Here is a 72,089-nt window from a genome sequence, read left to right as displayed (position 1 = left end):
TATCGTGAAGAAAGAAAATGCTCATGTTTGTCCTTTCAATAGCTACATCAAACACTTTATAGAATTTGAAATAGTGATAATTTTTTTTCTATGTGGTTCCCAATCCTCCATGGAATAATTGTATTAGGCATATCTACCTGATCACTTCCTATTGGATTAACCATGGAGCTTGACCTTAAGAGAGTCGAGAGAATTGAACCTGTGACCTACCAATAATAGAAGTGCTTTAACTATAGGGACTAGACAAACTGAGCTAATCATCAAGGCTCAAAACAAAGATCATTTGCATAAGATATTGCTAATGATCCAAGAACCGATGGAATTAACCCATATATAATATTTTCATTACACCTTCCTAATTTTATCCATTGTATTATTTTCCTATTTTTATCCTTTTACCATTTTCATTTTATATTTACCATTTAGTATTTTACCTTTTCTATTTTCGAACAACCACTATCCATTTTTCATTATTCTTCATTTTACATTATTCTTATTACCCCATATTATCATGGAGTATTCCATACTTCCATGATATTATACTTAACCTTCTCACTTTCCTTTCTTACAATTTCTATTCTATGTATTTCAACAAGAAAACCACATTATTTCCATACTATTCCCTTTTCCATACTATTTCTATTTCCAATCCTATTTAATGTCTTCATAACTCCCTTATACTTTCCACATATATGTTTTAACACTTCATTTATTTTTTATGATCCTTTATGAAAAGGTTTGATGCATACTCTTCTGCACAACCCTTACCTACCCTCACTGTCGCAGACTGCTCCACACAACCCTTAAATACCCTTACCTTTAACACCATTTCCTCCGCACAACACACAACCCTTACCTCTTCGTTATCAACCTATTTTACCCCTCTAGGACAATGACCCTCGATACTTGAGTCTAACTAACTTTTTCTAGACTCAAGACTCTTTTTCTTCCAGTTTGACCCAAAGTCACTCACACAATAGCCTATGGGAGCGACTATAGGCTCCCAGTCGCTATCAGGCGTACTCTATTGGAGCGACCAGGGAATTTTTTTCCCTTTTTAGTGCTAGAGACTAGGGATGTCTTCTAGAGTGCCTTAGTCCCTAGGAGATCAGTTCAATTTCTCATCTATTTGAGCTAGCCAGGACTTATCTCTTAGAAGTTTCTATGAATTCTCTTTGTCCTGAGCATCTAGATACATCCTCCCAAGACTTCTCTTCTGCCTGTTTATATTGGACCATCTGAGAGGGTTAGCTAATTTTGGAGAGATAGGATTAAGAATCAGATCTTGAGATTATGTTGCTATATATTGTGAGGTCTTTTGTCATTGGTCTACTACTCTTCATGCTTATTTCTTGGATATAGTGGGGAAACTCTACCAAATTGTGGAGAAGAGTATTGGAGGTGAACTTTTAGCATTGTATTGTTTCATTTCATAATATGAAAATATATGGTCCCTTATATGAATTTGTGTTCAAAATGTTATATGATTGTATCTATTTCTTTTGATCTAACAATCATCTGAGGAAGATCACATGTTGTCCTTGTTTAGTTGTGATTGTGTGCAGGGATAGAGATCTCATGTGGACGTGTTGGATCACTCGAGTGGAGTGCAAGATCCGCATCGAACTCAAAACCCTTCTCTGACATGCAAGGATTTTAGGTGTGATATATTATCTTTATATCATCGATTTGATTTCTTGCTGCATGATTGGGCATTTGGGATTGGGATTAGTTTATTTTTCCATTGATTTTGTTCTTCTTTGCTTGGTGATATGATTTGGACACGAGATAACGGAGAAATAGCTCCTTGCAGATTTAGTTGCAACAAAAGTGGTTCTTTTAATGAGAGCATACTTTCTTTTTGTTCGGTTTGCCTCCATCTTTGATCGATTTGTCTCCGTCTTGTTTTGTTGAGTTTTTTTACTTTTTTTTTTTTTTTTTTTTTTACTTTTCAGGGTTATTTGAATTTGTGTTTCACTTGTTTCTTAGATTGAGCATGATATCTTAAGGAATTTTCAAGTTTTTTCCTTGGTCACTCTAACAAAGAGTCATCTGTGTGACCACGGTCCCTGGTCGCTCTCTTGCTGATGTTCTGAGAGCATCCCTGGTCGCTCTGATCCAGCTTTGTGCTAGCGACTAAGATTTTAAGCCCTATAAAAGGCCCTAATCTGTTATGAGTTTCTTCAACCCTATTCCTGCTTAGTCTGGGCCCCCGTTCATCTGTTGGTTTTGGTCTAGATATGTTGTTGTTTGTTGGTTTCCCTTAGATCAATCGCTTGTCATCAAGGATTGTTTTCTTCTTTGATTGGGCTTAAGCTCTCTTTTTATTTAATGATATGGTTAGGTTTTGTGTGATTTATGGTTTTTTGTTATTGATCAACAGTTGCATGTATCTAGTATGATATTTTCTATCCAAAGTTTTACATTTCTTTTAGTCCTTTAAATTATCTTTGATTTTTTTTTTTATTCTTTAGGTTGAGGTTTGATTTTCACCTCTAGGTCTCACTTTTAGATCTAATTGGCTGTTATCAACGATCGTTTAGGCCTGATCCACACATTATTGACAAGATTTTGGTACTTTCATTCATTAATGTTGTCTCTTGTTAAGATTTTTTTTGTCTTCTTTGGGTTATTTTGGTCACATTTGGTGTGTTTTGATCAGTTGTGCATTTGTCATCTAAAAAATTTCTCTTGAGTGCGTTTTAATTGTTTTTTTAGTGCCCTAATTTGATCTTGTTTAGGAATTTCTGCCTCTAGGGTTGGCTTGTGACTGTTGTAGACCATTGTAATAAAACCCTATCTTGATGACATTGCCCTTCCTTTTGTCACTTTTGGCTTTTGATTTGATTGCTTTCAATGTGTTTCTTTGATTGGCCTTTGTTTTCTTAGCTATGATGCTTTTGGAGTGCTTTTCATTCTTGCTTGGGAGTATTTTCCTTTAGTTTCTTTTCGGTTTATTTGGGATTCCTTCTTGGTTTATTTTGGGTCATTAATCCAAAATTTTTTGGATAATTTGCATTTAAGAATATTTAGTGAAGAGGTGCATCATAATAGGCATTAGTGTGTTAGAAGGCTCTTACCCTTCTGCAGTTAGCATTCATTGACATAAAAATAAAAAATTGCATATAACTGTATTAGGGTGACTAACTAAGAGTCATTCACACCATCTCAGTTTCACGTTGTATCCCACTTGCGTAAAAAACATGCATTAAAATCAACACGATAATAAAATTAACTATATACGTATTTTACTTTCACTCGTAATACACCAATGCTAGCTTAGGCTAGAGTCTTGGAGATAGGAGTGTGAGTTAACCACTCCAAGAATTCAAAATTAACTTAGTAGCTTATAGTAGGGAGTCAATCCATTTCCATTAGTGCAGTCTAGGAAGCCCTTCTCACAAGAGGGTTAAGCACGAGGTCACACTTGTGCTAGGCGGGGTGACATGACCCATTTCTCTTAGTTTCGGGTGGAGGGATATAGCGGAATCTCCACACATACAAACGGTGTCATTATCACTTGCAAACTACTTGGGAGGAAACTCTCAAGGGGGTTTTGGTCTTAGCTCCTTTTTTGGGGTTAAGTTTCCTACCCTTATGTGTGGATTTGTCCTGCGACTATCCCCCAGGTCGTGTTATTGTACGTGGTGACCATAGTGGCCTATCTTCTTAGGGCTCATACACAGGTGCAAGGTTGAGGTTGTCTTTTCTGTACCTGGGATATATATTAGTCATACTCTCTCAATCATCTCGGAGGGTGACCTACAACTAATAAGGGCACTTTCACCGATTTCGTAGATAAAAGGGCTGGGACGTAGGTCGCTAGTATAACTATTCCACTGCCAGCTTCTTTGTATTTGCGTTTGCGTGTGCTATCTTTTAGGATGTTTTTAGTGTGTTTTATTTGGTCAGATTCAATAGTTTTTTCCTTTGGGTGTTTTCACTAACATAATTGTATTTAAATTATAAGTTATCACCCTAGTTGAATTTATTCATCAAAGGTCACATCATATTCATGGTTTACCTCCTGAACGAGGTGGACTTGTTAATTTTGCACGAAGAGTGCATGTCGGTTCTCAAGACTTAGACTGACACATAGTCGTGGACTATATACCTGTTCCTTCTGGTACTCATTTGGTTTCTATTTATACTTTGGAAAATGATTCTACTACTCCTGCCAACCCACCTTTGACCGATCCATTGGGACCTGAGTTATTAAGGTTGAACCCTGATGGTTCCACAACAGCCTATATTTACATGCCTTTGTCCATATTTTATCTTATGGCAGAATCTGAGATTTCCTTACCTTTCGCATCAACAATATCAATTTCCATGACATCATTGCCACCTCTTAGCGTGGCTATACCTACTCCTCCGTCCACACCTCTCACTTCTTCTTGGAGCATTCCACCAGTTTCTTCTATGACTCCTACAAATTTCTCAAATGTTTCCATGACCACACCGTCTCCTATGCCAACCATGGCACCTTAGCTTAGTTAGTCGGTAGGTTCAGGAATCTCTGCACCACTTTTTTCCCAACCAACTATTCTTGTCCCTCAATTAGGCATGGTTACTTCTAGTAATATGTGGGGGGATCACCATTTGTACTTGTTCGTATTGGGGTAAATGCCGCTTCTAGTATGTCAAAAACCTGGTATAGTTCGCTCTTTGAAGGGGCACCACCTACTAGTACTTTTACTGGAGGGTTTGCTCTACCTAGGGGAAACCCTGTTGCCAGCACAATTTCTCACACGGGTTATCCACCTTATGTCGGTCTTACTACACAGAGTGGTCCTTCTTCTATCCCCGGGTATAACACCATCAACATCCATGCTTTTGGGGGTCCTTTTCTCTCTGTTGGTACTTACCATATGGGCAACATCCATTTACCAGTCATGCTAGCCCGCAGTAGTCCTATGCCGCGACGAACCCTTCTCTTCACCAATAGGTGCATCATTCCACTCCTTATATGGGGGGAACACATGATTGGTCAGGGGCTTCTCCCGCCTATGACCCATTTAGTTAGCTTCAAAATCCTTTTTTATATTCTCTCAATTTACTAGATTTGGCGAAATTGAATAATGACCCCATCTATCATGATCCCTGGTGGCCACCCATGCCTGTCAGATTACCATATGATATTCCCAAGTTTGAAGGAAATCCTAGGGATAATCCATCCATGCATATTAACTCTTATCATTTATGGTGTTCATCCATTTCTTTAGTGTATGATTCTATTAAGCTTTTCTTATTCCACTATACGCTGACTGGGGATGCCACAAAATGGTATATCGAGTTAGATAATACATCTTACAGTGACTTTGCCTCCCTTTCTAAAACTTTCCTGAAACAGTTCTAGTTACCCACTCAATATGATATCAATTCTGACCTATTTTCTAATTTCAAGCAAGACAATGCCACGTTAATCTCTGATAATATTCATGAGTGGCATTGTCGCAAGCGGTTAGTAAGAACAAAGTTACCTGATGAGATATTACATAAATGGTTCATTCAATCTCTTCAAACTTAGATTTATAAGGATGTGTCTATGTTTCGAGATATTACTGAGGAACAAGCTATTTTGGCTGCCCAACAATTGGATCTCATCTATTCACAATCGGGTATGCTTTACAAAGTATTTCCTAATGCCCTTAGGCCTTTGATTGACCCCCCCAAGCCTCTTTCTGGCCTACATGCCGACATTGTGATTGAGTCTATTTCCGATTCTACGAGACAACTTGTTGCCCAACTTGGGCAATTGATTGTTACATCTCAAGCTCCAGCAAGTGTATTTGGCTCTGCTAAAGCATGCCCTCCTGAGCATTCCACTGATGTTCTCACAGTGAAGTCCACTCAACCAAAGAACAACCAACAATCCAGTGGTAAAAGGAATAATAAGAGAAATAAACAAAAGAATGAGAATGCTCAGGAGTCTCAACTCAAGCCCCAGAGTTAGGGAGGGGGCACTAGTGAATGTTTATGTAAAGTCAAGTTCCCCTGTAAAATTTGTCAAGGTGACCACCTTACTCATGAATTCCCTCGAATGGATGAAGTCCATAGGCTTCTTTCACCACCATGTACTTGATAGCCTGCCATTTTGACTCATCCATTCCATGCACAACCCCGACAACAGATGGTTGCTCATACTTCGTGATCTCTACAATGGGGTGACGAGGGGTCATCTTCCCATCCTCCTCATAGTTCATCCATCTTCATGTGCAAGGAATATGTCAACATGAATATGCGAGCCAAATCCTATGATGTTCTTGAGTTGATTTCTCCCTCTAAGGACTCATACACTCCACCACCTTCCACTAGACCTCTCACTTTGGATAAGCATATGGATCCTGTTTATCACCCCCCCAAATGTGTTCTCTGGATCACACCCCCAAAGGTGTTCTCCAGATCGCACCCCCGAAGGTGTTCTCCAGAAGACGACACACAATCCTTCTGCCAGGGCTGCTCAACATTACAATATTGTTGAAGATCTCGCCTAGGATCCTTGTGCCATGTCTGCCTTGGAGGTCTTGCAAAGCTGTTCTCAGAAATCCAAAGCCTTGTTGTTTGCCATTGGTGGATCTAACTCTAATATTATCACTTTTAATGCCGATAAATCCTCTCCTCGCCTTTCCCATCAGATTGATTTCCAGATCATTGTGCGTATTTTCCATCAGAGTATTCATCGCACTTTGGTGGATAGGGGATCTTCCACATGTGTTATGTTTATATCTTGATGGAAGGTTCTTGGATCTCCAGTGCTCACCACGTCCAACATGACTCTCCAAGCTTTTGACAAACACAAATTTGTCCCAAAGGGGGTTCTTCCAAATTTTTCCATTGAGTTAGGAGGGAAAAATGTCCATGTTGATGTCGAAGTTGTCGATGCCATGTTATATTACAACCTACTTCTTGGTTGTAGCTAGTTTTATGCAATGACCACATTTGTCTCATTTGTTCATCATTTATTTTTCTTTTCCCATGAAGGAAAGATTGTCACTATTGATCAACTTGACTTCTGCATGCCATCAACCCAAATTTCCAGCACTGGGAATTCTATACCACTCATGGGAGATTACCCCAATCAACTACAAAGTATTGGTGTAGGATTGTTTACAAGGTCATCTCTTATTGGGGTATTTCCTCAATTACCCCCGCCCCTCACTCCTTATACATCTTATAAAGCTCTTATGCATATAATCACTTCCGACACCTATGGACCCCATAAACCTCCCGATTCTTGGATGATGTCACCTGCTCCTATGAAAGTGGATCAAGCTAGTGAGCACTCTTCGCCACTTGTTGTGGAAGTGATTGCCTCTCCGACAGTCCCGTCAGTACCTCCTAATGCTGGTCAAAATCTGCCTCACAATATGGAATATGACCAGGTTCCTTTGCCCACATGGGTCGTCACTCTGTTTGTTCCACGTGACTCCCTTGATCCTTGATGATGAATATTCTTCTCAACAAGTCATCTTGGAGGTCATAGATTGTTATGAAGCTAGCTCACAAAAAGATAGAAAAGATAGATCAATGCCTTAGAATTAATAAATTGAAAGAAAAATTATTGAAAGTGACAGAGATCCCATTTTTACAGGAAATTTTTGGACATAATTATTTTCTTGTCTTGGTACTCAGTTAGCTCATAGCTCATCTTATCATCCTCAATCTGATGGGCAAACAGAGATAGTAAACAAATGTTTGGAAGGATATCTTCGTTGCTTTGTATCTGATAAACAGACACAATGGGTCAAATGGTTGCCTCTGGCTGAATGGTGGTATAACACTTCCTTCCATATTGCAACAAAAATGACCCCATTTATGGCACTTTATGGATATCAGCCACCATCCATCACATCATAGTTAAGAGAAAATTCTAAGGTTCAAGCAGTGGAACATCACATCAAGCATCAACAACAAGTTCTCAAACTCTTAAAGAATTACCTCGTGTTGGCACAGAATAGAATGAAATAATAGGCAGATCAACATTGCAGTGAAAGAAGTTTTGATGTATGTGATTGGGTATTCCTACGGCTACAACCATATAAACAAATGTCCCTCAAGCAAGCTAAGAATGATAACAAATTGTCACCAAAGTATTATGGTCCATACAAGGTGTTGCAAAAAAATGTTATTATGGCATACAAATTGGAGCTTCTTGCGGCTTCTTGAGTGCACCCAGTTTTCCATGTTTCATGTTTAAAGAAGGTTATAAGCGACAAGCTACCAATTCAAACAATATTGCCAGAGCTTGACGAGGATGGAAAAATTATATTGGAACCGAAAGCAGTCAGAAACAAGAACTTGAAAAATACGAAATTGATCGATTTCAGAGTATCTCATCAAGTGGAAGAACTTATCCGCTGAAGATTCCACATGGGAGGATGAGAATTTTATACAGAAGCATCCAGAACTACTCAAGTGTTGAGGACAACACTTTTTTGAAGGAGAGGGGCATGTTAAGTCCCTATAATACTAGTGATGCCCCCATTAATATTGTAGCTGTATCCCTTATTAATATTGTTGTGCCCATATTGTCCCCATATTATTATTACTGTGCCCCATAGAATCCCTCTATTTTTATTTTTGTGCCATTATATTATTATTGTTAGGTTGGCTTGGTTATAGTGTGACCCCTTAGACTCCTATATATAGAAAGGAGGTTTTGTCATTTGAATCATCCAAGAATTGTTCATTTATGTAATGTAAAGGAGGTTTCCCCCTCGAAGAGGCTGAATTCTAAGGTGTTGATCTATCTTTTCTATCTTTTTGTGAGATGGTTTCATAACATAGATTCACATATTGATCATCATAATGAGCTTACGCCTCTTCATGCCTCTAATCTCCCCGATGTGGAAAAAGTAGAGTCTGGAACTTTAAATCTTGAATTAACTCAAGGGTCATCTTCTCGGTGTTCCTTGGAATTCCCCCCATGGACCAAGTCAAGTCTTGGTATTCTACTACCGAACTTGTCGACTAATTTTCCAAATCCTTACCAACTGTTGATGATAGTCTTGTACCTCCTTTATGTGTTGATACTCCCTTATGTCCTGAGGTTGATTTCAAGACTGCGACTATGTTAGACTATCCATGGCATGGTTAACCTTTCTAGATTGGGAAATTTGACTTCCTTTGGCATGGACACACATTGGAAAACCATATGGTTTTTTCATCCCATGAGTTCTCATATAGAAACCCTTGACCTATGCCTGACCGTGGGCACACTTTAGCATGACCTATTGGACTATGTGTCTATTGTACATATTGTACATAAGAGTGTGATTCCTTATCTTCTTTTTGGTTTGGTGTGTGATGCGAGTATTTGTCATACCTTAGTTATGCCAAAAATCCAAAAAAATTATAAAATCAAAAAAATATGGTCTTGTTTTTACCAAATCCATGTTTATGTCTTTCATTATGTGACTTAACCATGGGTCCAGCATGTCTAGATGTCAAATTTTCGTGGCCATGTTCTAGTATTTCATTTCATGGATCCGCAGTGTATTTTATGGTGGCCATGCTCATTATTTTCTTATGACCAAGCATGGGTATACCCTCCTCAAGGATGTTATTAGCACAGATGAGACTTCACTCAAAATTTGTCTCATCCATAGTCTTGGCTTTGTTGCCTCACTCCCATTATGACCTCTGAGTTTTATCATAATGTATTTCGCCCATCAACTTCTCTTCTGACCTCATACATTAGGGGGCATTTGTTATTATCCTATTTTACCCCTCTAGGCTAGTGACCCTCAGTACTTGAGTCTGAATGACTTTTTCTAGACTCATGACTCTTTTTCTTCGTGTTTGACCCAAAGTTGCTCACACAACAACCTATGGGAGAGACTATAGGCTCCCAGTTGTTTCAGGCCTCCTCTATGGGAGCGACTAGGAACTTTTTTTCCACTTTCAGTGTCAGCGACTAGGGATTTTATCTAGAGTGCCTTAGTCCCTAGGAGATCAGTTCGATTTATCATTTATTTGAGCTGGCCAGGACTTATATCTTAGAAGTTTCTATGACTTCTCTTTGTCTAGAGTGTCTAGATACATCCTCTCAAATCCTCTCCTCTACCTATTTATATTGGACCATCTAAGAGGGTCAACTCATTTTAGAGAGCTAGGATTGAGACACAGATCTTGATATTATGCTTCTATAGCTTGTGAGGTCTTATTCCATTGGTCTACTACTCTTCATGCTCATTTATTGAATATAGTGGGGAAAATCTGCCAGATTGTGGAGAAGAGGCTTGGAGGTGAAAGTTTAGCATTATATTGTTTCCTTTCATAATTAATGGAAATCTATGTTCTCTTCCTTATATGAATTTGTGTTCAGCATGTTATATGATTGTATCTATTGCTTTTTATCTAACGATCCTCCAAAGAAGATCACATGTTGTACTTGTTTAGTTGTGATTGTGTGTAGGGATAGAGATCTTGTGCGGATGTGTTGGATCTCTTGAGTGGAGCACAAGATCTGCATCGAACTTAAACCCTTCCCCAACATGCGAGGATTCTAAGTGTGGTCTCTTATCTTTATAGCATAGATCCGACTGCTTGTTGCACGATCGGGCATTTGGGATTGGGATTAGTTTATTATTCCATTGATTTTGTTCTTCTTTGTCTGGTGATCGGATTTGGAAACAAGTTCGCAAAGAAACAACTCCTTGAAGATTTAGCTGCAACACTCCCCTCACCTCCGAATATCCTTCCGTCCATACAACCCATTCTACTCACATTTCACACTTCATGTTTTATTACTTCGCTAATTTTACCCCTATTTACTTTTACTTCTTCACACAAATTATTTTCCAAATTTGCACATCTCACCTATTCATTATTAACATTTCTCATTTCATTTCTATCCTAAGTTTGTTTGTCATATGTTTCCATGACATGAGGCAACTAGATGGACATATTCTGGGATGAAATTTGGAGGGAATTGATTGAAAAAATGTGATTGGGAAATGAGTTGGCAAACAAAGGACAAAAGTTTACACTCTCCACAAAATACACAAAATTCCATTATTTGATGATAACCCACATGGAATACCTAGGTTAAATAGAAGATATATGATGAGATATAAAGCCTTTATCAACTCATACAAACAAACCATGTATGGTCTAAACATGAGTTTAAATGTATTAAGCAAGAAGAGTTCTAGGTTGCGGGAAGGTGTCAGAAAATTCCTTCTAAAATTGGTATGGAGGACATGGTTGGATTGGATCAAACAAAACCCCAATAAATGTTTGAGGAATCCAACTAAATATTTGAGAATAATTAAATAAATTTAACCAAGATTCACTCTTGTACTTCCTTGTCTCTCGTTCCGAAGAGGTCCTCTACTTGAGCTATGGCCAAAGATTTTCTGAGAAAGAACTCAAGGTTTTCAACCAAGCTATTAGAGGAACATGAATTGGTAATCGAACAAATGTTCCTTTTGTGGATTCAACAATTTAAACGTATTCATATCTAATGGGAAACCCACATAACCAATCAATATAGTATGTTTTCAAGGCCACCTCCAACTACCTAAAACTTGATCAATTTATTATTAGTGTAAAAATCCATATGGTTTCATGATAGGAAACCCACTTCACCTTATCGATCGGGGGGGTGGTTGGGGTGGGTGTGAGGGGAATGCTATAAATATGGGTGGTGTCTTAGAGATAATGGGTTGGGAAATTTTGTATTGAAAAGGTAGAAAAGAATTATGTAAGAACTATCTTTTGCTTGATACTTAATGCTAAGAAGCCATTCGAGGCCAATACTTTGCAACATAAATTAATATGTTTATTAAAATAATCTATGAGCATTGATTTTTTTGATATATATATATATATATATATATATATATATATATATATATATATATATATATATATATCCACACACACACACTTTTAAATTATGCATTTATATGTTAGTTTGCTCAATGTTCGCACAATTATTCTTCCAAATTATGATCTCATGGACTTGTGTAGCAAGGCTATGTGCATGAATGGACCATTCCATGTATGCATTTGTTCTGATGCATAATTAGAATAACTACTCCTTTCATTTAATTAATGCAATATTGTTAAAATATTTCAATTTCTATAGTTAAAGTAATTTGTGATGTTACATTCTAGCAGAATTGGGCTAATCTAGTTTGCAGAATTTTATCATGTTTTATTTTATATTTCAGCAGGTTAGTGTTTAAGGGGTTACATTTAGTGACTATTTATTTTCAAGGTTAAATCACATTGAAACTGGTTTTTGGTCCACTAATTTATAGGATTCAACCATCCTAAGTATGGGATAGACTGATTGGGTCTCTGTATCGTGTGGGATCCCTTGGCTAATTGGTGGGACATCATAACCCACAAATAGTAGTATTAGTTAACAAACTCACACCAAACAAAGGCATTCTTTTTTACTAGCAAAGTTAAGGGAGAAATATTTTTTCCATTTTTCACAAACTTCCTGTAATATATTATAATTTATAAGAATCCATGCAAGTTCTCCAGGGTCTTGGGATAAAGCCAATATTCCGTATTTGTGAATTTCTTGGGATCAAATTGTACTACATCCCAACTTCCAATGTGACCCATCTATTCAACCCTGAAGAATTCAAAATAATATTTAGAGCATTTCATGAATAACTTGTGGTCTTAGAGGAGTTGTATTATTATGTTGAGATGCTCTATGTAGTATTCCCATGTTTTGTTATAGATTGGAATATCATGAAATAATACTAGCACAAATTTGTGAGGGAATGCTTGAAAGATGTTATTCATGAGGCTCTTGAAGGTTGTTGAAGCATTGCAAAGGCAAAAGGGCATGGTTAGTGAAGAACTTGGCACAATGAAGTTTATTTTAAAGGTAATTAAAAATTGATATAGGAAATTTGTACTTGATGGTCCACTTGTTGAGAAATTGAAAATTAGAAAAATGTGTTAGGTACCTTCCTTATTTAAGACCATGATCACTAGATATCAGTAAGGGCTAGTATTGGGATTTATGATCTTGCCTCTAACAATTCCTAAATGATCTTTTCAATTTACTTTTATTTTTTTATGAAAAATGGTGTTGATAAGTATGTACATTAACTGGTTTCCTACTTGGAATGAGAACATTACCATGGTCACATTCCCCACATGAAGGTAGTAAACCTTATGGTGTTTCAAATACTTGTTGATGCTTATAGAGAACCATATGAAAATCAGGGTGAATATAATATTGTGGGGTGGTGCTGACTATATATATGTCATTAAACTTTGTAATAATACATGAGAAACCTTTCCTTTCCAACTTCTCCATGTGATGAGATATGATAATTTCAAGAGAACAAGATCATATAATTCCCTTGGGGTTATGTTTCTACCATTCCTAAGTGATTCTCATTTATAATTTATTCGAAATCCAAGATGATAGGTCCCAAATTGTTTAACCATAACCCAAGAACTATATCACAACCATCTTAATAACAAACATGTGAGTTTTGTTCTAGCATTTCCGGATTACTCATATTGAAGCTTTTATGGTCAGTGTTTCGAGTCATCGAGTGTGGATAATCCTCATGACATGTGAATTTTGAGATGATACTTACCATTTTATAGTTTCACATTTTCATATTGGCCCCCACATTTCATCATACCAGTGTTTTATATTATAATTTGAAATTAGATATGGGATGTACATAACAATGGATTTCTTGTGCTACATTTTGATAAATTGTAGGTTCTACCACTATCAATCAACACAATCACTGTGAATTTCTTGATATAGTTAATCAATTTTAAGAATATGAGTGCTAATAAACTTGACAGGGCATGGAGAAAAAAATGGGGTTCCTCATAGGTTGCTTGCATGGGGTCTTTATCTTCCATTGGGCAGTGTCTTCCAAGGCTATTTAAGTAGTATCTTCAATAGGAATGCCCTTGGAGTAGTCATGTGGAGATACATCCATTTGAAATGATTACTTCCAAGGACATTCTTGTTAAAGATACATCCATTTGAAATGATTTATGTTCTTTACATTTGTTCTCTTTCAAATACTGCTCATCATAATTATAGCAAACAAGAAGGAATTTTCATTTTTCCATTTCTTTTGGAGATGACTTATCCATGGATATTATCTATGAGTTGGATGAGTTGAGGGTATTCACCATAGGAGGTTTAGCATGAGTTATTAATAAATATATCTTGGTTTATGTGTTTATTTCATCATGACATGTGCTCAAATTTCTTTTTTGATACCAATGATGAAACATTATCTAAAAATGAATCATTTTGGCCTTCTATACAAATTTCTACTTGTTAAAAGGTTATAGTCCATAACAATGTTGGTTTGGTGTAATTTTGTTAAGCATCCAAAATGGTGAGTGTTTCATTCAAAACAAGCATATTGTACTTAAACAAAGTGGGTCTTGGTAATGTAACCTTGACATAACTACTTACATTATTGTCAACACTACCAACATTTAGAATCTAAATATAATGCCCCCACTTTTATTCCTTGTAGAGCATCAATAATGTCGTGGAGAAAGAGATAATGTTCCATTTTGGTGGCCCAAAACCAGGGATGAAACCCAACAATTTTATTCATGTTGAATTCCATGAATTATGATCCTGAAAGTGTGGATGATGGTTATATGGAAACAACGTGTTATGGACCACATTCTTGGGTTGGGATTTCTCCTTGCTGGGGTCAACATTTGTAAATTGAAAACTAATATTGAAGTGGGCATCTAATATTTTAAATTAGTGGCAATGTGATTTCATTATTTGATTTATAACATGGAGTGTAGCATTAATGCTAGCAACCTTTCTATCCATACCATGGCGATAAGCAGGTTAGGTTGGTTCTCCAAGTTGGCCATGTCGTAGGCATTAACCATGGGACAACCAAGGAATTTTTGGAAGTTTTATTTTTCACTTATCTCCTTATGATTCATGGCTTGAAAATATTTTATTTATATATAACGTGAATAATTATATTATTGGGTCTACGAATATTCTTTAACCTCAATTACTACTCCTGATTATAACTATGACGACACAATCTCTAAATTCCTTTGAATGGAAAAATGCAGGAATTTTACTAACTGGTTGCGGAAACTAAGGTTTGTATGCTCCTAGAGATAAAGGAGTGCTAACCACCATATCTCTCTAATATACTTGTGGGGTCCATCATTAGTACTCATCTTGATATCTCAAGGCACTAACTAAGAATGCTCAACTATGCCCTTAGTCATTTGATCCAATTTCACAAGTAATACAGAGTGATTAAATTGAATGTCGTTCTTGGTGACTATCGAAACAAATTGATGATTAATTGAATAGGTGGTTTTTGGTATAGGCACGTGGAAGTGGGATTCTATATATAGGTGTGGTCTGATGCAATACTATTGTAAGTGGTATGAACAAGGGTTACAAGGGTTTCAAATAAAATGATTAAGTTGTATTCCCTATATATATATATTTTTCCTCAACTATAGTTTTACCTATTAAATAATATATCACTATGCTTTTAAAGACATCAAAATACATTTATAGTCTTAAAAGAAATATTCAAAATTTTGATGGTGTGCTACCTTAGGAAAGAGCTTCGATACTACTTGTTGTGTTCCTTGATCCCTTTTTCAAAATAAAATATTTACACAAATTTCCAAAAAAACAAATGTTTTAATGCAACGAGTATAAAAGAATCCAAAATCACATATAAATTCATTTGTTTTCTAAAGTTGTTCATTGATCATAATTGAAGTGTTTCCTATCCAATGGTTTCAATACATAATATAAAAAAGACATTATATTTAATAAATTGTTATTAATATGATAAACTTAAAATAGAAAGAAATTAAATTAAATGGTAATAATTTTTCAAAAGAATATTAATACCATGGCTGAAAATTGTTGGAATTTTAAGACTTTTCATAGAGCTAATATTTTATCTTTAATGTTATGCCTGAAAATCCTTGGAATTTTATGGTTTTTCAGAGACATGATATTTTATCTTTAATGCTATCCCTGAAAATCCTTGGAAATTTAATATTTTTTAGAGACATGATATTTTATCTTTAATGTTATGTCTGTCATTGGAATTTTAAGGTTTTTAAAAGTCATGATATTTTATCTTTAACATTATTATTAAAATAAGTTGAGAATCTATCTCGAAAAAAAAATGCGTTATTCCAGCATCAACACTTTTCGTTTTCAGAGTGTTTTCTGCACAAAAAATGAATTTTACTTCCATTTTCAAAACATGTTGAAAATTAACACTAAAAAAAAGGTTATTCAACACTTTTCGCTTTCAGACTGTTTTTCATGTTCTTTTGGGTTTTTTTTTTATTAGAGTTCTCAGTTCGTTTGATCATTAACTTTGTTTAGTGACATCGTTTTATAGAATCCAATGTGTTAATTAACACTTTAGTCACGGAAGACTTCATTATTTTTATAAAACCACTTTGAATAAGAAATAGTCCATCTTAGAAAAAATCTCTACATAGTATTATATATTTAAACTCTTACCCTAACACATGTCTTTCCCTAAAAATGACACTATAAATACATAATGTAATATCTTCTCTACATTCAAGATCTCACCTAGAAAATGTTTATATCCTCGTAAAAACACAATATTATTTTCAAACATTATACCCAATGTAATATCTTCTCTACATTCAAGATCTCACCTAGAAATGTTTATATCGTCCTTAGAAAAACAAAGAAAACACAACATTATTTTCAAACATTATTATTTTTTAAGAACATGTTTAAAAATGTTTTTGACAAATATGACTTCTTGTTAAATTAAAAGATTTATCAGTACCCTTATTCTTCTTGAACTTTATACATATGCCAAATTTAACCATCCATAAAAACTCGACTAAAAAACATATTATTAACACAACAATAGACAAGCTACCACATAGGTGCATTCTAATAATTAAATTTAGCTATCCATAAAAACTAGTCTTAAAAAACATATTATCACCCACCATAAACAAACTACCACGTGTTACAATTTAAAAATTCTAATCTCACCAAAGTCATATATCCTTTTACTAAATTGAAAATCTTACCAAAACTCAAATATTATTCCACACTTCTAAGAAAAGCTATTAACATAAAAAGGTACCCCAATAATATTACTTCAAAAAATAGAAAGAAATTAAGCCAACCTTAAGACCTTAGTATTCATCGTCTTCGTCAATGCATACAACACTTAATTTGTGCCTCCCTTTTGATATGTTATGTTGCCCTCTCTTAGCTCTCTCCTTCCCTAAATAAAGTTTCCTTTCAGTCTTATTTTCATTATCTTTTCCTTTACAATTCCTTTAAGTGGTTTTTTTTATCTTTCTCCTGGTCCTATTTCATTCATTTAAATTATTTTCTTAATGTTGCTCTCATTTTATTCATTCTTTTTACCTTAATAAGCATTTTTTTTATATAATTAGTTTTCTTATAATGGTTGATTTTATAATTTATTGTTATTTTTAATCTATACTATTTTAAATTTAATTTAAAATGCTAAATCCAAAATTTAAGCACAGATAATTCAACCCAATTTCCAAAAATCCAACCAAAACTCCCAAAATCGCACTTAAATAATTACTCCGAAATACATTAAAAAGGCTTTTAACGTTTTTGGTGTTGGGTGTCATTCTCCTCATCCAGTGGCGGCGAATCTGTTAATGAGAGCGAGGGCATTACTGATGAGCTTGCACATATAATGAACGCGAGCCGTGACCATGGTCTCAACTATCCTCTTAACGCCCTGAAAGCCGTCGAGGCAGGAATTCTGGTTGGTGAGGGCGGCGTTCATCCACGTCTTGATGTTGCCCATCTGAATCTGGAACGTGCTTTGCCGCAGCTTCTCCAGCTCCGACAGAGATTCGCGAATCTGGTCCGTGGTGACCCCGAAATCCTCTATACAATCCCCAAGCACCGCTTTTTCTCTTTTACTCATCGTACCTACTCTGGCTTTCATGCCGGCGGCACAGACTGAAGCGTTGCGGGCATTAACGAGAGTCGTCTGTACGGCTGCCTTCACGAGATCGCTCTGCGTGGCATTCAGAGACCCGCGTAAGAAAAGAGGGACGAAACGCAGACCTGCGGATACAGAGTCACCTCGCAGAAAGTTTTGATAAATTCCGCCATGACGGGATTCAAGCCCTTCGTCGCTAACGCTGAACCGTGAATGGGTGCAGCAGGACTGATAAAAAGAATAATAACTGCCGGAGACATGGCGATTCGATGTGGACACGTATTTGTAGGACGCATATGGGTGAACTTTGCTCTACTCTGCTCCCCTATAAATAGGGGGTTCGCACCCTTACCTGATTTGCCATTCAACTGTTACATGTGATCGTGGCCAAGTTGGCACCTTTATTTTTCCGAATATTACCTTTACTTTCATGGCAAATCCGTCGGCGGTTCCTAGTTATTCACAAACACGCTGTGAGTTCTTTCTGCACACTAACAAACTTCAATGCTGAACCCTAAATGTTAGAAATTGACATCTAGAGCAATGGCGCATAACTCATCACATTATTGATAAATAATATGTTTTTTTTTTAAACATATATGACATAAAACACTGATTCACACATTTAAATCACAACTACAATTTAATTTATAATTTATATAGGAAGCAATAATTTTTAGTTTAATTCTTGGGAACTCTTAATGATAATATATGGAAACATTACTTCAAATATCCTCCGTAATGTTTATATAGAAAATATTGAAAACACATATTACAATAATAAGGATAATCTATGTATAACTGGTTTGGTCTGGTCTGGTCTTCATATCCACTCTGGAATTTCACAAATATCACTCTTTTACCATCACATCTTCGAGTTGTCACTTGAATTCCATTTAAAAAATAAATGTCTTTGATCATCGTTGATGAACATTGCAAGATCAACAATGTTGACACCTCAGCTCGTCGGGACTTCCGCGATAAGCGTCATCAAATAATGAACCATCCTATGGACCAACCACCATCTATAGGATATTTCACTTTTGGATATCTGGCAGTTGCTAAGACATAGGTAGGCCTGGATACTGAATGTGTTCAAATGTTGATCAAACCACTTGACCTTATTAACAAACAAGAATTGATGTTTTTGACACCGGAGCTTCCAGTTTAAGAACCACCAACCCTTTTTATAACCAGAATTGAAAGAAATGAAAAACTACTTCAAATCACACCAAAAACAACAACAGGTTTCACATAGAAATCACATTGTCTTCTCAACAAACTCGGCTGCTGGAATCATTAAAGATCTAGCACATAGCTTATAAAAAAGTGAAACTGAAACCTCATTACAACGACCCAGGAACACGCCCATTGGATAGGACCCAACTAAATTGAGGTATGACCCATTGGATAGGACCCAACTAATAAGCTTTGAAATCAAAGCCTTATTGTGCCTATCTTAAAAAATGGGGACAACAATGTTCCCTCTAACTATAGGACCATTATGAATAGCCACATCCTAGCCAGCTTTATGGGCTCATTTTGGAAAAAAATCTTAGGCTTTGGCTTGAGAACCCGGGTAAAAGAGCTAAAGGGCAAGCTGGTTTTAGGAGGCATCGCTCGACCGTTGACCACCTTGTCACTGTTAGGATCATCACAGAGGAATGCCACAATAGTAAAACCGATCTCTTTTGTTGTTTTGTGGATTTTAGAAAAGCTTTTGACATTGTCCCCCGAGATAAGCTCTACGAGAGGCTTGAAGAGATCATGGTCCCTCCTGAACTGACGATTGTTGTGATCCACTTTTACGAGACTGTCATTGCTAAGCTTAAGACCAACGAGGGGTGGTCTAAAGATATTAAATGTAATATCGGGGTTAAGCAAGGTTGTCTCCTTTCCCCTACCCCTTTTGGTATTTTCATTGATAAGCCAGAGGAGTGTCTAGAAATGGCGGGCTGTAAAGGCACCAAGCTCGCTGGTATTATCATTGGTCTTCTTCTTTATGGTGATGATATTGTTCTTCTTGTAAGAAGCCACAATGACCTAGACAAGCAAATTAAGACTCTTCATGTCTACTTCTCCAAGATGGGTATGGTAGTTAATACTGACAAGGCTAAAGTCATGATCATTAAATACAAAAAGATCACCCATGGTAGTTTCATCTACGATAACCATTGTCTTGAGCAGGTTTCTTCTTGTAAATATTTGGGTATTTAATTTCCTCATCACCTCAACTAGAATTAAAGCATCGAGAGAAGAATTATTGGAGGTTGGAAAGCTTATTACGAGCTTGAAAGCAATTGTAAGTCAGCCTATTTTTACATTTGAAGTAAAAAAGTGTTCCTCTTTGAGACTCTCGTCACCCCCGTTATCTTATATGAATGTGAAGTTTCGGGGTGCAATATATCTAGGGAGTCATGGAGAAAGATTGAGATGATCTAGAAGAAATTCATAACCTATAACCGCAAGATTAAGGGAAATACTCCCTATCCTATATTCTTGATCGAAGTTGCCATGTCTGCCATTGAAAGTGTGGCCATGTTTAGATATCTAATGTATAAGAAGAAGCTTCACAATATGGAATCCAAGAAGCTCCCAAAAATTGCTTCTAACTTTAGTCAAAACCCCCACATACACCTTAAGTGTGGGTGGCATCAAGATGCTCAATCTTGACTCAACCTTTTGGGGATTAAGGAGGAGATCATCATGGGAAGCAAGGACGGTATCAAAGATATTCTTACCTCCAGTTTTAAGGACAAGATGTGGCATGCTAAGGAGGTAGAAGATAAAAGGAAGCTAAGGTACTATAAGAAGGTGATCAACCCCACCCTCGATAACCAGAATTATCTCTCTATGTTGACTAGCACTAAGAAGAAAATGAACATCGCTAGGATCAGAACTAACTCTCATGAGCTTCAAAGTGAGACCGGGCGGTGGTCTGCTCTCAAGATTCCTTGGGACAATAGAATTTGTCAGTTTTGTGATACTAAGAAGGTGGAAGATGAAAAACACTTCCTTTTAGATTACCCAACTCTTGCCCACATCCGCTCTCAATTCCTTATCATCAGTGACACCTCTAATCTTCTTGACTTATTAAGCCAATCCAACTATAGCGATCTTGGAACGCTTCTTTCCCTATTTTTTTATCACAAAAACAAGATTTTGAAGAATGACAATTAGGCTCTCTTTTATTGAGGTCCGATAGACCACATTGGGCTTAATAGACATTAACTATCATCATCATTTTAAAATATTCTCATTAATAGAATGACAAAATTTAAATATTTTATAATATTATTTTATTAAATGCAAATTATTCAAATTAATTATAATAATAATAAATTATTCTTTAAATTTCTATTTCATAATTTAGTTATAATAATTTTTTATTTATCTTTATATGCTTTTTAACATTTTTTAGATTTTCCTTAAGATAAGGAGAATTATTCTAAATTTTTAACATTTTAAAATTATTATAAATTTTAATAATATAATTGTTTTTTAGAGAAGAATTTTCAGCGAAAATCATATAGAGATAATTTTGTCAACGCGTTTCGAAGATTCATCATCATGACAAGTTGAATGAGCAGATCTTGTTATGCAATATAAATAGTTTCGAAGATTCATCATCATGACAAGTTGAATGAGCAGATCTTGTTATGCATTATAAATAGATCAGGCAAAATATGGAGGTAACGACTATATGCATTATAAATAGTTTCGAAGATTCATCATCATGACAAGTTGAATGAGCAGATCTTGTTATGCATTATAAATAGATCAGGCAAAATATCTAGGTAACGACTAGAATAATGACAGCTCGATTTCACTGGGAAATGGCTAGTTAGACCAATTTTGTTTTTTCCAAATCAGTTAATTCGGTTATTAATTTTCTTATTAAATTGACAATTTTATAAATATATATTAAAATAAGTGAGTTAATATACTATAATCATAAAATAATAGAGTAATTAAAAATAGATAATAGTTAACTATATTTTAAATAAATATACGTTGATTATATTTTAAATATAATTATTAAATCTCCCTTTTAACTGATATTTTATTTAAAATATAATTAACTTATATTTATTTAAAATACAGTTAACTATTATTTATTTTTAATTACTCGATTACTTTATGATTATAGTATATTAACTCACTATTTTAATATATATTTATAAAATTGTCAATTTACGTTTATTTTAATAACAAAATTAATAACTGAATTAAATGATTTGAAAAAAAAAATGGTCTAACTAGCCGTTTCATCGAGCTGTCATTATTCTAGGTGTTACCTAGATATTCTGCCTGATCTATTATAATACATAGCAAGATCTGCTCATTCAACTTGTCCTGATGATAAACCACATTGGTTGGTTCAAACGCGTCGACAAAATTATCTCTATGTGATTTTCGCTGAAGATTCTTCTCTAAATTGATATGGATCACAAAAATTCAATAATATAATTGTTAATAAAAATATAATTTATATCGCAAATTAAAAAAAAAAAAAAAAACCTTTATCATGTATTTTCAATAATTGATATTTATAATAATTTCAATTATTCTTTTAAATATAGAGCTAAATTTTAAATATGTAATTAAGAAATAATAGAAATTAATATATTTAAAATACATCATAAAAACACAATTTTATCATTATATAAAAGTCTATTTAATAAAAATTATACACAATAAAATACAATTAGTTAATACTCGGACCGAGACATCACTTTTACCGAAAAAAACTAAAGTTTTTGAAAATATTTTTTTATTTTGTGCCCACCAAATTCTTTTCCTTCAAAAAGAGTAAAAGGGAATAATTTTGTTCCTTGATTCTTCGAGATCATCTCATCCTTTTTGTTCGTGTTTTTGCAACGAGGATTCACCTTCCCCTACGGTACCATGATCCATTCCATGATCCATTCGTTAGGTATTTTAAATAATTTTTTTAGGATCCTGGCTCATTATAGATCTAAAAAAATTTTCACAAAACAATTCATTTCTTTCTGATTTATTAGTTTCATAATGTAGAGTATAAAATTTGAAATATTTTAAATATATTTATTTTAATGATAAGCCACGGTCAACCATGGTAGATGGCTCGAAACATTTATCGAACAACTATGGATGTGATGATTCAAAAACTCTACATATTACAAATAGCAAAATCCTCAAAATAATAATATTTTAAATATTTAAATAAAATATCATAAGTTGTGGGACGCTAAAGTTTTGGAGTGAGTTTTGGAGTGAGTGATTCGATTTAGCAATGCGATGCGATTGGTCGCTTTAGTGCTGACAACCACATTGAGACTGGTGAATGCACAATATGTTGTGTTTATCTTTTGTAAAGTCACTTTAACGCCTCCTCTATGGAAGACAGTGAGCCCTGCTGTTTCTTCGAGTTTTTGTCCGGTAGACGATGCCGTCTCTTTTACACTCTCAATCTCTTATTTCACACCTCTTGTGGGAGAAGGATACCCGTGAACGAAGCCTATAATGGTAAGCATAGGGATATATTTAGAGATGATGGGATTGTGACAACCAAGACACGTAGATCCCGTGTCACATGACTCACTGGTTTGAAGAGAAACATATACTGTCATTAAATTTTGTAAGGTTGGCCTATAGTGGGGGGATGTTGAGTAAACATCCTCAATAGTTAGATATATTTATATTTAATTATTGAGTAAAACATAATTTTTCCATGATGGTGTGATCGTTTATATTAATATTTTTTTAAGACTAAAATGAGGAAACTTATTTAAAAAATTTAGAATTTTATTTTAATGTTAAAAAATATTAAGAGAAGTGTTTCAAAGTTATAATAATTTTACTTAGTTAAAAGGTTAAGATGGTTAGTAATGTGATAAATATTTTGAAATTTAAATTTTATTTGAGTATAAAATAGGCGATTTAAGAGAAAGTGTTTTTCATTTTCAACCTTTTTACTGCCAAAAGTGTGACAAAATCTTTCATCCCATTTGGGAAGGCTCTTATCTTCCATATTATTTAACCTCCCCTATTTACCTCCATGTTCTTTAAGATCTTCTTATACATCACATACCTTCGTCATAGCCATGCTCTCAATGGGTCAAAGTCTTGTTTCGATGGAGATGATAGAATATGGATTATTTCCTTTAATTTTCAAATTATAAGTGATAATTTGATTTCAGTATGCTCTATCTTTCTCTTTGAAGATACTACATCCCCAAACTTCACATCCATATAAAATACTAAAGCTACTAGAGTCTTAAACATAAACTTTTTCTTTAATCACATATTTAAATATTTTCTAGTTTACAATTGTTTTCAAGTTCATAATAAGTTTTCCACCCTTCACTAATAATTTTCTAATTGTTAAGTTGAGCTTTTGATGAATATCAACATCATTTGAAGGAATACACTTCCTCCCAGTTGTAGTTGTCATATAAAAATTATTATATATGATCTTTCTCTATTAAATTATCATGACTTTTATTTTGTTGGTATCAACCATCATTTACATCTTGGAATATATGTTTTGTAGGATTCTTAGTTGCATACCCATCTTTAGTTGCATATTTATCTTTGCAAGAAAATATTGAATGATTCTCACTTGCATACCCATCTTGAAACATAAATTTTAGAGAAATCTTAGTTGTAAACCTATTTTGGAATAGAAATTTTAGAAAATTCTTAAATTCTTACTAAAATTATAAAAAATCCTTACCAAGCTTCCTCTAAATACTTTTCTAAATTAACAATCTATATACCAAAAAAACAAAAAACACCCTAATTGATTCTAATATTGCAATTAATTTCTTTTATTACAAAAATATACAAAACTATATATATTTTACCCCTTATTTAAACCTATGACTTCTAAACCAACAACAAACACATGTGCTTAAGTATTTCAACCATTATTTACACACTAACATAATATTTGGACATGCATGTACTTGAGCGTCCCATAGTTCTGCTTTTCAGCAGTGTTGTAATTTCTTTTTCAGTGGTACTGAAAGAACTTTGATTTCATCGTTATCCATATCGCGGGCTATGGATCATTGCGTTCACCAAAACAGCCAATCTATCCATTACTTTTTCGAGTTTATTATGCAAAATTTTAAGCAAATTCTCACTTAAAAGCCAACTTAACTAATGGAAAAAAATTTCTTAAATTTTGTTGGTTTCAAGTGTTCGGGATTTGTTTGTGAAATGATGGTGTTGTTCCAGGGAATATTATTTTGGATTGATCACCTTGTCAGTATTGTCGGTCGTATATTTTTTTCATGTGACTACTTCCATCTGTCCTACTCCCTTTTCGTATCTTCTCCATGAAGTGCCCTCTTATGTTGCTTTAAGTCTATCTTCCAAGCATCCTGCGTAACAGCTTGCAGAGCTTCCGGTAGTTTTAGAAACTTCAACTGCTAGCGAAGAGTGCTGTTTCTGCTGCATTTCTGAGTGAGGTACGTTCTTTATGTTTTCTTTACTGAAACACTGTTTTTGTATGCAGTCAGCACTCTTTAAGTTTTCTAATGATAATAGGAAACTCCTGCAATGCTATTGTAGTTATATAGGTCGGTATTACTAGCATACATGATTATTTTCTAGAGATATGTAATTTTTGCAGTATGAATTTTCATTGGGTGTTTGAAAAAATATTTAGTATATGGTATAAATAAAATATTTATATTAAATGGGATAATAATATATAAAAAGTTTAAAAAATATATTTGTAAAGTGTTGAGAAACGTATAATTCTGGTTTTTAGTTATTAAATTTTGGCTGAGGTATATATTTTAATGTAAACTTTGGGTATTAACCTCAACATTGATTCTATTAAGGATAAGTATAATTAACGGGAAATTAGTAATTAGTGTTTCATGCATTAACATTTATGTAGCAATTAGGATTTCCACTTTATTATTCAAAGTTATTGGCAACAACTAGGGCTTATTTGCTGCATACTAAATTCATACATGCCGCCACTTCACTGCCAACGCTCCACCATTGCTCCCATCTTCGACCACCAATATTCCCACTAAATACACCAACCACCATTGCTTCTGAAAATGCCGCCGAACCAATCCAACACCCCCCCTCAATCCGCTGCCCCTTCTGCTTCACTATTCCTTCTGCCTTCACACGTAAGTATCCTACTCACTCACTCATATGTATCATGTGATCAAAAATTGTAAGGGTTACAATGTAGTTGGTTTATAAGTGAAAGGGTGGCCAATTAACTTGGCCACCTTCATTCAGTCATCACATACAAAACCGGGTGTACTCTCACACGTGGTTGCAGTCAACTCAAAGACAGAGGAGGAGTAGGACAAGAAGTGCTTAACTAAAGATCTACGAGGTGGGAGCTAATTACGAGGAACGTCACCCTGAAAAGCCATAAAGGGAAACAAAACATCATTTTCATGAATTCATGCATTCCACCTCCTCGAAACTATGTCACTCAAGTCGCTCTCATAACTCTGGCCACCCACTGGAAGCAAGGATCCATTGTCCAAAAAATTCATTTTTATATACACATGATTACCAAACCAAACTAGGGTTTATAATTAAGACCACAGGTAAGTATCCTACTCACTCACTCATATGTATCATGTGATAAAAAATTTTAAGGGTTACAACATAGTTGGTTTATAAGTGAAAGGGTGGCCAATTAACTTGGCCACCTTCGTTCAGTCATCACATACAAAATTGGGTGTACTCTCACACGTGGCTGCAGTCAACTCAAAGACAGAGGAGGAGTAGGACAAGAAGTGCTTAACTAAAGATCTACGAGGTGGGAGCTGATTACGAGGAAACTCACCCCGAAAAGCCATAAAGGGAAACAAAACATCACTTTCATGCATTCATGCATTCCACCTCCTCGAAACTACGTCACTCAAGTCGCTCTCATAACTCTGGCCACCCACCGAAAGCAAGGATCCATCCACCAAAAAATTCATTTTTATGTACACATGATTACCAAACCAAACTAGGGTTTATAATAGAACTGCACATATTTGTAAAACATGACACACAAATACGTGGCACAACGGAATACAACATAATTACAAACATTTAAGCACAGAACCCTAAAATTAGGGTTTCAACATAAATCCATAATTTAGCACAGTATAACATATGTACACTTATCTGCATAAAATCTCCGATTGGGTGCGGGCTCTCCATGTTCCAGCCAACCATAGACCACGTGGTTCATGAATTTCGACCACAAGTCACCCCCTAGCCAATACTGCATCTTCACAGATAATAGTAAACCAAAAACAACCATACATAAATGGCGAAGGTACCCACCCAACAATCATGGCTACAACCACAGGTTTCCCCCTTCTCACTATTTCCAGGAAACAAAATATGAAACCCTTGTACACTAATAAAGGATTTAATCTTTGACACTATATTAGTCCAATCAAGGCTTTGTAGCCTATCAAAATACTATTGTGTTGAAAAATACACGGGGGCTTCACGTGGGGAGCAATAATATACCACGTGGGTTCATATTGGGGGATTTATATTCAGTGAAAAAGACACAATATATTGGGGGATATATAGGGGGTAAAGGGTTTTCATATTGGTAGTTGTTTGGTCTTTACTTACTAAGGTAAGTTAAGCTCTTAATTCCTTTATCAACCTGGGAAAGTACATTTAGAAGTGCTCATCTAAAGTATATAGATCTAGAAGGATCTAAGGTTCTAATGACAGCCTAGTGAAATGAAATTAACAATGCTCTCTTACAAGAGGTCCTTCATTGTCTTTTCAATCACTCAAGCATCAATCTAGATGAAACAAATTTTATGCAATGCTGGTTTCCTAGGGAACAAAACAGAGCATTAATGACTGGTTAAAAATCCTAGCATTCCCTTACAAGAATCTTGCTCAATAAAATCCTTTCCCAATCATAACACTCCAAAGTAATTTCAATAACTAACTAAATCAAATAGTGAATAAGATGAGTAATGTTGCAAACCAATAATAGTTGAATATTTTTACAAGAATCACTTATCAAACTGAAAATTGAATTTAACAATTACAATCTGAATCACTTGGAAATCAAACCAAAACTATCTTCAAAGTCAAAGCCAATAAGAAAATATGGAAATTGTATGACAACAAGCATATATATCAATTCTCAAGATCAGAATTGGTTGAATCCTTTTACAAGGTTCTTTTCACAACGAATACAAGTCCTTTTCAACTGATAACTTTAATAACATAACCTTTCCTACAACACATAAAATAACTTCTAACTTTCAAATCCGAATATGTAACTAGTAAGGAAACTTGAAAAGAAAGTGTACCAGCATAGTGATGAGGGCCATTCAACACTTCACAAGCACACTGAAAAACGATTCAGGAGAGTATGAGTATTGGATCTAGAAGCATAAACTTGATAATGAAGTCTGTATTAAATCTGGAGATTAAAAATGCACAAACTGTACTTTCATATGTTCACAATCTAGCTGAAAACATAGTCTTCTCCCATAGGTTATTTATCATGAATCCTATAACAAAAGAAGCTATTCCTCCTCCATATTATCCTAAAAGAATTCTATTAATTACATCCAAGAAGGCCGAAATTGAATCAGTTCCTTCATTTATGAAAAAAATCTCAAAATAAAAATTATTTTCTTCACAAAATCTAGAAATTACGCTGAAGTGGCTGGGTTTGACCAACATTGACTGAACACTTATTTCCTTCAAAACCAAAATTGGATAGGTAATCCACCATCCGTGTACATTTTACTTCATGCCCACAATCTTCAAATTCGCTCACCTACTAGACAACATGTCAAACAATGGAGCATTTACAGGAAGTCACAACTTCTTGTAATTTTCTGAAAAATGTCATTTTTAACATAATAATTTCAAAAATTAATTTCAAGCTAAAAATAATGATAATGACATCATATCATTTAGTTTCTAAGGATTATAGCTAGAATATGAAGGTTAAATGGTCAAAAATGATATTCAAAAGAGGATTTTAAGTGGAATGGACAATGATAATTTGATATCAACAGTAGTTATAAAAAATGGAGTTCAAAATTAATGATAAAATATAAAGGGGTATACAAAATGTTAATTGAAAAATGGATACCTACAATATCTAGTGGAAGTAGGGATTTTTTTATTGGGAAGGTGTATTGGGTTTGTATTGGTAGGGGAAATAATGTGATTTTTAGGGGCATTTTCCAATATTTAGTCAAATTAAGGGTATTGTTTAATATGCCACGAATGCATGTGATAGCTCATAGGTTCATTGAGTGAATCCCCCATGGAAAAATACTGATATAATGTTGTTACAAACTTGCTAAAAATACAATAGGTGTAGGCTTGTCTTCTTCAAAATAGATAAACATATTTTAGATCACCTTAATCTCTATAATAAAACCTATATAAATTCTCTACATAAAATTCCTACATTCAATCCAATACAACCTCGCTAATTATTGTTCTTGTATACAATTCTTGCTGGAAAATTGTCATATATTGTCACAATCCTATGAAACCATGTGCATGAATCTATTTTTCAGCCAAGGGTGTTGTTTCTCTAATGTCTACATTGTGTTATTGCAAAGCTACATTAATTTTCCATGATCCTTACCTTCCACCTCAAAGCACCAAATAACTTCCTTAATGTTATATTTACCAAGCTTGGAAACTTTGTTCTAAGAATTCCTTAGAATATTAGATCCTAAATTTATGACAACGGATTATCATTTCTCTAAGCATGCCCATAAAACCAATAGTTTATCTGTAACATTTTGTTCCTAATTATTCCAATTTATAATTCAAATGAATAAGATATGCAAACTGAATAGATACTTGTCTCTGAGAGTAGTTATGATGTTGGATTCATAGGGCATTTACTTTCCCACCACCATGTACATACTCATTACCTTCCACTCGTTAATGTGCCAAACCCAAACACCCTCCAACTTACGGACTCACGCCCCCCATCAGCATGTGCCCAAGTGGTGCACCCATTCACTGCGCTCAATCGTGTCTCGGGTTTCGTGCCACAACCTCGAGGGTGGCTTATTTCGAGTTAAGAAAATTTAAAAGTATGTGGTTCTAGGAGTTTTTGTTGCTTTCCGTGGCCTCCAGGTACCCTTCAAGCCCTCGAGTGATCCACTTTGCATTGTACATATAAAATATTCAGTTAAACCATCTTTTCTAATCACATTTTCCCTTCCAAGTTCAGGCATAATTTTCATTGATTAACAACCCCTTAGCTGGTTCATTTTTCTAAGGCCTTCATGTAAAAGAAAAGTGTAGAATTATGAAATTTGTTCTCCATAAGGTTGCTATCCTGAAAAAATGCATCATCAACAATACAATAACCCTAATTAATCCTTATATCAGATATTACATAGATACTACAACATATAGTTTTCGATCAACATGCAGTCACTAGGCACATACTCATACATCACATTCATATATGTATATACATCACATATAATATTTTATAGTTCATCAACAAGAGAGGGTTTAGAAAATTTTCTTTCTTGTTTCCTTGCATATCATAGAACTCAATTCCCATAGTTGTCTTGTTTAATGGCCTTTCTCATTATTTATATATGTCTTACTGTCCACCTGTATCTTATATTGATATTGCCATTACAACAATACTTGCATCACTAGAATGTTATAATGGTTATCATTTTATCCAATCCTTTACTATACAAAACTCTATCATTGTTACCTAGACAAACATATCCACCATGGAAATGCAAGAAGCTAGAACTCTCCAATTCATTGTTGCAATATTAATACAATGTTTGCATTATGGAACTTTATATTAGTCATTGTTGGTTCTCAATTAACCAGTGTACTTATGCTTTGAGTGATCATAATGCTGCTAAATACACTTCATGACTCTATTGTAATCCTGTAGCCTTCCAGGAAAATTTCTTCACAATATTTTTTCCCAAATTCAAAATTTGGGGTCACCAATGTATTTTTCCTATGAATATATTTGTGTTTACTATTCATTCATTCAATTCCAATAGTGGGCTAAAAGTTATGCCCTTTGAAATTTTTACCTGGACTCAAATGCTTATTTTCCAAAATCTTATAACGTTTTGTGATATTTTCTTCACAAATCTTATCTTATTTCAAATTATAGGTTTGAAAAAATGTTTTCCATGTCAACAACCTTCTATTGGCTATTCATTTGCATAATTCCAATACCGTGGCAAAAATTTATGCCCTCCAGAAGTTGAGCATGTTAAGCACAATTTCATTTTATGCTCTTGTAACTTCCTTCTAAAATTTCTATAAAATTTTGACTTCAACACAATATTTGGGTTGATGGCTATGTTTTTCTCAGAATTACCTTTCTTTTGAATAGTCATGGTCCAAACTCTGACTTTCAGACAAAAGGATATGGCCCTGCAAAATCTAGTCACTCTTTCCCTAATATGGTTCCCACATCATTATGAAATATGGTTTTCGTGTGCCCTCAAATTTCTTAACTTCCAAGTTTGCTGCCACATGGCTGATGTGGTACTTTACCTCACTAGCCATACCATTATCAGTTGATACATATGTTGTCTATGTGGTCTAGCCACCTTGACACCCCAGTGTTTGTCACTTAGCGTAAAAATAAACAAAATAATTATTATAAATATGTGTGGGGTCCTTCACGCATGAACATGCCCACATATAAAACAAATATATAATAATGTCACTTCGCAACCCATATACAAAGTGAATACAAGTAAAATATCTCTCTCTCTCTCTCTCTCTCTCTCTCTCTCTCTCTCTCTCTCTTTATATATATATATATATATATATATAATTTAAAGTAACCTAAAATGGGTTCATGGTCTTCATAAAATAGAATTATAAAAATATATTATATATATGTAGATAAGCCATCGACCATTTGACCTTCACATGACAACTTTCCCATGTTCTTAACATCCTTGTGGCACATGAGTGGCCCGACCTTGGGGTTCACATTTTAATCTGGAGCATCTGTTGTGATAAACCCCCACCACTGTCGATTAACCCATAGTGGTGTAATTCCTTAATTATGGAATTAGATTTAAAAAATGATTAATAAAAAAAAAATATTTCGATTTAGACCATAAATAAAAAATTTCAATGTGTACATTAAGCAAAATATTTTATTGTCAAATCTATTTTATATCAAGTAATTGAAAGTAAAAAATCTCTTATGATTAAAAAATTTGAATGATATGTTTTTCAATATGAGGGAGACGTGTGCATATTAAGTACCAATGTAAATCTTTCTTAAAATCCAATCTATCATACTTAAGAATTAAAATCTATGAAAAAAAATAAAATCCAATCTATCATACTTAAGAATTAAAATCTAAGAAAAAAATACATCTCTAAAGATTTGATCATGTCTATGCATTTGATCATGTCAAACATTATAAAACTAAAATGGACATGAATCTAAACTAATCGTTCTTGGTTATTACTTGTCAACATGTTTTCTTTGTTTCAGAATTCCCATACTCCGAGACAAAGTAATGTGAAATTGTAAGGCTTGATATTGCACCCAAGCATTTGATAGTAAAGTTGCATGTTTATTTTCAAAAAGAAAAAAATGAACATCTTATCTTAATTTATAAGGGTTTACATTAAAGGTATATGTGGACTATTCTTAAGCATTATACACAATTTGTGCAGAAACAACATTATTTTCTCTAATCTATCACATCAAATGAGTAGACTTCAAAATTACTACTTATGGATCATAGCTATAGATTTATCAAATATTTCAAAAGATAGCCACCATATCCCTCTTTACACAAACTACTGAATATAAAAAAACAAACAAAAAGAATTTTCCCCACAATATTAGAAAATACGAAATCTCCCAATAACTACTAGTGCATCTTCTTATTCTTCAATGTAGACAATTCATGGTTGTATCTCCAAACCCTTCTTGGATAGCTCATCCCCCAGATGATTGATCTCCCTATAGATAGGTGTAAAGGAAATAAAGTGGAAGGAGTTAATAAGATCAAAAACCTTGTCCTTCCAATGTTTCAATGAGGAATTTAAAGCACCCTACTCTTTTTCCCATTCTACCATAGCCTTTGAATCCCAAAATGCATTTAGAAAAGTCACTCACATTCATAGTGAAAGGTAAAGTTCCCCAAAGTGAAATTAACTTAGATTTCATATTTGTTCCTCTTCCTCCAGCCCAATATAGTTTAAAATAATGAGTTCTCTCTAGTAATACAAGGCCACCACAACCACATTTGTTTGAATGTGATACCTCATTAAAGTGGCCTGTAGGAAATTGTAGATGGCTATCCGGCAAAGAAATAATTCTTTTTCTTATAGTTTTATCTATATGACCCATCTCTTAAAAATAACCCACAATTTGTATGCTTGTTCTCATTATATCTAGGGACATATGTTAAAAAACAACCGAGCTCCTCGTTTTCCAAATACCACACATAATATAAAATGGAAGGGAGACATAATTTGGGTTGGTATCCTTCCATTCCTCGATTCAATCTTGTAAATTTGTCAAATTCCATGGTGTTGAAAATAGCAATAAGAAATGATAAAAACAAAATCCAGAATATTTCAATTTTAATTTGTCTTTGAATTAAAATTGTGAATTAAATTCGAATTTAGTCTCACCAGCTGCTTGGAAATAATTAATTAATTCATTATGAATTAATTAGTTGGAGAAATTCAAGTTAAAAGTCTTTCTGAAGCCATGCAACAATTATCCCTTAAATTAAGGACATTATCCCTTAATTAAGGAGATAAGATTGAGTTATAATTAGTTAGCTCAGTTTACTGAGTTAAATCCAGTGAAATTAGTTCCAAACTGTTTGAGGAATTAATTGTGAATTATCAGTCAATTGATGCATGCATGCACTCAAGCAGTGTACTCCAAATAACTGAAGATTCCCTCATCAGTAACTCATGCATATCTATTATGAGAAAGACCCAATTAAGCTAAATGTCAAGGACAGTGTAGTATCAGTTGCATGTGTTTTCCTATAAAGGAAACTCATGCATGCAGTCAAGGTAAGGTTCCTTGAAGATTGCACAGTTCTGAAAGTGTGTTAGAATAGTGTGTGAGAGCAGTGTTACACTAGGTGAAGGAGATCATCCCAAAGGTAACTGCGCAAAGAAATAGGAGCTTGGAGGGTAGAGGAGAAGGCTTGTGAGAAGATTTATTTGCTTGTGAACATCCAGGAGGATTGTACTGAGAGATGACTAGCTATGTGAGCTAAGGCTTTGTATAATTCTGATGTGTTTCCACCTTGTATGATAATACGGATAGTGGGGTTTCTAGCTGAGGCTTTCCCCTGAGTATTTTCTGTGTTTCATGTGCATTGATTCTTCTTCTTATGGTTATATGTGTTCAACTCTGATTCAGCTCGATCTTTAAGCTTCTGCAAGTTTGATAGTAGAAGTAGATTATAGTATTTTGCTTTGGTATATTGCACTATCGAGTTAATCTATAGTCAGATTTTCTACATAGATCTTAGAGATAGATTTGTAGAGAATTTGCAAGAAATTCTACACATGCTAAATAGTTTTTTAATAAATTCATAACTATAACCATATCCCAATAGCGAAGGAACAATGTAACATCAAATGTGTAACTATCTCTTCCTTTATTTTACAAATGAAGCATCTCTTAAGTCGTTTAAAACCCCTTTTCCATACATTATCCCATGTAAACTTTATTGAACTTTATTTTTCAAGCATGACGAACCAAATACTTTCAATTTCGTGGAGCTTCCACTCCAAAGTTTATTAAACCACCACAATTGGTTTGTGATCACTAGGAAATTTAAAATATGCATATAATCCTACCTCTCTATAAAATTCCCATCCCCTACACTCCCATTGCAATTTAACAAGTCCTCGTCATATTAAAGGCTTACCCCTTTGTGATAAAGGTCAATAATATATAAATTCCAATGTATTACCCATTCCCCTTCCAAGCCTAGGTCTCTAGGGGAAAACCAAACCATGCATGTACTGGGAAGAAAACGATTAACGATTTATTGTTTTCAAATACAAATTTTCAAATATTATATTAATTTTATTTAATAAAAATTAAAGAAAACGATTAACGATTTATGATATGCTTAATATTTATATCAATATAACATATAAAGCATATGATACGAAGCACCGTAGACACTACATAACCTAGCATATTATGTCACATATCAGGTTGTGAATACTTCAATGAGGGGTCCATATTGATCAGGTCGTGAATACTATATGGGGTCCATGTTCGCTGTATTGTACTAAAGTTGATGTAAATGATCCAATCTCATCAAAACCTAAAAGCAAATGTATTATGTTCACCTTGAGCGACTCCCGCTGCAACCAGACAATGAATTTTGAAATTCATGTGGATAAACACTGCGTTAAGGGATTCTGAAGCTACGTGGATTTTCTCTGATTACTCCCAGCTTTGCACTTTTTTCTAACCAGACATATATTATATTATAGCACCATAATGCCAAAATTACAAGTCAGAAGAGCTCCGAGTTTGGCATAATCCCAGAGTGAAGAACTTAAAATATGCATGCGGATAATATTGTATAATGAAACAGAGCGAAGAACTTATAATATGCATGCGGATTATATTGTATAATGAAACAAAATTGTGTTTAAGTATGAGTTTTTGGAATTGTTTTGGTTTTATACAAGTTTGATGGGTGAATTTTTTAAATCAAAGTTTTTTATAAGTTTTTGAGGGTGCTATATGTACTTAAAAAATTTAATTAAACAACATAAATTAAGATTTGGGTATAAATATTTTTGCTGAATTTTAGCTAAAAATATAGTGGAAACTTCAAAAAAATAGCACTTAACAACTACTATGAAATACATTACAAAGACTTTTAAAGTTTTTGGTGTTGAGTGTCATTCTCCTCATCCGTTAATAAGAGTGAGGGCATTTGATGAGTTTGCATATATAATAAATTTGACAAAGATTCTTTAAAATCACAAATTTAATGGGTGAATTCTTCACAATTTAAGTTCCCCAAATTTTTTTAAGAATGCTAAATCCAAATTTTTTGAGGGTGCTAAATCTATATATGCAATAAAAAAATCTGATTAAACAACATAAATTAAGATTTGGCTATAAATATAGTGTAAACTCCAAAAAAATAGCACTTGACAACTACTATGAAATACATTACAAAGACTTTTAAAGTTTTTGGTGTTCAGTGCCATTCTTCTCATCTGCTAATAAGTGAGGGCATTATTGATGAATTTGCATATATAATAAATTTGACAAAAATTCCTTAAAATCACAAATTTAATGGATGAATTCTTCACAATCTAAATGGCCAAAAATTAAAAAAAAAAATACTAAATCCAAAATTTAAGCGCAAATAATTTAACCAATTTCCAAAAATCGAACCAAAACACCCAAAATCGCACTTAAATAACTACTCCGAAATACATTAAAAGGGCTTTTAACGTTTTTGGTGTGGGGTGTCATTCTCCTCATTCAGTGGCAGCGAATCTGTTAATGAGAGCGAGGGCATTACTGATGAGCTTGCACATATAATGAACGCGAGCCGTGACCATGGTCTCAACTATCCCCTTAACGCCCTGAAAGCCGTCGAGGCAGGAATTCTCGTTGGTGAGGGCGGCGCTCATCCACGTCTTGATGTTGCCCATCTGAATCTGGAACGTGCTTTGCTGTAGCTTCTCCAGCTCCGACAGAGATTCGCGAATCTGGTCCGTGGTGACCCCGAAATCCTCTATACAATCCCCAAGCGCCGCTTTTTCTCTTTTACTCATCGTAGCTCCTCTGGCTTTCATGCCGGCGGCCCAGACGGAAGCGTTGCGGGCATTAACGAGGGTCGTCTGCACGGCTGCCTTCACGAGATGCCTCTGCGTGGCATTCAGAGAACCTGAGTAAGAAAAGAGGGACGAAACGCAGACCTGCGGATACAGAGTGACCTCGCAGGAAGTTTTGATAAATTCCGCCATGACGGGATTCAAGCCCTTCGTTGCTAACGCTGAACCGTGAATGGCAGCAGCAAGACTGATAAAAAGAATAATAACTGCTGGAGACATGGCGATTCGATCTGAGACGTATTTGTAGGACGCATATGGATGACCTTTGCTCTTCTCTGCTATAAATAGGGGGTTCGCACCCCTTCCTGATTTGCCATTCAACTGTTACATGTGATCGTGGCCAAGTTGGCGCCTTTATTTTTCCGAATATTACTTTTACTTTCATGGCAAATCCATTATTTACAAAAACGCTGTGAGTTCTTTTTTCTTTTTCCACCTTAAGAAACTTCAATGCTGAGTCCTAAATGTGAGAAATTGAGATCTAGAGCAATAGCACACAAACCATCACATTATTGATAGGTATATTGTTTACAATGGTTACAAATATATAAATAAATATTGATTAAAAAAAAAAAAAAATTATTAACACATCTCGCGCACACCGATACTTTTTTTCAGGACAGAAAAAGCATAATTGTATTTATATAAGAAATATAAAAGAGTCAAAATGTACATTCATTCGAACATAGAATATGTCCCAAAGATCTGAAACTGCACATAAGAAGAGCCATATTTAGAAAATAGCAAGATCAGGCCTATAAAACCACGGAGATAGAGCAAAAAACATTCGCGCCATGATGAGACCATATCAAGAGAAAACGATAAACAAAAACAAGATCTGGACATAATAGCCCGCAGCCTGCTTTCGATGAGAAACATATGCAACCATGATGCGCCGAGAGATTGAGATGAAGCCTGTTCAACCGAAAAAAATAATTTTTATATGGACTCTGGGTAATTCTGAATGACCGCTAATAACCCTTTTTTAATGTTTACATGGAAAATATTGAAAACATATATTATAACAACAAGCATAATTTATGTCTGACTCTTCTTCATATCCACTTTCGAATCTCACAAACACCACTCTTTCACAATCACATCTTCGAGCTCTCACTTGACTTCTATTTAAAATGTAATTGTTGAACATTGCAAGATCAACAATATTGACACCTCGGTTTTTCAAGGCTTCCGCGATAAGAGCCCTCAAGTAATGAACCAACGACCAACCACCATCTCTTGGATATTTCACTTTCGTCTATTCGTTAATTGCTAACATCAAACAACTTGAGCCTACTAACACACAAAAATTGATGTTTCGGAAACCCGGGCTTCCAGTTTAATAACCACCCACTCCTTTTTATAATCAAAATTGAGAAAAACATAAAACTCATTCAAATCATACCAAAAGCACCAACAAATTTCACACAAACCAGAGTCATCTCAACAAACTCAGCGGTTGGAATCATTAAAGATCTAGCACGTAGATTGTAAAAAAGTGAAACTAAAAGTTCATTACAACAACCCAAAAACACGCCCTTGGGATAGGATCCAACTAAGTTGAGGTATGAATTCTATGGGAAAATGGTGTTGTATGTGGCCATATTTATAGGCCAAGGCCTTGAAAGCATAACAACATTACTTTTTATCGTAATATGGGGCCTTGCACACATTCGTTGCAGGAGAATAATCCAATGACGAGAAATTCACGCCGCAGGGCTTGCTAATTGCGCGTGTATAGTTGATGACCTCCCGTGAGCATAAGAAACATGGAAAACGTGAATCCGAGGGGATGCACCTCACATCCAGGATTCGATACCCGACTCTTCGCTACCATGATATTCTGAGCAGCCCTACCAAGCCAGTTATCAGTAACTGAAAGTTGCTGGGCATTGATGGGTTTATGCAGAGAATCCGCCATGGAGGGCAGAGAGACAAGCAATGGGGCCACAGGTGGAATTTTTCCCGAACACTCCAAGGCACTCTGATGACTTAGAAGAAGCTCAAATTCATGATCGCACAACACTCCCTATTAGAACATTGCACCTCGTCTTTTGTGGACAATTGCCCAATTTGCAAAGCCCTAAAATGGGTAGCATTGTCGATGTGAGAATTAAAATGTCGGGGTCTTGCATAAACACTCCAACCCATCTATAATGTATACTGAATGCGAATCTCATGGACACGATTGTTGGGAACTTCTGATTAATTCCAAAACAAAAATAACTTGAACAGAACAGAGAAAATGCTCTGTTTTAACCCAGGAAATTTAAAAATTTGTTTGCTGGAGACAGAGTTTTACACATACACAAAGAACACTTGGATTCATTAATAAAATTGCTGTTACATAAATTTCTTCCTCTCTCAGAGGTATTACAACCAGACACTGCTTCTGATGCACTTCCAAAACAAAAAAAAATTCACTATGTCTCCCCAGAAAATTACTCTGTCTCAGCTGTAAATTCTACACTGCTGTGTAAAAAATATTCTTTTACATACGCTGCTGTGTATTACATTTCATATTAGCCAACAAAACCTTTTCTACACTGTTGTGCATTACAATGAGAAAAATTACATTTACACTGCTATGTATTTTTCACATGCACACTGCTGCGTGCCTTACACTTCAACGGACAACATCAACATACGATATGCGCTGCTGTGTATATATTCTCTCAACAAAAACTACATTCACTCTCCTGTATTCACTCTCCTGTAAAAGATTTCTTCTTACATTCACGTTGCTCTGTTCTTCCCCTATTTTTACTTTGCACTGTTGTGCGTTTCATTACACATACAAATGAATAGGAAAAAACATTACATATTACATATCCTGTGAATAATAAAAAAATAAAATTAAAGACCCTTACCTATATTTACCAACCATGGTAAATCACATTAATTACTTTACTGACAAACTGTCCGTCAATGTACATCAACCGTTGACCTCCATCGAACGGCTTGAAACCTTAATTTCAATCGAACGGCTGTTGGACTATATCGCAAGGATCTATCTGCTGAAGTTTACACTCCGGGAAAAACTGCTCTGACAAAAATGTTGTGCATGTGTCAGTCGATGATTGTTATCGCTACCCTCGGAGGAAAAACCATTGTTGCATGAAAGGTGGTGCGGGGAACGTACTGGCGGTTTTCCAAAACTGTTTATGGTCGCTGGCGCTGCACGGCAACGCTGCAGTTGAAATTACATTTCAACACTCCCCTTTAATTTCAACTGCTAGGTTATCAGTCATACCCAAACATTTCCTCAAAAATTCAAAGCTTTTCTGTCCCAATGGTTTGGTCAGAATATCTGCAACCTGCTCCTGAGTTCTGCAATGGACTAAAACAATTTCTCCATTGTTTACCAATTCCCTGATGTAATGAAACTCTGTGTCAATGTGTTTCGTTCTATTATGAAACACCGGATTCTTGGATAATGCAATCGCTGAGCTATTGTCACAAAAAACCACAGTTCCTTTTACTTGCTCTTGGCATAAACTCCTTAACATCCTTCTCATCAAATTGCTTGACATGCTGTTGTTGTAGCTACCACATATTCTGCCTCTGCTGTAGACAATGCTACAATACGCTGCTTTTTAGAAGCCCATGAAATGGCTCTTGAACCCATGTGAAAAACATAACTGGATGTGCTTTTATGATCATCTACACTTCCAGCCCAATCACTATCAGTGTATCCAATTAAATCTGAACATTCTGAAGTAGTATATAAAATGCCAAACCTTTTAGTAACTTTAACATACCTCAGAATCCTTTTTGTTGCCTGTCAATGTGCTTCTTTTGGCCTCTCCATGAATCTGAAAATTAAACTAACAGCATACATTATATCCGGCCTAGGTGCAGTCAAATACATGAGGCTGCCAACTATGCTCTTGTACAAACTAGGATCAAAATCCTTACTGCTGTCCTCTTTGCTGAGTTTTAATCCCATCACTGTGGGAGTAATTGCTGCTTTTCTCTCTTGCATATTGAATCTTTCCAACACTTCATTAACATATTTCGCCTGTGAGATAAAAATCCCATTTTCATTTTGTTCAACTTCTATTCCTAAGAAGTATCTCAGCAAACCCATGTCAGTGATTTCAAATTCTTCTTTCATCACTGTTTTGAATTTTTCAATAAGATAAACATCATTGCCTGTGAAAATAACATCATCAACATACAACACAACAATTAGTAATTTACCATCATTTTCTATGATGTAGAGGGTGGGTTCTCCCTCACATTTTTCAAATCCATTTTCTAGTAGATAGGAATCTATCCTACTGTACCATGCTCTTGGTGCTTGCTTCAGCCCATAAAGAGCTTTCTTCAATTGCATACTTTGTGCTCTTGGCCTTTCTTAGCCTAGAGGTTGTTCAATGTAAACCTCTTCCATTAACAGTCCATTTAGGAATGCTGACTTCACGTCCATTTGGTAAACTTTCCACTTGTTTTGTGCTGCTATGGACAACACTACTATCACGGTTTCCATTCTAACAACTGGTGCAAAAGTTTCCTCATAATCTCTCCCATACTGCTGTTTATATCCTTTGACAACCAGTCTTGCCTTGTGTCTTTCTATTTTTCCTTCAACATTACTCTTGGTCTTGTAGACCCATTTAACTCCAATGACTTCCTTTCCTTTTGGTAATTCAACTAAATCCCATGTCTTGTTTCTTTCTATGGCATTGATCTCCTCATCCATAGCTTATATCCATTTCCTATCCTTAATTGCTTCTTCGAAATGAATAGGGTCATCAACATGACAATATAAAGCAAACAAAGAGTTCATACATTCATTTGCTGCCTCTTGTTCATAAATATCACTTAAATTTATGAACTTCTTACCTCTTTCATTTGGCGTACAAGTGCTTGAAGAACCACTTGAATTTCCTCCTTGTGATGTGCTTGAAGAAGCACTTTCATTTCTCCTCAAGGGTGTCCCTTGCTGCCCTTGTGTTAGTGCTGCTGTTTAGGGATGTATTTCAGCCATCTCCTCATTATCTTCATCATGTCACAAAGAGATTTTAACATTCATTTTCTTCTCTATGCTTCCATCCCAAGCTTCCTCCTCAATGAACTGAACATCTCTACTCAAAATAAGCTTCTTGGTGGATGGGTTATACAACCTCTAAGCTTTGGATTCCTCATTGTATCCAATGAAAATACATTTCTCCCCTTTGCTGTCCAACTTCTTCCTTAGCTGATCTGGAATGTGTGCATAAGCCACACATCCAAAAACTTTCATGTGGGTGACTCCTTGCTTTCTCCCACTCCATGCTTCTTCCGACACTCTGTTCATGACTGCTTTTGTAGGGCATCTATTCAAAATGTACGCTGCACAGTGTACAGCTTCAGCCCAATAATCATTTGGCAAATGCTTTGCCTTTAACATACTTCTCGCCATATCCATGATTGTCCTATTCTTCCTTTCAGCAACTCCATTTTGCTGCGGAGTGTACCTAGTGGTAAACTGCTTATGAATTCCATTTTCTCTATAAAAATGTAGAAACTCTTTTGAGATATACTCACCTCCTCTATCATTTCTTAGAACTTTGATATGCAACCCGCTTTGGTTTTCTACAAGTGCGCTTTGAAATTGTAGAATCTTTCAAACACTTCACTTTTGTTCTTCAGGAAATAAACCAAAGTTTTTCTAGTAGAATCATCAATAAATGTTAGTATGTAGTGGCTGCCTGCAAGTGATGGAGTTTGCATCGGTCCACATAAATCTGAGTGGACAATCTCTAAGGGTGCTTTTTCCGTTATACTTTTCCCAGATGGAAAACTTTCTCTGTGTTGTTTCCCCAAGATACAACCTTCACAAAGGCTGTCTGGTTTCTCTATCAATGGTAATCCTCTTACCATTCCTTTTCTACTCAACAAATTAAGACCTCCAAAGTTGAGATGTCCAAATCTCAAGTGCCACAACCAATTTTCATCCTTCGGTTCGCTTTGGAAAGCCTCTTGTGTCACTGCTGCTATTACTTCTTTATTTTTCAAATCTGCCTTCATTCTGAGAGGGAACATCCTGTTCCTTGTCATCTTCACTTCAGCAATACATTGTTTGCTGGGTGCTTTATCCATGATGGTGCATACATCATCCACAAAGAAAACATTGTACCCCTTTTGAACAAGCTGTCCAATACTTAAGAGGTTACATTTCATTCCAAGAACATAATAAACATCTGCTATGGTTTTCTTTTCACCTTTCTTTGTTAAGACATTTACTTCTCCTTTTCCCATAACATAAACTTTATTATCAGTCCCTAGTGTGACTTGTGACTTCACACTCTGATCTAACATAGAAAATAGGGCTATGTTTCCTGTCATATGGTTGCTGCAACCGGAGTCTAGAAACCATACATCTTCACTCTTTTCTTCAGCCATATTACAAGCTAAAAACAAATTATTTTGGCTACTATTTTCTCTAGTGAAATTTGCACTAGTTCTATTACTCATATCATGCTGCTTCTTTCTGCATTCATTTGCATAATGCCCATATTTTTTACAATAATGACATTAGACATTGGATTTATCATACCTTTGTCCTTAAGCATGATGTTGTCCAGTTTGTTGGCTACTACCTTGGCCTTGGTTCTGATTTGAATTGTTGCCTCTTCCTTGAGCATTTGCTGGACTGTTTCTTCCACCTCTGTTTTGGCTTCTGCCTCTTCCTCTCTTGTTTCCTTTGCCTTGACCTCTTCCTCTTCCAAAGAACATCTGGGTCTTAAAGACATGTTCTAGAGATGAGTTTTCATTCCTACTCAATCTCTGCTCATGTGTTATCAGTGATGCATGTAGTTCATCAACTGAAAAGTTTGTGAGATCCTTTGTCTCTTCTATGGTGGTGACAATCACATCGAACCTTGAGGGTAGGATCCTCAATAGTTTCTCCACAATCCTCCTTTCTTCAAGAATTTCTCCATGAGACCTTATCTGTGTAACCAGACCAATCACTTGTGTGAAGATTGAGTCAATATTATCTGACTCCTTCATGCATAGATTCTCAAAATCTCTCCTCAGTAACTGTAGTTTTGCTGTGTTCACTTTCTCCATGCCTTGATAGGCTATCTTGAGAGTTTCCCATGCTTCTTTGGATGTCTTTGCTGCTGCTATCCTTGGAAACACACTCTCATGCACTGCTTGATACAAGAAGTAGAGGGCTTTAGAATCCTTCTTCTTATTGCTCTTCAACAGCTCTTTCTCTGCCTGAGTTAAGTTAATGAACTCATCTTCATCTGCTGGTTCTTCAAAACCATACTCAACAAATTCCCATAAGTCTTGGGAAGCAAGCAAAGCTTTCATGGTTATTGCCCAATAGTCATAGTTTTTTCCATTAAATTTCGGGAGCTGAGTATTAAAGATACCCATGCTAGTGCTGGCTCCAGCCATTCTTGCACTCTTCAAAATACTTGATTGTGTATTTAAAATAACTGATTATCCTCAACACAAAAACTGGCTTGAGAAATACCTTGGATTTTTTTGACTGAGTCTTCACTCTGCTGGAGATGCTGCTACAGCAAGAATCCTTCCTTCAGCTTCTTTGACACCTTCAAAGAGCCTAAACAAGCTTTGATACCATGTTGGGAATTTATGATTAATTCCAAAACAAAAATAACTTGAACAGAACAGAGAAAATGCTCTGTTTTAACCCATGAAATTTAAAAATTTGTTTGTTGGAGACAGAGTTTTACACATACACAAAGAACACTTGGATTCATTAATAAAATTGCTGTTACATAAATTTCTTCCTCTCTCAGAGGTATTACAACCAGACACTGCTTCTGATGCAGTTCCAAAACAAAAAAAAGTTCACTCTGTCTCTCCAGAAAATTACTCTGTCTCAGCTGTAAATTCTACACTGCTGTGTAAAAAAGATTCTTTTACATACGCTGTTGTGTATTACATTTCATATTAACCAACAAAACCTTCTCTGCACTGTTGTGCATTACAATGAGAAAAATTACATTTACACTGCTGTAACAAGAAAAATTACATTTACACTGTTGTGTATTTTTCACATGCGCACTGCTGCGTGCCTTACACTTCAACGAACAACATCAACATACCATATGTGCTGCTGCGTATATATTCTCTCAACAAAAACTACATTCACTCTCCTGTAAAAGATTTCTTCTTACATTCACGCTGCTCTGTTCTTCCCCTATTTTTACTTCGCACTGCTGTGCGTTTCATTACACATACAAATGAACAAAAAAAAAAATTACATATTACATATCCCGTGAATAATACAAAAATAAAATTAAAGACCTTTACCTATATTTACCAACAGTGGTAAATCACATTAATTACTTTATTGACAAACTATCTGTCAATGTACATCAACCATTGACCTCCATCGAACGGCTTCAAACCTTGATTTCAATCGAACGGTTGTTGGACTATATTGCAAGGCCCTATCTCCTGAAGTTTATGCTCCGGGGAAAACTGCTCTGACAAAACTGCTGTGCACGTGTCAATTGATGATTGTTATCATTGCCCTCGGAGGAAAAACAACTGTTGCATGAAAGGTGGTGCGGGGAATGTACTGGCGGTTTTCCAAAACCGTTTATATTCGCTGGCGCTGCACGACAACGTTGCAGTTGAAATTACATTTCAACAACGATTCTCAGTACTGAAGATGAGGCTGGCACAACTATCATTGCCTCGCGAGCTTTGTAAAGCCCGTTGGCTCTGATAGTGCTAAAAGGCCAGAATATGTTCTATGCAGATTACAATGAATTTCGTGGGACAATACACTCAACATAGATACAGACACAACTTTATGTACACAGCAGGAATTTAATCTTCAAAATTCTTCCATCTTTCCGGCTTTGTGGCAGAAGGGAATTAAGGCAGAATATGTTTGGATACCATGTTAGAAATTGAGATCCAAAGCAGAGAGAGAAATTGCATACAACCAAATCACGCTCTTATATATTTATTGATCACAACAGCTATAAATATATGATATAAAATACTGATTTAGACACATTTATATCAGAACTATAACTCATACTTTGTAAACAACAAATTCTAAATTAACCCTTGAGAACTCTCAATAACAATTCATAACAATACATGAAAGCATTACTTCCAATACTAAAACAATATTTATTCACTTTTAATTATTCCATTTACTTCGAAATAAACCATAAATGGAGGACTTGTTTTTTGAATATAAATATGGAGCTTCAAAAGTTCCACTTGATAGTTGGTATTTCCTAAGTTTATATACTATAAATTTAAACTCTCGAGTTAAATAATTTAAAATCATTTTAATTTATTTATTTAATAAATATAAAAAATATAAATATATTTTTTTAATATGAGTTAAAACAATTTTATATTTATATTTATATTGTGTCATACAAATTTAATTTATTTTGGGTTTAGGTAGAATATATATGTCTATATATATATAACATTTTGCAACAATTTTCTGTAATATTTGGTTTCATTTTTATAGGATTGGATTCTAAAATTTAATGGATACTAAACTAATATGATACGCAGTTAATGTATAAGTATGAAATGATCATTTTTATTTTAATTATTTAAAATACGATAATTTACATATTATATAAAAAGATGATATTCATTTTAATCATTTAATTTTTAATGTACAAGTTTTTATAAACACTATTTAGTTTATGCGTATTTTTTATCGGAGTATAGTGATACAACTCTCTAGCATCATAAAGGGATTTAAGAAGGACAAAAGCCCGGGTCCCGACGGCATTCCAATTGAATTTTACAAACACTTTTATGATATCTTTAAGGACGACCTTCTCAACATGGTTAATGCTACCTGTCAAGCTGGGAACATTAACAGTGCCCTATCGGCCACTTTCATCGCCTTAATTCCGAAGAAAGAGAATCCCGCCACCTTTGGGGATTACAGACCCATCGCCCTCTGTAATGCTCTCTATAAAATCATTTCAAAGATTATTGCTGAACGCCTGAAAAAAACTCTCTGCTCATTCATTTCTCCTCAGCAACACGCCTTTCTGAAGGACCGGCTCATTCTCGACGCAGTCGCACTTGCTCAAGAAGGCCTCTTCGCCATTTCCTCCAAAAACTTGAATGCGGCAGCCCTCAAGATTGACCTTTCAAAGGCATTCGACTGTGTCAGTTGGAGTTTCATCCGAGTGCTTCTTGCTAAAATCGGACTCTCGACGCGTGCCTGTAGTTGGATTATGGCTTGTGTCGAATCTGTACACTACTCTGTCATCATCAACGGAATTCCATCTACCTTTTTCCACGCGGAAAGAGGGCTTCGTCAGGGATGTCCTCTATCCCCTCTCCTCTTTATACTGGTAATGAACTCTCTCAGTTCGCATATCAACCTTGCTGTCTCACAGGGCAGATGTAAGCCGGTCATGATTTGTAAGGACATCTCTCTCTCTCACAATTTTTTCGTTGATGACATCCTTATTTTTGCAATGCTATGTAAATCCTCCTGGGCATGCTTGTTCATAATCCTACAGAAATTCAATGCTGCTACCGGCCTCTTCATCAACAATGACAAAACAAAGCTGTATCATAACAACTCCAATCTGACCATCGCTCTCTGGGTAGCGGCCCGCTTTGGCATCAATCTGGCGCTCCTCTCGGATGGTCTCCCATATCTTGGCTTCCGGCTCAAAGTCAAAAACAACAAATTCGCTGACTGGATATGGCTCATTGACAGGTTCTACAGCAAAATCTCCCGATGGGAAAACAGGCTTTTATCCCTGGCTGGCCGATTCGTCCTAGTTCAAGCGGTCCTATCCCAATTAGCAGTATATTGGGGTCATCTTTTTGTTCTTCCTGCCAAAGTTCACAAAATCATACAGTCAATCGCTGCCAACTTCCTCTGGGGAGGCCACTCCTATCAATCTAAATTTCACCTTGCAAGTATGGATCTTATCACCTCCCCCAAAAAACATGGAGGCTGGGGCCTTATCAACATGCGGCGTTTTGGCAACGCGCTCATCGCAAAATCTATGTACAGGGCCTTCTTCGGGAACAGCCCATGGTCTGCTCTCATCAAACAAAAATATTTGAAGAATCGCAGCCTAGTTTTTTGGCTCAGAAGATCCACTCTTGGGATATGCCATGGTTCCCCCATCTGGTGCTGCTTCCGTAAGAATCAGCGTCTCCTATTCAGCTTTCTCAAATGGACCTTTTATTCTGGCTCCTCCGTCCTCATTGCACTCGATCCCACCCTTCACAATCTGGAATCTCATATCCCTTTGCCGCTTCTTACCTTCTTCCATTCCAGGGGCATCTTCACCTGGTCCATGTTAATTGACACATGGTCCTCTCTATCTCCCATCTGGAAATCGGATCAACAGCTTCAGCTACCCCTCCCCCTCCGCCCCCTTTGGTCCTCCGCCACCCAACATTTCTCCCGCCTCAACATCCTTCAACTGGGCACTCAAGACTCCCTCATCTGCTCCACGGACTCGTCTACCCACCCCATTACCGTCAATCGACTCTACACCGCCCTCTCTCACAAGCCGCCTCCACCTTCCCTCTTTCCTCTCAAGCTATGGAAAGCCAGATGCCCTCTCAAATCAATTCTGTTCGGCTGGCTTCTTTTTCACGACAGGAATTTAGTATGGGATGTTCTTCAACATAGAGGGTGGCATGGTCCAAGCCGCTGCTGCCTCTGTCGTTCTCATTCGGAAACGAATATACATGTGTTCTTTCAATGTTCTGTCTCCACTGCCATTTGGAATGATCTATCTTCGGCCTATGGCTTCCCTGGCCTTTCTTTTCCCTCGGTCAAAGAGGCGTTCTCTTGGTGGTCTTCACAGCGGCCCTTCTGGCACGCCATCTTCCTCCTCACGCTCTGGCATGTTTGGAAATGGCGCTGCTGCTGTGTCTTTCAGGATCATCTTTCTCCTCCTGCGATCATCATATCCTCTATTACCGGCTCTCTGCCTCCGGATTAGTCTTCATTCCTCTTCTGAAGGCTTCCACTGCCAGGTTCGTCCTCCTCCTGCTTCCTTCATCAGTGTTTTCCGGCTCACGCTTCTTCTCAGCGAATATTGGTCTCTATGATTGCTCGCCACAGTTCTCCATTTTGGGCGGCCGATGATCAAGGTTTTGTATCTGTATATCTGTTTTTATGTTTTCTGTACACTTATTTCCCCATTCTGCTATTTCTCCTCATTAGATCGTCCATGATGGATCTGATATTTGATCGATGGTTTATCCCGATCCATGCTACCATGTATTCATCATCGCTTATATGACCTTAATATAACATATATTGATTTTTCTTCTGGAAAAAAAAAATGTCAAGTAATGTGAGTTTTTATTGCATATTAAATTACTTAATCTACAAATGTTAATTTAAAATAACAAAAAAAATATCATAAAAAAAAACAATTTCATAATTATACTATTAATTTATATTTCATAAAACCAACTTTATTTTAAGTTAATTTATAATATTAATATATATTTACATATTCAAAGATACATTATATACACGTCACGTTAATTAAATTCAGTACAACATTTCATATATGTTTATGTGTTTTTATGATTCATTTTTTTTTTAAATATTATTTTTATTATTTTATTAATTATATTTTTTTAAATTTAAATGTAAGGAAGTGTCTTTTTACAAGTACCTAAGAATTGATATTCATCATAAGTGGAACTATAGTATTGAGAAAAAGATTAATGGGGTAGAAAGTTTATTTTGGTTTTGAAAATAATTATAAAATGGCAAACCTGGTAATGTGGGATAGAAAGAAGTTCCTCTTTGAAACTTTAGTCACTCCTATTATCTTATATAGATGTGAGATTTAGGGTTGCAACATCTATAGAGAATCCTAGAGAAAGATTGAGCAAATCCAGAAGCGTTTTACCACATATAACCTCAAAATTAAAAGCAATACACCCTATCCTATTATCCTTATAGAAGTGAGTCTTTCCCTTATCAAGAGCCTAGCTATGACTAGGCTTCTGTTGTACAAGCACAAACTCAATAACATAGGAGACCATAGACTTCCTAAGCTAGCTTTAAATTCTAGCCAAAACCACCTAAGGCTCAAAAGACATTGGGAGATCGACGAATGTTGCATTGCAAAACATTAATAACATTAAAAGTATTGTTACTTATAAGTTCAAAGAAAAATGTGGTGTGAGAAAGATTTAGCAGCTAAAAGAAAATTAAGATATTATAAGGAGGTCATCAACCCCACCCTAGAAGATGAAAAGTATCTCTTTGTTTTAGTTAACTCAAAGAAGAAAATTAATATAGCCAAGATTAGAACGAACTCTCATGAGCTCCATAGTGAAATCGGTAGTTGGGTAGTTCCTAAAACACCATGGATGGAAAGGATCTCCCATCTCTGTGAGAATATTAACATCCACGATGAAAATCACTTCCTCTTAGAGTGCCCCACTTACAACCACATTAGATCTCCGTTTCATAATCTTTGTTGCAACACTGACCTTCCTAGCCTTTTAAGATGTCAAAATTATAGTGATCTCGCAAGGCTTCTCTCCAAGCATTTTGAGCATAGGCATAAAATCTTAAATCAAACTAAATAATATGTTTCCTTAGGTCTAATAGACCAAAGTTTGGTCTCAATGGAAGTTAATCATCATCAACATCATATTGTATTAATTATAAATTTTTTAAATATTTAAAATGATATAGTAATTGTATAGAAAGATATTTTATAGATAGATTTTTAAATCAAATTAATTTTCATTTAATTTTAAAATAGAATATTTATTTGTTATAAAATTAGATATATTTTTTTCCATTAAAAACAATTATTTTTAAATAAATTTTATTAATTTTTTTTATTATTCAAATGGTAATAATAAAATATAATTAATTTTTTTCCAATTGTTTTTCTATTAGGCTATTATTAAAATACAATTTAAAAAAATATTATTATTAAAATACAATTAATTTTAAATATCATCCAATCTTAAGAATATTACTCTATTTAATAAAATTTATTGAAATCAATTATAATTCACAAGTGAATATTCATTCAAAATTAAAATATAATAATAATATTTATTATTATTATTAATTTCATATTTAATTAAAATATTCTTTTTCATATTTATACTTTTTATATTTAAAATTTCTTTTCATCATTCAAATAACAAAATTTAAATATTTTTATGAATATTATTTTATTAAATGGAATTTATTCAAATTAATTATAATAAAAAAATTATTCTTTAAATTTTTTATTTCATTATTTAGTTATAATATTTTTTTATTTATCTTTATCTACTTTTAATATTTTACAAAATTTCCTTTCATTAAGATAATAAGACTTTAATATTCTAACTTTTTTATTTTTAAATTATTATAAATTTTAATAATAAATTTTTATTTATCTTTATATACTTTTAATATTTTTCAAATTTTCCTATCATTAAGATAATAAGACTTTAACATTCTAAATTTTTGACATTTTTAAATTATTATAAATTTTAGTAATATAGTGGTTCGAATTATTGACCGGAGAATCCACAATATGAATTAATATAATTAATCTATATAATTAATTAATATATTAACCATTATATTAACCAATTATAAATATTTAGTATTTATAATTGCTAATATAAATCAGTTTAATATATTGGATTAATTTATATAGAAATTTAATATATTTTAGTTCAATTAATCAAATTTCTAATGTTAGTTTAAGTTCTAATCCTAGATATAAACTTTAATAAAAATTTTAATAAATATTAATAAAATAAAGTAATTTATTAAAAATTAAAATAAAAATTAAAATAAAAATAATAAAAATTTTGTTTCTAGCTGACAGTGGGTTATTTCTTGAGATTTGTCCCCATCAGTATTTATTCTATCTGAAGCGTTTTTCTTTATCATCATTCTTAAACCTGAAGATGGATCCCATTTGGGATTTGAAACATTGGAATAAAAATGTTCATATTGTGGATTCTCCGGTCAATAATTCGAAAGATACAAACCACAAATCTCTTAAATCCAAAATATAATGGTTAGTAAAAATGTAATTCTATATTATTTATAAAAATGTATAAATATATTTTAAAAATCCAAAAATTCTTTATTATTATGTATTTTCAATAATCAATATTTATAATAATTTGAATTATTTTTTTAAATTTAGAACTAAGAATCGTAGTTTAAAAGGCGTACATATATTAAAACCACGAAAAAAAATCCAAAAAATCTTTATTATTATGTATTTTCAATAATTAATATTTATAATAATTTCAATTATTTTTTTAAATTTAGACCTAAGAATATTGGTCTAAAATGTATAAATATATTCGACACCACTTAAAAAAATCTAAAAAATCTTTATTATTATGTATTTTTAATAATTAATATTTATAATAATTTCAATTATTTTTTTAAATTTAGAACTAAGAGCCGTTGCCTTAAAAATCTAAAAATCATGAAAATTGTGGTAGGGATTTTTATAAATCCTGGTTAAAGTTGTTAAATTTCAAGATTTTGGGTGTTCTAAAAGTTTTTGATGGTGCTGAATCTATTACCACTTTAAAAACTGCTTTTACAAAATTTGTTGAATTTTTTTACCCAAAATCCAGTCAAAAATAGCAGCCAGATAATTCCTCGGCAATGGACTTGTACCTAAATTTCTATATATAATTAATAAAAACATACAATTAATAAATATCAGAAATTAATATATTTATATACATAATAAAAAACACAACTTTATCATTTTATATAAATCCATTTAATAAAATTTATACACTGTAAAATACGATTTAATTAATACTCAAGTCTCGGATATTTTAAATATTAAAATATAATATAATTTAAACATTAAAATTATTAAAATGTTTTAAATATTTTAATAAAATTATATAAGTTGTGTGGTACGCTAAAGTTTTGGAGTGAGTGATTCGATCTAGCAATGCGATGTGATTGGCCGCTTCTACTGCTGCCACCCGGATTGAGACTGGTCAATGCATAACATGTGTTTATCTTTTGTAAAGTCACTTTAACGCCTCCTCCATGAAAGACAGTGAGCCCTTCTGTTTCTTCCAGTTTTTGTAAGGTAGACGATGCCGTCCTCTTTTACACTCTCAGTCTGTCATTTCATGCCTATTGTGGGAGAAGGCCACCCGTGAATGAAGCCTAGAATTGTAAGCATAGGGATATATTTTGAGATGATGGGATTGTGACAACCAAGACACGTAGACCCCATGTCACATGACTCACTAGTTTGAAGAGATACAAATATTGTCATTAAATTTTTTCAAGGTTGGCCAATAGTGGGGGGTGTTGAGTAAACATCCTTAGATATCTTTATATTTAATTATTGAGTTAGACTTATTTTTCCATGATGGTGTGATAGCTTGAAGCCTACTTAGGTTAGATTGAGTTATTACTTTCAGGTTAGATTGAGCTATTACTTTCTTTTATGTATTTTAATGATGAAGATGGATAAGGAATATTAACATTTATTTAGATTAAAATGACGAATTTTAAGAATGTAAGATATTATTAAAAAAAAATAGAATTTTATTATAATGTTAAAAATAATTAAGAAAAGTATTCCAAAGTTATAATAATTTTATTTAGCTATAAGGTTATGATTAAAATGTTAAAATGGTTGGTATGTGACAAATATTTTGAAATTTATTTGAGTATAAAATGGATAATTTAAGAGAAAATGTTTTTCATTTTCAACTTTTCTAGTGTCAAAAGTGTGACAAAATCTTTCATCCCATTTGGGAGCCTCTTGTCTTACATATTATTTAACCTCCCCTCTTTACCTCCATGTTCTTTAACATCTTATACATCACATACCTGGTCATAGCCATGCTCTCAGTGGGTGAAAGACTTGTTTCGACAGAGATGATAGAATATGGATTATTTTCTTTAATTTTCAAATTATAGGTGATAATTTGATTTCACTATGTTCTATCTTTCTCTTTGAAGATACTACATCCCCAAACCTCACATCCATATAAAATACTCGAAGCTACTAGAGTCTCAAACATAAGCTTTTTCTTTAATCACATATTTAAAGATTTGCTAGTTTATAATTGTTTTCAAGTTCATAATAAGCTTTCCACCCTTCATTAATAATTTTCTAATTGTTAAGTTGAGCTTCTGATGAATATCAACATCATTTGAAGGAATACACTTCCTCTAAGTTGTAGTTGTCATATAAAAAATATTATATGTGATGTTTCTATATTTAATTATTATGACTTTTACTTTGTTGGTATCAACCATCATTCCCATCTTAGAATATATGTTTTGTAGGATTCTTAGTTGCATACCCATCTTTGAAAGAAAATTTCAAATGATTCTTAGTTGCATACTTATCTTTGAAAGAAAATATTGAATGATTTTTACTTACATACCCATCTTGAAACATAAATTTTAGAGAAATCTTAGTTGTATACCCATTTTGGAATAGAAATTTTAGAGAATTCTTAAATTCTTACTAAAATTATAAAAACTCCTTACCAAGCTTCCTCTAAATGCTTTTCTAAATTGACAGTGTATATACCAAAAATAAATGCTTTTCTAAATTGATAGTGTATATACCAAAAAAAACTAGGAAACAAAAACACCCTAATTAATTCTAATATTGCAATTAATTTCTTTTATTAAAAAAAAAATACAAAACTGTATATATTTTACCCCTTATGACTTCTAAACCAACAACAAACAGATGTGCTTAAGTATTTCAGCCATTATTTACACACTAACATAATATTTGGACATACATGTACTTGTGCGTCCCATAGTTCTGCTTTTCAGCAGTGTTGTAAGAACTTTGATTTCAGTTGCTTTTTCAGAAGTAGTGAAAGAACTTTGATTTCATCGTTATCCATTCGCGGGCTATCGATCATTGCGTTCACCAAAACAGCCAATCTATCCATTACTTTTTCGAGTTTATTATGCAAAATTTTAAGCAAATTCTCACTTAAAAACCAACTTAACTCATGGAAAAATATTACTTAAATTTTGTTGGTTTCACGTGTTCGGGATTTGTTTGTGAAATGATGGTGGTGTTCCAGGGAATATTATTTTGGATTGAGCACCTTGTCAGTATTGTCGGTGGTATATTTTTTTCATGTGACTACTTCCATCTGACCTACTCCCTTTTCGTATCTTCTCCATAAAGTGTCCTCTTATGTTGCTTTAAGTCTATCTTCCAAGCATCCTGCGTAACAGCTTGCTAGCGAAGAGTGTTGTTTCTGCTGCATTTCTGAGCGAGGTACGTTTAAAATGTTTTCTCACTGAAACACTGTTTTTGTATGCAGTCAGCACTCTTTAAGTTTTCTAATGAGAATAGGAAACTCCTACACTACTATTGTAGTCATATAGGTCGGTATTACTAGCATACCCTATTATTTTCCAGAGATATGCAATTTTTGCAGTATGAATTTTCATTGGGATGTTTAAAAAATATTTAGTATAAGGTATAAATAAAATATTTATATTAAATAGGATAATAATATATAAAAAGTTTTAAAAATATATGTGAAAAGTGTTGAGAAACATATAATTCTGGTTTTTAGTTATTAAATTTTGGCTGAGGCATATACTTTATTGTAAACATTGGGTATTAACCTCAACATTGATTCCATTAAGAATAAGTATAATTAACGGGAAATTAGTAATTAGTGTTTCATGCATTAACATTTATGTAGTAATTAGGATTTCCACTTCACCATTCAAATTTATTCGCAACAACTAGGGCTTATTTGCTGCATATTAAACTCACACACGATAAAATAATTTTTATATACACATTATTACCAAACCAAACTAGGGTTTATAATAGAACTGCACATATTTGTAAAACATGACACACAAATAAGTGGCAGAATGGAATACAACATAATTACAGACAATTAAGCACAGAACCCTGAAATTAGGGTTTCAACATAAACCCATAATTTAGCACAATATAACATATGTACACTTATATGCATAAAATCTTCGATTGGGTGTGGGCTCTCCATGTTCCAGCTAGTGGTAGCCATAGACCACGTGATTCATGAATTTCGACCACAAGTCACCCCCTAGCCAAGACTGCATCTTCACAAATAATAGTAAACCTAAAACAACCATACATCAATGGCAAGGGTACCCACCCAACAATCATGGCTACAACCATGGGTTTCCCCCCTTTTCACTATTTCCAGGGAACAAAATATGAAACCCTTGTACACTAAAAGATTTAATTTTTGATACTATATTAGTCCAATCAAGGCTTTGTGGCCTATCAAAATACCATTCTGTTGAAAAATACACAGTGGCTTCGCGTGAGGAGCAATAATATACCACGTGGGTTCATATTGGGGGATTTATATTGAGGGAAAAAGACATAATATATTGGGGGATATATAGGGGGTAAAGGGTTTTTATATTAGTAGTTATAAAAAATGGAGCCCAAAATTAATGATAAAATATAAAGAGGTATACAAAATGTTAATTGAAAAATTAATACTTACAATATCTAGTGGAAGTAGGGGTTTGTTAATTGCGAAGGTGTATTGGGTTTGAATTGGTAGGAGGTTAAGTAATGTGATTTTTAGGGGCATTTTCCAATATTTAGTCAAATTAAGGGTATTGTTTAATATGCCACGAATGCACGTGATAGGTCATAAGTTCATTGAGTGAATCCCCCATGGAAAAATATTGATATAATGTTGTTACAAACTTGCTACAAATACAATAGGGGTAGGTTTGTCTTCTTCAAAATAGGTAAACATATTTTAGATTACCTTCATCTCCATAATAAAACCTATATAATTTCTCTACATTAAATTCCTACATTCAATCCAATACAACCTCGCTAGTTGTTGTTCTTGTATACAATTCTTGCTGCAAAATTGTCATATATTGTCACAATCCTATGAAACCATGTGCATGAATCTATTTTTCAGCCAAGGGTGTTGTTTCTCCAATGTCTACATTGTGTTATTGCAAATCTACAATAGTTTTCCATGATCCTTACCTTCCACCTCAAAGCACCAAACAACTTCCTTAATGTTATATTTACCAAGCTTGGAAACTTTGTTCTAAGAATTGCTTAGAATATTAGATCATAAATTTATGACAATGGATTATTATTTCTCTAAGCATGTCCAGAAAACCAATAGTTTATCTGTAACATTTTTTTCCTAATTATTCCAATTTATAATTCAAATATTCATAATACAAATGAATAAGATATGCAAACTAAACAGATACTTATCTCTAAGAGTAGTTATGATGTTGGCTTCATAGGGCATTTACTTTCCCACCACCATGTACATACTCATTACCTTCCACTGGTTAATGTGCCAAACCCAAACACCCTCCAACTTACAGACTCATTCCCCCCATCAGTGTGCTCCCAAGTCGTGCACCCATTCAATTCTCTCAATAGTGACTCAGGTTTCGTGCCACAACCTCCAGGGTGGCTTATTTCGAGTTAAGAAAATTTAAAAGTATGTGGCTCTAGGAGTTTTTGTTGCCTTCCGGGGCCTCCAGGTACCCTTCAAGCCCTCGAGTGATCCACTTTGCATTGTACATATAAAAGATTAAGTTAAATCATCTTTTCTAATCACACTTTCCCTTCCAAGTTTGGTCATAATTTTCACTGATTAACAACCCCTTAGTTGGTTAATTTTTCTAAGGCCTTCTTGTAAAAGAAAAGTGTAGAATTATGAACTTTGTTCTCCATAAGGTTGCTATCCTGAAAAAATGCATCATCAACAATACAATAACCCTGATTAATCCTTATATCAGATATTACATAGATACTACAACATATAGTTTTCAATCAACATGCAGTCACCAAGCACATACTCATACATCACATTCATATATGTATATACATCACATGTAATATTTTATAATTCATCAACAACACATGTAATATTTTATAATTCATCAACAAGAGAAGGTTTAGAAAATTTTCTTTCTTCTTTCCTTGCATATCATAGAATTCAATTCCCATAGTTGTCTTGTTTAATGGCTTTTCTCATTATTTATATATGTCTTACTATCCACCTGTATCTTATATTAACATTGCCATTACAACAATACTTGCATCACTAGAATGTTATAATGGCTATCACTTTATCCAATCCTTTACTATACAAAACTCTATCATTGTTACCTAGACAAACATATACACCATGGAAATGCAGGAAACTAGAACTCTCCAATTCATTGTTGCAATCTTAATACAATGTTTGCATTACAGAACTTTATATTAGTCATTGTTGGTTCTCAATTAACCCATGTACTCATGCTTTGAGTGACCTTAATGCTGCTAAATACACTTAACACTTCTATTGTAATCCTGTAGCCTTCCAAAAAAATTTCTTCACAATATTTTTTTCACAAATTCAAATTTGGGGGTCGCTAATGTATTTTTCTTATGAATAGATTTGTATTGACTACTCATTCATTCAATTCCAATAATTGGGCTAAAAGTTATGCCCTTTGAAATTTTTAACTGGACTCAAATGCTTATTTTCCAAAATCTTATAACGTTTTGTGTTCTTTTCTTCACAAATCTTATCTTATTTCAAATTAAAGGTTTGAATTTTTTTTTTTCCATGTCAACAACTTTCTATTGGCTATTCATTTGCATAATTCCAATACCATGGCAAAAATTTATGCCTTCCAGAGGTTGAGCATGTTAAGCACGATTTCCCTTTATGCTCTTGTAACTTCCTTCTAAAATTTCTATAAAATTTTGACTTCAACGCAATATTTGGGTTGATAGCTATGTTTTTCTCAGAATTACCTTTCTTTTAAATAGTCATGGTCCAAACTCTAACTTTCAGACAAAAGGATATGGCCCTACAAAATCTAGTCACTCTTTCCCTAATCCTTCATTTATTCTAAGCTCACATCATTATGAAATATGGTGCTCACGTGCCCTCAAATTTCTTAACTTCCAAGTTTGCTACCACATGGCTAATGTGGTACTTTACCTCACTAGCCATATCATTATCAGTTGATACATATGTTGTCTATGTGGGCCAGCCACCTTGACACCCCAGTGTTTGTCACTTAGCGCAAAAATAAACAAAATAATTATTATAAATATGTGTGGGGTCCTTCACGCACGAACATGCCCAAACAAATATATAAAAACCTTGCTTCGCAACCCATATACAAAGTGAATATATATATATATATATATATATGTATATATATAGATATAATTTAAAGTAACCTAAAATTGGTTCATGTTCTTCAGAAAATAGAATTATAAAAATATTATATATATATATATAGATATATATATATATATATATATATATATATATAGATATATGTATGTAGATAACCCATCAACCATTCGACCTTCACATGACAACTTTCCCATGTTCTTAACATCCTTGTGGCACACGAGTGGCCTGACCTTGGGGTTCACATTTTCATCTGGAGCATCTGTTGTGATAAACCCCCACCACTGTCGATTAACCCATAGTGGTGTAATTCCTTAATTATGGAATTATATGTAAAAAATGATTAATAATTAAAAAAGTATTTCGACCATAAATAAAAAATTTCAATGTGTATATTAAGCAAAATATTTTATTATCAAATCTATTTTATATCAAGTAATTGAAAGTAAAAAATCGCTTATGATAAAAAAATTTGAATGATATGTTTTTCAATATGAGGGGGATGTGTGCATATCAAGTACCAATGTAAATCTTTCTTAAAATCCAATATATCATACTTAAGAATTAAAATCTAAGAAAAAAATTACATCTCTAAAGATTTGATCATGTCTATGCATTCGATCATGTCAAACATGATAGAACTAAAATAAACATGAATCTAAACTGATCGTTCTTCGTTATTACTTGTCAACATGCTTTCTTTGTTTCAGAATTCCCATACTCTGAGACAAAGTAATGTGAAATTGTAAGGCTCGACATTGCGCCCAAGCATTTGATAGTAAAGCTGCATGTTTTTTTTCAAAAAGAAAAAAATGAACACCTTATCTTAATTTATAATAGTTTACATTAAGGGTATATGTGGACTATTCTTAAGCATTATACACAATTTGTGCACAAACAACATTATTTTCTCTAATCTATTACATCATATGAGTAGACTTCAAAATTACTACCTATGGATCATAGTTATAGATTTAGCAAATCTTTCAAAAGATAGCCACCATATCCCTCTTTACAAAAAATACTAAATATAAAACAACAAAAATAAATAAATTTCCCCATAATATTAGAAAATACGAAATCTCCCAATAACTACTAGTGCATCTACTTCTTATTCTTCAATGTAGACAATTCATGGTTGTATCTCCAAACCCTTCTTGGACAGATCGTCCCCCACATGATTGATCTCCCTATAGATAGGTGTAAAGGAAATAAAGTTTAGGGAATTAAAAAGATCAAAAACCTTGTCCTTCCAATGTTTCAATGAGGAGGCATTTAAAGCACCCTACTCATTTTCCCATTCTACCATAGTCTTTGAATTCCCAAATGCATTTAGAAAAGACACTGACATTCATAGTGAAAGTTTAAGTTCCCCAAAGTGAAATTAACTCAGATTTCATATTTGTTCCTCTTCGTCCAACCTAATACAATTTAAATTAATGAGTTCTCTCTAGTAATATAAGGCCACCACAACTACATTTGTTTAAATGTGCTACCTCATTAAAGTAGCCTGTAGGAAATTGTAGATGGCTATCTGGAAAAGAAATAATTATTTTTCTTATGCTTTTATCTATATGACCCGTTTTTTTAAAATAACCCACAATTTGTATGTGTGTTCTCATTACACCTGGGGACATATCTTAAAAAACAATTGAGCTCCTCATTTTCCAAATACCCCACATAATACAAAATGGAAGGGAGACATAACTTGGGTTGGTATGCTTCCATTCCTCGATTCAATCTTGTAAATTTGTCAAATTCCATGCTAAATAATTTTTTAATAAATTCATAACTATAACCATATCCAAATAGTAAAGGAAAAATGTAACATCAAATATGTAACTATCTTTTCCTTTATTTTACAAATGGTGCATCTCCTAGGTCCTTTAAAACCCCTTTTCCATATGTTATCCCATGTGAGAACTTTATTTTCAAGCATGATGAACCAAATACTTTCAATTTCGTGGAGCTTCCACTCTAAAGTTTATTAGACCACCACAATTGGTTTGTGACCACTAGGGAATTTAAAATATGCATATAATCCTACCTCACTATAAAATTCCCATCCCCTACACTCCCATTGAAATTTAACAAGTCCTTGTCATATTAAAGGCTTACCCCTTTGTGATAAAGGTCAATAATATATAAATTCCAATGTACTACCCATTCCCCTTCCAAGCCCAAGTCTCTAGGGGAAAACAAACCATGCATGAACTCGGAAGATGAACATCTTTCTTATCTTATTCAAATAATTGATCCCTTTTTGGTGGAGAAATTTAATCAGCTGTTGCGGAAGACATGAGTTACCGATAGAGCCAACAAAGGCATCCTCTCCAAAGCTGAAGGATTTATTGATAATTTTTGTGGAAAATGAACAGTCCATGTATGCATTAGTCATTCCATTTCACAATGATTAGTTGGTGGTAGAAAAATAAGTTCACATAAATAATAGATGTGCACTTAAATATTAGTTGCACCTTCGATATCCTGATATTGATAACTTTTTGTGTACTTATAGAGGTAGTTGTGCTTTCAATATTCTGATTTATTGATAAGTTTTTGGGTTGCATTTTAGTAACATCGACAATTAAATTTAACCTTATTATAGGGAATGAAAAATAAAATATAATTGTTTTTCCACTTCACTTGATTCCTCATTAAGAATGTTGTGTGCAGTTCCCATTGTGTAGAGAATCTTATTTCCGTATAAAAATAATTTTATATAACTTTTTAATGATCATAACTACAAGAAACAATATTAATGGCTACAACACATCATAGTCCCTATCTCTACACCTAATTAATCTATTAAGACTATGACTCTTTGTGTGGGGCCCGCATTTTGTCATTTTTCAAGAATGTTTGCATTTCTGCAATTTGCCATTATTTACGCATCTACACCTCCATATATTGCTCAATCAAATCTTCCTTCACATATATTTCCTCTATACCTTTGTACTATGCATAATTAAATCCATCCTCACTCTTCTACACTTCTGCACTCCACATAATTTCTATAGTGCACATAATGAAATCTTTATATGCATATCTACATTCCACATAGTGTGTTATTAAGGTTATGCTTCTTTATGTGGGGCCCACATTTTTCTCTTATTCAAGAATGCCCACATTTATGCAATTTTTCGTTATTTCCATGCTCGCATCTCCATATCCCATAGAATGAAAGTCACCTTCACATAGCTTAAATCCTTTGCACTTCTACACTACACAAAATTTTCATAGTGCACAAAATGAAAGATTTATCCGCGTCTCTAGATTCTACACATTGTGTCGTTATTTTAGAACATTGTGTTTTTGTAATTTTCGTTGTGCATTCTCTGCATTCTTCCCAATGAAATTAACTCAATTAAAAATAAAAGAAATTAACTCAATTAAAATTCATATTAGGAGCAAGTTTATATCCGTAAATTTAAGTCCCACAAAATTATATATCAACTTCATTTCGAGGATAACATTCTGCAGAGTGTGGAGGGGAAGAAAAAATTTTCATTATATCAAGTGCATAAGTAGAGAGGAAGCTTTTATTCTATGCAGTGTGAAGTGTGGAGGGTTCTTTTATTATGTTGAGCACAGAGAAATCATTGCATATAATGAAATTAACTCAATTAAAAGTAAAATATTAAAACATGTAATTTGATAATCCAGTGATAGATCTCCCGGATGCGGGTGTCTCAGAGGTAAACGGAGCGGTGCCACATGACAAGCACACGCTGCCACGTGAAGAGGACTGGGCTATTAATGCCCCAAGCCGTCGAAATCCAGGTTTAAGGGAGCCGCTTCAGAGCATCCTTAATGGAGCCGCTGAAGATGATGGCAGGCCTGCGTAAGGCATTCAATGCGGATCACTTCTCAAGAATTGGACATGAGAATAAAGGCAAATGTTGGCCAGCGAAGGCAGCGCACTGTGGTTCAGGGAATGTTCATAGTCTATGTTTTATTTGGGTGGTGGAGAGCTGGGGTGAGGACAGTTTCCCCCCTGAGCATCTCGGCCTGTGTTTACGCTCTTTGGAGCTCTGTCTGGCTGTATCTAGGAGGCGGCAAGAGGCAGAAGGGGCTTGCATACTGTTTCGGGGAGCCGGTGTTCAGCTCAAAGGACGGGAGGTTACGATGGTGCGTGAGAGAATGCCTTGCAGGAGGGGTTCTGGGAGTGGACAATTCCCCCGCCCACCTGCAGCAGACATACATCATCATTGTTGTTGTGTTTATTGCTATCGCAGAGTGGGAGCTAACCCAATTCCTGCAAGTCAAGTCATGGAAGTTGGCAGTTCCGTTGAGGGGGCGCCCAGGCTTCCAGCTTTTGGTTCGGTTATTTTCTCACTGGGCAGCTCTGAGGGCAATGAAGGGATTAACGCACATATCTCTGTGCTCTTCACCAAAACTCCTGCGGTGGATGATGATGGGTCATCGCTGGTTCTGGCGGAGGACGACACAGAGCAGGGGAAGGGGAAACTCCCACTGGGGGAGCAGTCAAATTTGGTGGCCTGCTCCGAGAGAGGCAAAGGTAAGGTTCTGTTGGGGGAGTCATCCACTGTTGCGGGCACTTCTGGAGGGGCAAGTCTTCAGCCTCACCCCCAATGTCGAGGCCATGCACCGTCATCCCCTTCGCAAATTCCATTGGCTACGGGAGAAAGCGCGTCTGAAGGTGAAGGCGGAAGCAGAAGCATGGAGGAAGAGTCCGAGGACTAGCTCTCACCAACGCTCTCATGCTTTAGTCTTCTTTTCTCAGGTCGGGTCCTTTCATGTTGGGTTCAGGGGTCTGGTTAATTTTCAATTCCATGTTTTTGTTATGATGGTTAAGTGTCTCGGAACTAAGTCCTGCGCGCGGTCTTCACGGACGCAGCAGGCGCGAAGTAGTGTGTCTGGTATATGTCAATTTTTGTCTTTTGTAATTGCCTGGCTAGGCCTTCAGGCCATGCAGATCTGGCTCTTGTCACAGTTTGTCTCGTGTTATAAATATGTTTCAAGATGCCCCTGCGCGGGCTATCATAGTGTGAGTAGCATAGTTCTCAGTGTCAAGCATTTTGTTCCTTTTGCTAACATTGCCCTGCGTGGCAATTTCATGAAACGGTCAATGTCACCCATGGAGACTCCTTTGGCCATGGGCAGCCAGCTTCCTTGGATGTAAAGTATTTGTTGTACATATTAATATATCAATAGTTAGTATTGCCGATAAAAAAAAAGATAATCCAGTGATAGATCAAAGCCAATGATAATAGTTTTTAATATTTCTTTGCAGGGGATCTGATGTCCCTTTCTCAAAACTATGTTCAATGGCACTAATTGCAGAGGTGCAGTTGTTTGTAGGTTTGGAAGGAGCAAAATGAAAGCTTCTTCCACACCTTCACATCAATTATTTTAAAAAATAATGTTGTTTGGCTAAATTTGATAGTTACTTGAACCTATATTCCCTTATATTGCTATTTTTTTAATCGGTTTTTAAATTTACCATTGCTTTCACTTACATTGAATAGTTAAAGAGGTAGGTGTATGGTAGAAGTATATGGGAAGGGAAAAGTTTGCAAATGAAACTAACTATCAGTTATTTTGAAAAAGCTTCTTAAATAATGAGTTATATTGGTTTTTGTCCTTAAATTTTTGTATTTCATGTTACTATAAAGTTTGAAATATGTTATATGTTTCAATTGTTTAAAGTTATGTGAACTGCGGAGATGCAAAAGAAGATTTCATTCTACTTCTTCCACACCTCTACACTTAGAGCCACGAAACATAGTTAATAGTTGAGGGTTAATTTGAAATGTATCCAGAGACGCAGAACATTATGAGTTAAAGTTTTTGTTGCTTACTTCGCAAGCATAGTCCTTGCCTAACTAAGACTATGCCTCTTTGTGTGGGGCCTGCATTTTTTGGTTATTCAAGAATTCTTGCATTTCCACAATCTATCGTTATTTCTACATCTGCACCTTTGTATCCCACATAATGGAAGAAACCTTCGTATAGATTTCCTCCACACCTCCGTACTCCGCACAATGATATCTTCGTCTACACTTCGATAAACTTATATTAGAGTTATTAAACTCATATATGAATTATGTGTTTCCATGAATAGTCCAACAAAATTAATATATCAATTTAATTTCAACTATTGAATATCGTGCGGAGTGCATAGGGGCAGTGAACCTTTTCATTGTACGAAGTGTAGAGGTAAGGAGGAAGATTTTATTGTGTGCAGTGTGAAGTGCAAAGGAAGCCCAATGAAATTAACTTAATTAAAAGTAAAAGATTGAAACATATAATTTTATAATCTAGTGAAGGATCAAAGTGGATGAACATAGTTTTGAAAATTGCTTTGCTAATGGTTTGATGTCTAGCTCCCAAAACTATGTTTAATCACTCTAAGTGTTGAGGTATAGTTGTCTGTGGGTATGGACGAAGCACAACGGAAACTGCGTCCACACCTCTTCATTAATTATTTAAAAAATAATGTTGTTCGACTAAATTTGATAATTACTTGAACTTCTATTGTCTTACATTGCTAATTTTTAATTAATTTTTAACTTCATTATCACTTACATTTCCATTGAACAATCAAAGAGGTAGGTGTATAGTACAAGAATGTGGGAGGAGAAAGGTTCCTATTCCTTTTTAAGAAAAGGGAAACCTTGAAGAATCTACAATGTTAGAATAATTTGCAAATGAAACTATCATTTTTTCTAATCAAGCTTATTAAATACTGATATAGATCATTTTGCATCTGATGTGCAAAGTAATTTATTACAATATTAAAATACACATTGTGTCAAGTGCAGAAGAAAAAATCTTGACTCGATGCAGTGCATGTGCAAAGTTAAGTTGTGTGGATAATGCGGTAGAAACTATATGTGGGGAGTATAGAAGAAAGTGTGTGCAAAGAATGTGTGTCTCCTCCTCCATTCATCTTACCAATTCTCTGGAGAATGATAATCAAATGAATCATGAAGAAAACATTCCTTAAATTTAACGACAAATATGCCAAAAGTAAGAGAGTTCATGGTGCATTCTTTGAGTCCCATCAAAGATGAATTTGTACTATCTAAATGTATCCAAAAATCACTTGAATGAAAATAAACTCCAAATCACTGTATAACATGCATAGTTTAACCTATTCAAATTTCTCCTATTAGTCTGTTTTCACATTTCATTATACAAAATCCCTAGATTTTGGTGAATTGAAAGGAATTCTAAAATGTGTGAATGAATGCATAAATAGATTATTTCATTATCTTAATTAAATTTAAATAATGGAAGAAATATAACCACCAAGCAATATTAATTTTTTTCATTATTTGAGAATGTTGCATTTCTGCTGTGTGTAGAATGAAATCTTTCTTCTGACGTTCATATTTCACACAATGAAACTAACTAACTCATCATAAGGGGGCAAGTCACACTTAATTTAATATTGGATAATAAGCACTTAGTTCACAAATGTGAAATCACACTTAGTATTCAAGAAGCTCAATTATAATGACTCCATGTAAACAGAGTCGAGATAATTAATCGCCTACCCTTAAATTGCATCCAATATACATGCAACCAAAACTTTTCATGGCTCAAATTTTTGTAGTTATATTTACTATAAATTTCAAAACATGTTATATGTTTCAATCATTTAAATTTATGTAAAGTGTGGATATGCGGAATAAAATTCCACTATGCTTCTTCCGCTTCTCCATACTCAGAGCCACCGAACACAGTTAGTAGTTGTTGGTTAATCTAAAATATATCCAGAGATGTATAACATTATGAATTAAAGTTTCTATTGCTAGCTCCATAAACCCATTGTCCCACACAACATTCCTTTCTCGAATGCATTAAAAAGAGACTCCATTTAATATTAGATACTAAACCTCAAACTTTGTAGTTATTTTTACTATAAAGTGCAAAACATGTTATATGTTTTAAAAGGTTAAAGTTATGTGAAGTGTTGAGATGCAGAAGAATATTTCATTGTGCTTCTTCTGCACCTCTGTACTTAGAGCCACTGAACACAGTTAATAGTTGTGGGTTAATCCGAAATGTATCCAGAGATAGAGAACATTATGGATTAAATTTTATGTTTCTAGCTCCGCACACACATTTTCCCGCACAACGTTCCTTTCTCACATGCATTAAAAAGAGACTTCATTAGATGCTAAGTTTCTATTTACAATTAAAATAATTTAGTGTTTGCGGAGTAAAGTTCCCTTTTCAATCTCGTTCTCTCGAACATACCCCTTCTTCTACACATCCTTCATTCCACATAGATTCATAACTCTATGCAATTGTTCTTGTTCACATGTTCATTGAAAACAAAAAACAAAGTACAAGAATATTTCATTATGCTTAAGATTAAAACATTTAGTTCGATAATCAAAATAATAAAAGTTATTGTGCATTATCTACTAATAAATAATTACGATTAAATGAAAGCAAAACAAACACCAAGCTATATATATCAATACATCACTTTCATTCTGAGGTGTGGAAGAAGCTTTCATTATGTATAGTACAGATATATAAGAGAAGTGTAATGAAATCCTTTTCTGCACATCCACACTCAACACAAATTTAAAGATTAAAACATCTAACATATTTTGAAATTCATAGTAAATAGAGCTACTAAAATTAAAAAATTCACAATTACACTTTTATTATGTATTTTTGGCAGATGTATGTATGATGTAATATTAGAGCACAAATCATAGGCCTTGAATAGTAAGCAACCTAGTTATAGTAACAATAAATGTATTAAGATTCAAAACCTAGTCATCATAGCTATGATTAAAATAAATACTATAAATGGAACATATATTTGAAATCCAAAATTGTTCTCGAGCATTCATTTTCATTTTGATCAATAACATAAGATTAGATATAATATAAAAGTTAAAAGCATATCATCAAAAACTTGTGTTCTATTAATGTTTTTTGGAAACACCACAAAATTTAGATCCATACAAGATCTTATGCAAAAGATTAAGAACCTTGATTTACTATGGAAGTTGTTTATGTTAGGAATGAGAATGCTCAAAAACTTAGCTCGCCATCTCATTCGTTTTACTATTCTAACATTTTTTCTCTTTAACTATGTACACCTACATTCTAGGAAAAAATAACAATAATTATTCCTTAATAAATTAAGTAAATGCAATAAATTACAAATTTTCTCTAAAAAATATATATCTAGTAAAATGAAGGCATGTGCAGATGGAAGGAATTATGTAACTGAACCTACATTTATGTTTGGAATCTAAATAATTCATCAATATCTTGCTACTTAATTGAAAAAGAAAAGACATTTGTTCTAATGGGGACTGGGATTGGGCTCCCATGAACCGTAAGATGGAAAAATGTAACTTCAAGAGAAAACAAGAAACTATATCCAACAATTAGTTTAGGTCACAATAACACAACTAACAAATCTCGATAATTAAATAATAGTAAATAGAAAAATGAATGTGCCAAGTTTTAAGGACACTCACAATATGCAAAAGAATTTACCATGATTGTTTGGCTATTAGTTGTCTTTTTGATCCATGATTTCTTGAAGGAATTCCTCCAACATAGCTTTAACAAAGTATTTCATTGGACTGATTGCAATTTCTAGCTTAACATGTTCATTGAATATATACTTCTCAATTTCCATATCCTCTTTTTACAATTGAGCAACCAAGGAAAACTTCTCTTCGTTAATGCTAACAAAATTAATTAGCCATTTGTTAATTTTTTCTATAGTAAAATCAGTTACATCATCAAACTCTCTCACCTTTGACTCTTTTAGCCTCTCCAATTTAGCTATTAGCATATCTCTTGAAATTAATTCAAAATCACATATGATGCATGGACAATTTAGATATTGAACAATTTGTACTGCTTTGAGAAAGGAATCACCTCTTCTAATGTTTGTGCTTTCACATTCACAAACAATGTTCTGTAGTGTTTTTATTCTTTTAGACCATCCATCTTTGACTTGATTCATTTGATTAGCATTTATGAGTCCTTTGTTTTGTATAGATCAGACAACAAACCAAGCCTTTTGATTGGGAACAAAATGTTTGTATTTTGTAGCATTACTTTTAACCAAATCGACAAATGAGTTAGTTCCATGTGCTAAACATAATAGATTGGAAGTTTCTTACCATTCATGTTCAATAATTTCCAATATTTGAAATATATTAGTGATAACATAATATTTGAATACATTAAGGAGTTCGTGAGATTTATTAGATCTATGGTATGTGACAGGAGTAGAAATTCCCAATGTTTTTTCATATATTTCTAGTGGAGTCATTAACAAAGGACCTGGATTTAGAGCATCCTCTAGGAATTTTATTCTATCTTTCAATATCAAGTTTTCTACTTTCTGTTGGCCAATGGACTTTGCAAGTGCATTACCAGTAGCTTGATGTTTCTTCATGAGTCCACTAGCTACAACCCCAAACACATCAACATCCATTTCTGCTTTATCAATAACCTTTTTATTATAGACCTTTACTTTTCCAATTCTCAACTTTTTACTGTCCTTGTTATAGTTTGCATATTGAAAAGTAACAAGGTGATAATCAAAAGTAGTTGCTTCTTCAACAAATTGCTCCATTATTTTCTAATTTTTGGCTAAGTAGGTACTAACCCAATCTGGTAGTATTACGCTCTCAATTTCCATGTTCATAGCTTCCTATTTTTGGGGGAATTTTGGATTTGGATGATTTAGCCATGTGCATTCTATTTGGAATGAATGTTTGAGGAGGCTCTTCATCATCTATACCACCTAATAGTTGACTGTGAATTAATTTTTTACTTGCAGTATCCTTTCTCTTTCTTTGACTAAAGGATGAAATCAAACCAATATCAAATGTGCAAGTTGGAGTTTGCTATGTAATATTTGCGCCTCTTTTCTTGTATTTTTCTTCTATGCAGACACTTGCTTCTTTAACAATTTATCCAATATTCATTACCGGTTCCTCATTGTTGCTTGGAGCACTATGAGTCTCCTTGGTTTCCTCTATAACTATTGTAAACAAGTTCCTGTATATAACAACACTTAGGTGTGTGGTAAATATGCCTTCTAGATCAAAGCCTCAATGAGATTCAACTTCTCTTAAGTTAAAATAACACAAAGATTCCGCAATCCCGACAATGTGACTTTCATTCTTTAGAATGCCTTATCCAACAGTAAATGGCACAATTTTTTTTTTCTTTTTTTGTTCAAAGTATCTAGCCAATCACAATATTATCTGTAGACTTCGACAACAAAATACCTATCTTAACAATTCTTCGAAATAATATTGGTTTACCTTTAAACTTATAAATTTAATAACCATATGATTTTCTCTTTGTTCATGCACCACTTTGCCTCGTGGGAAAACTTGGGCTTGGGAAGATATTTGATGGGGCCCCTTTCGAGTTATCATGTAAATCCTTTGCTTTACAAAGGCATCTTGGATTAGACAAAAATTAAAGCAACTTCCTACTTCCACAGTATAGGATACGAAAACTACATCGACTCTTTATAATTGAATTTAGTTTTATGGGGTGAGTCATGAAAGGCATAGCTAGAGACAAGGCATGTTATTAGGTATGCCATCATGAAATATATTACTTTTGGACAAACTGACTAACTGAAAAGCTATTTCAATTGAAATAAGATCATCCGAGTCCTTTAATTTTTTATTTTTTTATATATTAGTAATAGAGCAGATAGAGAATGGATTTTGGGACATTTTTTGTAGTTTCTCTGCCAATCACACTAGCACACAACCAACATAAGTATTTAAACAATTGTCTAAACAAAAAATATCTAGAATGGAAATATTAGAGGGACCCTCAAAAGTTGGCGAAATGAATTCTTGAATAATGTTCATGTTGTATGCTTGTGACTCGGGAAAACTATTTTCTTCCAACAATTTTAAGCAAATATTTGTTTCTAGTAGCTCAAAATATGAATCTAAATGCCTTGGGAGTTAGAGGGATTAGAGCCTTCTTCGCTAAAAGAATAATTGTTCTTGTGTTTGAATCAAAATTGTTTGTGCACAAATAAACAATTTCTCTGGAATCAAACACTTATGGAACACATGCAACATTCACTAATCTACTAGCATGGAAAATTTTAATGGTGCAAATTTATCTTAAAGTTTAGAAACCTTGGTGAATCTTACAAGTCCCTAATAAGAATACTATAAAATGTTTGACAATATGTTTCAAAACATATTCAAATTTCTAATGATTTTATTTATTATCTATAAAATATTGATGATTTTTAAGGTAAAATGATTTTATACTATAAAATCTGGGTGAATCGTTTTTACAAAAAAAATTGAAATTGGCGAATCTCTTTTTTTGAAAAAGAATGGAAAATTATTCCACCTATGAATATTTGTCCCTACAATTTTCCTCGTCTGCTAGACCAAATATTATTTATATTCTTCTCTTCCATTGAAAGGTTCACATATCACTCATATGCAACCAACCACTAAAATCTCTTATCAAAGAGCTAGTGAGTTAATCATATCTATTCCTCAATAAGTGACCTCAATATGACTACAAGGCCTACTCCTAGACTTCCTAGTAACGCGTTTGAATAAGAAATCCCTAGGGATTGTGAAACCCTAGGATTTTTGATGTGGAAGTACACAAAATTCTAACTATGATAATAATTATTAGGGTCAATCAATTAATAACCTCCTCTAGGGTTACTGATGAAAGCCTAGGGCTTTTGGATTAATTTATTCCACTCATAGAAGATCTAATATCTTAATAATGAGGTTGATTTACAGGTTAGATGCAAGAAATATTAAGAAGGAGATGTCCTGATAATGATTTGATGAGGTGAAGTTTTTGATGGTGATTCTGAATCTTTGATGTCCTTGATATGAAATATTTGATGAACTTGATGATGTCTATTTTTGAATAATATGGACTCTGTGTGGATGATGTGCACTTCCTAATTATGTGGACTTCTTGATGATGATGATATGGACAATACTAACTAATACCAAAAGGGAGTTAACACACTCTCTAGATATAAGTAATTTCTTTATTGTTTCTATTATCATTTCATTATGAGTCTCTTGTCGTTGTTGTATTTGTCCTTCC

At 34.1% G+C, this 72,089-nt stretch overlaps 1 protein-coding gene and 1 pseudogene across 1 annotated transcript; both read right to left on the bottom strand.

The window, feature by feature from the left end:
• Nucleotides 1-17,559: 17,559 nt before the first annotated feature.
• LOC149223730 (pectinesterase inhibitor 10-like) lies at nucleotides 17,560-18,229 on the bottom strand (annotated as a pseudogene).
• An 18,151-nt stretch (nucleotides 18,230-36,380) lies between these two features.
• LOC149223729 (pectinesterase inhibitor 10-like) lies at nucleotides 36,381-37,092 on the bottom strand. Its single transcript, XM_089383394.1, has one exon. It carries the CDS (start codon nucleotides 37,047-37,049, stop codon nucleotides 36,471-36,473), a length of 579 nt encoding a protein of 192 aa, XP_089239520.1. The 5' UTR covers nucleotides 37,050-37,092; the 3' UTR covers nucleotides 36,381-36,470.
• Between the last annotated feature and the right edge of the window lie 34,997 nt (nucleotides 37,093-72,089).

The sequence above is a fragment of the Pinus tabuliformis genome, chromosome Q (genome assembly GCF_031772625.1).
Source record: "Pinus tabuliformis cultivar Carrire ecotype Pingquan chromosome Q, CPIR1, whole genome shotgun sequence".
NCBI lineage: Eukaryota > Viridiplantae > Streptophyta > Pinopsida > Pinales > Pinaceae > Pinus > Pinus tabuliformis.
This window is presented reverse-complemented; position numbering and strand designations above follow the sequence as displayed.

Excerpts from the sequence above, each read along its gene's own strand:
- LOC149223729 (XM_089383394.1), bottom strand. The coding sequence starts at position 37,049 with ATGTCTCCAGCAGTTATTATTCTTTTTATCAGTCTTGCTGCTGCCATT.